This window comes from Cryptomeria japonica, chromosome 8 (assembly GCF_030272615.1).
Source record: "Cryptomeria japonica chromosome 8, Sugi_1.0, whole genome shotgun sequence".
In the NCBI taxonomy this organism is placed as follows: domain Eukaryota; kingdom Viridiplantae; phylum Streptophyta; class Pinopsida; order Cupressales; family Cupressaceae; genus Cryptomeria; species Cryptomeria japonica.
The window spans coordinates 508,371,014-508,443,102 of NC_081412.1; the positions used below are offsets into that span (position 1 = coordinate 508,371,014).

General features: G+C 33.5%; 2 protein-coding genes across 2 annotated transcripts; both read right to left on the reverse strand.

The window, feature by feature from the left end:
* Window positions 1–29,664: 29,664 nt before the first annotated feature.
* On the reverse strand, window positions 29,665–30,806 carry LOC131057227 (gibberellin 20-oxidase-like protein). The gene is made up of 4 exons (XM_059210465.1): window positions 30,769–30,806; window positions 30,296–30,556; window positions 29,877–30,204; window positions 29,665–29,784 (listed from the first exon to the last, which is right to left on the reverse strand). The coding sequence occupies exons 1-4, from the start codon at window positions 30,804–30,806 to the stop codon at window positions 29,665–29,667; spliced, it is 747 nt and encodes a 248-aa protein (XP_059066448.1).
* A 23,924-nt stretch (window positions 30,807–54,730) lies between these two features.
* On the reverse strand, window positions 54,731–55,881 carry LOC131057226 (2-oxoglutarate-dependent dioxygenase DAO-like). The gene is made up of 3 exons (XM_057991413.2): window positions 55,490–55,881; window positions 55,075–55,402; window positions 54,731–54,982 (listed from the first exon to the last, which is right to left on the reverse strand). The coding sequence occupies exons 1-3, from the start codon at window positions 55,879–55,881 to the stop codon at window positions 54,731–54,733; spliced, it is 972 nt and encodes a 323-aa protein (XP_057847396.2).
* Between the last annotated feature and the right edge of the window lie 16,208 nt (window positions 55,882–72,089).

A 72,089-nucleotide genomic window follows, 5' to 3' on the forward strand; every position in this document is an offset into this window, starting at 1 on the left:
ATGTCTAATACATCTATGAGTGGTATTGACTACAAATCATGAAAGGAATGGGTATTCTAACTTTGCATGTTAAACATGCACATGTATATATAGATGCCATCAATCCTAGATAGGAGTGTCGATTATAGAGATTTCACTTGCCACTACTCTCTTTAATAAGAGTTTACAACATTAAATATTATGCATTAGTTATGCTAACAATATTTTCATCCTTATTTATCTTGACTACATATTATCAAGACTATTTTAATTAATATGCTTGTTACATTGAATTAACTACGCAAGTACACTACTTTATGCACTCACCTACCTAATGGAAACAACACCATCATTCACGATGACTCAAACTTATATTTAGTGTTGAAGAGATGGGATATTTGGTCATGGTAAAGCATTATGGAGACATTTACGAAGATGATGAAACTTTATTAAATATACTATATTTAATCATCCCTGATTAACTTCAATTATCTCAATAAGTTGTTTTCCTTGATAAGTGATGCACAAGGGGTATCTTCAAATACAATATTTAATCATCATGTTAGACATGCAATTGTTTAAGGTTTTTTCTATTCATAAGAAAAAATAATTAGTTTGTGATATCATTTCACATGAAATTATTTTTTGAGCATAACAAAGAGGGAAAGAGAGGGAGAGAGAGATCAAGGGAGATGCAAAAAACAATAGAGAGATATATTTGGGGGAGGGATGAAGGAAGAGGGAGAGAGATATATTGAAGGAGTTAGAGAAAGAGTTAGACAAGTAGGTAGGGAGGGTGTTCATGAGAGAGAGGGGGAGGGAAAGTTAGTTAGAGAGATATATGTGAGAAAGAAATTGGAAAATTTTGCAGAGAGGGAGAGAGAGATCAAGGGAGATGTAAAAAACAATAGAGAGAGATATTTGGGGGAGGGATCAAGGAAGAGGGAGAGAGATATATTGACGGAGTTAGATAAAGAGTTAGATAGGTAGGTAGGGAGGGTGTTCATGAGAGAGAGGGAGAGGGAAAGTTAGTTAGAGAGATAGATGTGAGAAATAAATTGGAAAATTTAGCAGAGAGGGAGAGTGTAAGAGAGGCAAATATCTAAACAGATTTAGATATAGAGTTATCGAGGGGTGGAGATACATAGAAGAGAGAAATAAAGTAGATATTGAAGGAGGGAGGGAGTAGTAAGGAGTGAGAGAGAGGGGGGGAGAAATAGGGTAGAGAGGGAAGAAGGTAGGGACAAAGAGGTAGGCAAGGAGAGATAGAGAGAGATGAGAAAAATAATAGAAGGAGGGAGTGAGTCAGAGGTATGTAGGGAAATAGAGAGACATGGAGAGAGTAAGAGAGAGAGCTAGAGAGATACAAGGGAGATAGGGAGATAATTAGAGTGGGAGAAAGATATAGAGAGGTGAGAAAAAGGTTAGAGAGGAAAGGATGAAGGAATAAAATTGTAGAGAGAGAGAGAGAGAGATAGAGCACATTAGAGAGACAGGGATGTAGAGATAGGAAGAAAGAGAGAGGTTTGGTAAAATTTAGATAGAGAAAGGGAGATTGAAGGGGGAGAAGGAGGAAGTTGTAGAGAGATGGAGAGTTAGATAGAGAGAGATGTAAGACAAATAGTGAAGAGAGTTTTCTTATATATTATAAAATATCATATTTCATGTTCCACAAAATCCCCTCACATTATGTGGAACATGAAACACATTGATATTTTGTGTTTGACAAAATGTTGTTGCCACACCTAGGAACCTGACTTGCAAACCAAAACAACCTCTGCAAAAGAAAAAAGAAGCAACACGAGATTCTATTTCACCAATCAATGAACTATTTCATTGATGAGAATGATATATACAAATGTACAAACAACCTTGTATATAAAGTAGGGATGAATGTGGAAGTGATGATCAACATTCACCTAACAAATAAAAAAATTAAATGAATCTAATACATCATTGGCTAATTTACAACTATACAAAACTAAATAATAAATATTTTTAACAAAATAAACTTAACTAAATATGCACAAAATAAAGACATACACCAACACCCCACCTTAAGTGAAACTAAAGGAGAAATAGATATAAGAGATATAATTATCAAATAAAAATGCAATGTGCAATATGAGATGCATTATGGGTACTAGAAATAATGTCATAGTAGGTACCCATGTACAAGTATAATGCAATACAATGAAATATTTCACAACTATAAAAAGGGAGAAAAACCAAGTGGGAGAAAACTCCTATCCAACAAAGAGAAAAAAAATATGTTGGAAGGAAGAAAAAAGGTGAAAGGAAGGAGGGCTTCTCAAGGCCACCCAAGGATAAATTATTTCATCCATAACATCAATCATAACTGAATATATAAAGGATATGCCAAAGGTTTAGTGAAGTTGTTTGTGACCTAATGCTCTGTAGAAAAATAGAGAGCTTTATTTAGGCTTTGATTAAGATAACATACAACATAATTAGTAACCTTAGATATCAGAAATGTATGGGTTCCTAATATCTTGAATGAGTGCACTATACTAATGAGCAAATCCTCAAATTTTCATGTATTAAATTATCCTAATAGAATAAATACAACATAACTATGAATAAATAAACCATAAACAAGAGAGATTAATAAATAAAAAAATCACATATATGAGTCAAGTAAGTTGTAAAATGGTAGGGAATGTGTGATGTAGGCTCTCTCTACGCTTCAGAAAATTCTCCTCCAATCTTGGTGCCTCATTGGGATCTTATTGTTGTGTTCAAGTCACAACTCGCATGCCTATCCAGTATCATGATCTCATACACTAGCCACCACTTCTAGACCTCTCAACTTGTTTAGTAGTTAGAAACTAGTAATGAAATCATTTTCCCCTTTTAAGCATTTTAACAAGATTGAATAGTTTAGAAGACTATCTAGAAGGATCTATACCCTTCAAAGATGCACATTAAATTTTTTTTTCTCCTTGGCCAATGTAGGGAATTATGTTTACTAAAATTAACTTGATTGAGCTACATGAATTTCATCTTATAAAAAAAATTGCATTCAACCAAAGGCACAAATAGCTAATATTAAGATCTAGCTAAAAATAATAATTTGGTTTTTCTTGTTAATATAGACTAGTCAACCCCTTGTTAGGTTGTATGTGGAATTGAATTATAGGCTTGAGAGTTATGGCATAGGATTCTTGGTGGGATGTATTTAGGGGACAAGCTTGGTTAACTACACACCTATCCATATAATTTATCTAATAATAAATATCACTTTCTCTCATTTGACTCCCTCACCATTATTAATTATGGTTAGATTTATATTTAGTTGTTCTAAAGAACAAATCATTGTTATGCTAGTACAATGGGAAATGATTAAAATTGTGGGTTCAATAACAAGTTCTATATGGGATATATTTCACTATCATATGATTTTTTGACTCTTGCCATTTACATGTTCTTGATATAATAATAAAATGAAACTTACTAAATCATAATTTGAGAAATTGAAATGAATTAGTCCATTAAATAATTTATCTAATTATTTTTCTTTTGGGTGATGATTAGATGATAATTTTTGGGTGAAAAAGAAAAAAAGCTATATCAATATTGCTATATACTTGTAGAATCCTAGAAAATGTAGATAGAAGTGTTTGATTATTTATTTATTATTTTTTTCCTATTATGTATGTATTATTTATTTACTTATACTACACATGTTTAGTTAAATATTATATTTGAAGAAGTGAGAATCATGCTAAATTAATAATAGGGGGATCCCTGTTCCCTTACTTTAGTTACTCATGTTCTGAACAATTTAGAATTTTTCCAAGCAAATAAACTACCTCATTCCTTTAAGAAAAATATAAAGTGTTTGGTTTTGATCTCATATTAATATCTTTTTATTGATCTCAAACCTTGACTTGTAAATAATAGCATTACACATTTATGCTAAACTAGTTCATCTATGTTAAACAAGTTTAAAAATATTACCTTGAGGGTTGGGCTAATTCGGTCATGTGAAAATCTTGGGATATTTATAGAAAGATGAACAATGGCAATTATTATATATCTTAAATATTAGGTAAGGGTTCTAATACACCAAATATTTAATTTAGAAATTATCGAAGGTAAGTTACCTAATTATAGTTAAAATTTTGTGTAGTAGTTATAGAAATTGATTTAATAATGAATATAGTACCCTTATAATATCAAAGGGAATAAATAATTGATAAGGATAGGAGATTTAAAATTTAAATCATCTTAGAACTATAAATCAATTCCAAGAGGGATACACTAACTATTAAGTATTATCTTAAACAATTTAATTACCCATGTGCTTTAAGTCTCCCTCTAGTGACTTGGTATCTGTCTCCTTACATAAGGAACACTAAGATTATATTATTAGTTGTAAACATATAAGGCTTCATGGGAGGGTAAGATACTATAAAGGAAAATAATATATATGTTTAAGGTCATCATGACATATATGTGTATAGGTGAGGTTGATTGTGCATATAACAAGTGAATCTAAACTATAGATAATGGAGTATAGTATATATGTAGAGTCTATATGTAAAACATTTAATGTATATATTATGGGTAAATAAGTCATATTATGTATACAGAAACAATGAAGAAGATGATTTTAATATTGTGTGTATACTGTTGGCATTTGCATGAAGATTGCATTGATGAAGTATTGTGTTGTCATTGATGTCAATTGCAACCAGTAATGGAGTTGTTATGCAACCGGTAGTTGAGTAAGTGAAGGAAACCAGTATTATTTTAGAAGCAATGAGATCAACTGGTAACCCTACCTATTGATATGCTAGACCCTAACTGATGGAGCTTGGTGAATCGGTTGTATTGATCTATGATCAAATGGTGATCAGAGATGATTATGCCATGTATGCATGATGCACGTGATGAGTTACAAAGTTGTTTTGGCTTGTAGAGATAATTGTTTTATCTTGGGAATGAGCAAGTACATTGCATGAAGATGAAACCACGTGATGAGTTACAAGATTCAATGACTGGTGATCAAGGAGCAGTCGAGGTTGTCTTGTACAATGTGCTAATGATTTCTATGTAATCTAATGGTCATGTTTGAACTGATTTGTTTGTAATCTCTATGAGATCTTAGGTTTGTGATGTGTTACCAACCTATTGTTTTGCCTGTAAGGTCAATGAGTTGTTTTGTTGTAGTGTTGGCAATTTTGGTTAAGTGTCAGTGTGATTGATTGCCGAACTAGAAGGAGTATCTGTAGTATGTGTGAAGGCAGATAGGAGCATGAAAAGGATTTGATCAAGCAGAGTAGTGCTATTTACCAAATCAGCAAAACCATGTTGTTCTCTAATAATTACAACAATTAAATCCCTTAACCGAGTAAGCTTTAACAAGCTTATTTCTCTCTAAATCTTCTAACCAGGTGATCCATTATCATGGATTTCAAATCCTCTATCGAGGTTACTCCTAATAGAGTATTGCTTCCAATAGGGCATTATAGTCAATCCCTTAACCGGGTGGTCCCTAATAGGACATTTTTGTAAAGCTTCTAACAAGGCTTGGCTCCTAACAGGGTGAACTTCAGAAGTGTTCAGAATACTTGTGGGTATTCATCCCCACCGTGGGTTTTTCCATTTGGGTTTCCACGTCAAAAATCATTGTGTCAAGTGGTGAATGGTTTTTGTGGTTATGTTTTGATATGGTTAATTTGTTTAATTGGTAAATCCACTTAGATGTGTTAATATGACCGGCAGTAATCTAAAACGTGATTTTACTATTGTTAGTAAAGTGGTTTGATGTTTTGGTTTAATTGTTTGAGAGTTTTAGATCTGTTATACTATTATTTTGTTATGCCAGTCAACCAGTAAACCTGATAGTGCAGATGTAGTTTGTAGTTCAGTGTTTGAACTAGTTAGTTCAAAGATTGATTTATGGGTTGGGTTTTGAGTTTGGTGAAAGTTTAGTTGGTTATTCTATCTACTGATTCACCCCCCCACCCCCTCTTAGTAGTTGTCTGGATCCTTATTGATTCATCATATCATCATATATAACAAATGGTATGTGTATATAGTACCTATATATCCTGTAAAAAGAACTTGTTAGAACTTATACAATGAGTATGTTGAAACTCATTAAAAAACACTAGAATAATGGCTTCGAACTATAGCTCAAATAGTTGGTAAGGTTACGCCAAGGCTTTGAGTTCTTCCCATATAGATCCAAGATTCAACTCTCATTAGTTGAGTTTACTCGACAACTGGATTGTTGGAGCCCACTCAGTCATCCATCTTGGTAGGTATTCTCACATTAGACCACCCTCTCTATACCCCAAAACTCAACAAAAAGTAAGACCGAGGAAATTATTTGAAAGTGAATAAATTCATATTGAATAATAAAATATTATTTAATTAAATGAATATATGAGAAACTATAAAAAAAATTATAGTTTAGTTATATTATACAATATGAATAATTAATAACTTAAGGTTAATTGATTAATTAATGTCATAACTAATAAATGTGATCTTATGATTATTAATCAAGGGTCAAGTATTATTAGTGATGCTTTTAGAATCTACAACTATGAAAATCATATTTATTGATGGTACAATCAAAAGCTTTTGATGTTTAGCATCAAGGAACTTTCGTAGTATATTCAATAAGTAATCTCATCCTTGTAAGAACACATGCTCCATGCTAACATAGAAATATGTTCATTTTTTTATGGAGATGGTTCATTACTTAGGATATATCATGGACAAGGATGGTGTTCATATTAAGTCTGTAATGAAATAGGTCATGAAATATTAGTCATCTATTAGAAATATAATCAAAGTTCACAATATCTATTGTTTGACTAATATTAATTACAGGCTTCTGGTTGTATTGGACATTTCGTAAAAAATAATGACCGCCTCTAAAGTTGGAATCTTTCACTAAGCTAAAGAAACAAATTCCTGGCGGTTATATCTAAGAACAGCCGGATATACGTGGAAGCCGCATAAAACTTTGTCAATTAGTATTCGTAAGAGTTAAAACCGCATTGATATTGTCAATGGTGTAACCAGTTTTCTTGGTATTTTCATTTGGCTCTATTAATGCGGTGGAATTTAAAAAGCAATAATGCATTGGATGGGTCGGAAGTCTAGGCTTGTGCTAACGGATCTGTAATTTCAAGCACTCCTGGTTTGCCCTAGTCAATGCTTGGCCCTAGTCAATGCTTGAAACTTGATTCAATAAGGTTCATTTTATATAATCTTTTGGTTCATTGTTTGTTTTTAATTTCTTTTTTATCTCTATGGTAATTGTGTGAGCTTCACATATGGTGATTGATTTCCTTCTCTTCTATTTAACTTCTAACCCATGCCTAGCTCATAGCAATTCTAGGTCTTTGGCAAATTCTAATATTAATAACGATTGAAAACTTTACCAATTTTTTTTAATATTACAATGAAGTGAGAGGGTGCACTAAGGTAGAGTTTAACGACATGGCCCATGGTAGGTGTGGTTAGGGTTAGCCTAGGGATAGGTTATTTTATGATGTCTTAGATTAAGATAATTTCTTTTTCTTTTATACATTATAATACCCATTAGCATGGAGGCTTCAATTGAAACAGAGCAATACACTAAGTGTTTAATCTAAATGACTTTGAATCACTTAAAGAAAATAATGACATTTTATTTAAATAATATGTATGTAATTGATTGTTTTTAGCTCATCCAACTAAATTACTTAATGATGATTTATATTGTAGTTTTATGATTAGGAAATATATGCAAATTTTACTAATGTCAACCAATAAAAGTTATATTTATGAGATATATAATAAGGATACTCTAGATACCTAAAATTGTCCTGTCTAATTAAATAAATATTTTTATTTATTTAATTATTTTAGCCTAATTCTTTTATTAATTGAATAAATTCTTATTTATTTAATTAATTCATTTATCCTTTTCTAGCCTTATTTCTCATTTAAATAAATACTTTTATTTATTTAAATTATCTTTTTTTCGTAAATTAAATAAATACTTTATTTCTTTAATTAATCCCACTTCTTCTATTAATTAAATGAATCTTTATTTATTTAAACAATTCATTAACCTTTTCTACCTATGACACATGGCATTCATCTCTTAATTCCTACACTACCTACCCCCTCATTATTTTCTTATTTTCTCTACCTACCCTCTAATCCTAGCTGACCATTTATCTTTTACACCTCTTAATCTTATCTGTCCATTTCTTACAGTGTCTTCTATACAAGAGGATGCTTCCTTCATTATCAAGCCTCCTGGACTAGCATTCGAACTTTCATATGCGATCAATCTATCAACCACATTTTTGTTCTTTGTTGAGCTCTTGTGCACACATAAAATCTAAGAGCAAATATATCAAGCAAGATAAATGAAGATAGGAAGAATGGAGATTCAAACCCTATTGGGCATGTGATGGTATAATCTTTGTGATTTTTTTTATTTGCATTTGTCTTAGGTAATCTTCATATGTTATGGTGGATCTTTGTTGTTGTTAGACTAGGGTTTTGTGGTTGAATTCATTTTAGTCTTTCAATATTGTTGTTTCCATTTTTACCATAAACATTTTGGCACGTCCGGTGGGACTCTTGTCCCTTTTGCATTTAACATCTTGGTTGTAGATTTTATGCTTTTGAAGTTGCAGATCTGACATTTCTGACAACATTTTGAGTTTTCACATTTGCGCATTTTGGAACCGCATTTAAGTTTTTCTGCCGTGTTTGTGACCTCTAGAATCGCATCTACGTTGTCGACAGTATTTTACATTTTTCTAGATCGTAGAGCCACATCTGTGTTCTTGAATCACATTTGTGAACCTTTTAACCACGTCTGTGTTGCAGATTTGCGTCTGTGTTTCAAAACTGCATCTATGAGGTTTAAAGTCATGTCTATGTCACGAAATTGCGTTTGTGTGAGATTTAATCACGTCTGTGTTTGGTTCTTGCATTTTTTGTTTTTGTTTCAATTTTTAGTGCTTCATTTCATCATTTTAATTTTAGATCTTGTTTATTTGAGCTAATATCTTGTGATCCAGGAAAAAAATTGGTGCCTCTTTTCCTTGAAGAAAATCGCATTGTCGAAGGCCCCTTTCTCACAAAGTCTTAAGGATCTAAAATTTACCTAACTTGTGTGCTTGCAGGAGGGGTATTATTGCAAAAACTACTAACAAATCTTTGTTGCAGAATTTTGACAAGGGTTTTCTTTTTATCTTCATTGTGTGCCTTGTTTTCATAAACTAGCCAACACTTCAATTGGTGCACTAAAAATGAACCATTGTCTTTTGTGTCTTGGGCAATAGGCTCTTTTTGTTTAATCGCTAGAGTACCCGACTCCCCGTGTGGTCATTAGGACTACTAGTCAAGAGGGAACGACCCAAGTGGTAGCGAGGAAAACCCACCTCTTTTGAACCACTATAAATAAATGTATCCATGGTGAAAGCCATGGGTAATGTGTGTTGATTAGTTCATACTGACACTATGTCTCCCCATAAACCCATTTGATCAAATTTATTTGATCAATAGTAGCGCATAACCCCTATCAACTAGGAGCCTTCTATATTACAGAGTTGAAAGTGCTACATGTATGGCCACATAAGCAGATGCCCTTACTAGCACCTTTTTGCTTTAGAAAGCCAAAATCCTTCTAGTTGTTGGAGCAGGAGGTTGAACCTTTGGAGCAACCCACACACATACGATTCTTAGTAGAGATACAAAGCTCACCACATGAATTTTTTCGTGGGGACTGGTGCTTTGTTGCCCTGGAGAAGTGAGTGTTGAGGGTGGAGCCAATGGGGTCGGGCATCTAAGTATCCACTTTGAATAGCGTAGCAATGGGGAAACCCAATGTGGGATCAACAACTATTGTCCTAGCCAACCCTAAGAATTGTTCTTGTCTTCTTTTAAACATTTAAACATTCAAGATCAAACATCAAAACATTGTGTCTTTTTTGTCGTCAAGTGTATGCCAATATTTTTTACATCAAACAACACATTTTATTTTGTCATTTTGAGTCTAAACACTTGCAAACATTGAGTCCTCATCACCATTGTGTCCTCTTGTCATGAAAAATGGTCAAAAATTTAGGTTTGGTCACAACAAACAAGTTTACAAATTGGAAAAATTGCACTTAGATTCTGGAAACGCGTCTATGTCTAGCAAAAACACAGTTGTGTCCTATAACCGTGTTTGTGTAGGAAACAAACACATCTGTGTTATCATAAGCAAAACTGCATTCATAAATTCTGGAAACGCGTATGTGCAGTGTTCAATCATGTATATGTTGGGAAACCATGTCTGTGAAGTATACAGGCACATCTGTGTTCAGCATTGGAAAAAAATTACAGTCCAACAAACAAGAGCAATCAATTTTAGAATTCTTGAGCTTCCTAAGTTATTTCTCTGGGTTCTCTTCTAGCATTCGACCTATTTTTGGGTCTCACAATGTTCATCATTGCTTTACACCTTGCATTACATTCACATTTGTCTAAAATTGAGTCAAAAGTTCACTTGCTTGTCCTCATCTTGCTTTGTCAACACAATACATACAACAACATTTTGCTAAGTGGTCCCTCATCAAGGTCTATCACCTTTGGGTCTCATTTGGTATTACTTAGAGTCAAGGTCAACTTACCTCACCAATAGATCTATCATCTCTTTGGAAGCCATTCCTACTCCACTACATACATACTTGGTCTTACACTTTGGACATTGCTAGTAAACCTCAGATTCATTTACATTACATCCAACTCTTGGTCTTCGATACTTTTCCATTTTCATCTAGTCTCACACATCTTGGTCACGACCTAGTTCATGGTTGAAACCCATTCCCAAAAATCTACGAGGGAAGCTAAAAAATCTCAAGAGTCCGCAAACATGAGTGGCTATGAGTACGACAACAATATCTTTTTTAATCTTGATCATACCACATTACCTGACATGGACATCTATAGAAACATTCAAAATGTTGAGAACATGGATAGTACAAAAAACAATGACACACACAATGACAATGTGGAAAACATTTCAGTATACTCAGTAGAAGTGGAAGACTCTATTATAGATCCCCATTTTAATAGATTGGTTGAAAACTTCATGAGAAGAGATAGACAATATTTTCTATAAGTGATGGTACAAAGTGGAGCTAAGATACCTCATGATTTTGACATGTCTAAAATAGTGGAAAATCGACCTATGAAAGAAACTCAACTCAACATGGATCAAAGGAGGCCTAATAGTGGAGGTACTAGAGGACCAAGCTTCATGCCTGAGTCACCATCAAATTTGTTTCAAAAACCTAAGATCCCAAATATACATGGTCAAGCTTATGATACTCATGACATAACATCTCATGAACAACTCCGTCTAAGCGGACCATTATGGAACTCTTATGCAAATAAATACACTCAATTGCATACCAATGCTAAGGATCAACCTCCAAAAAAATTGGATATCGAAAGGCATGCTCAAAATTTGGACACAAGAAAACCCCGTGTCGAATTTGAGGCACTACACAAGAACAAACTCATGACATGCATGTAGAATATGATATACATGGACAAAGCAAATATTACATTCCTCATTATGACTCTATACCAAGTGGTCCCTATACGCAGTATCATTATAGACCTCCTCGATATAAACATGTTTATGATCAATATCATCCATATATGTGGTATCCTCCTTCTCCACCCAGTGCCTCAGGCATGGGATATGGTCCAAGAAGTCGGTCTCCACCTAAGAATAATTTAGAACAGCGAATAAAGGACTTACATAAGAAAATGGAGGACATTAATACACCAAATCCAGCTTACACAATGAGAGGCATATGTGCCTATCCATTTAACAAAAGAATTCCAATGCCTCCATTTCCTACAAAGTTCATAACACCTATGTTTGATAAGTACAGAGGCAAGGGAGACCCTAAGGCACATATAAGATAGTTTTTCATAGCTTGCATTAAGGTAGGAGTAGAAGAAACATACTTGATGAGATTGTTCCCATAAAGCTTAGGTGATCAAGCTATGGAATAGTTCTCCCAAATTCCACCTGGAATTAAGTCATGGGGTGATCTAGAAGAAGCTTTTATCCAAAAAATTTCATATAACATAGAAACAGATATATCAGTTATCACTTTGTGCAACACCAAGCAAAAGGATTCGGAGTCATTTAAATCATTCTCACAAAGATCGAGGAATTTAGGCAGTAGGTGCTCTTGCAAAATTCCACAAAAACAAATGGTAGAGATGTTCACACAGAATGTCAATAGAGAAATTGGTTATGACTTGAGGAAAGCTTGTTTGTCCACTTTCAAGGATGTCATTGAAAAGGCTTAGCAACAAAGAAGGGCTTAATTGATCAAGGAGTCATTAAGATATTCAAAGAAAAAAAAGAGGACTTTAAAGGAAAAGACAAGCCAAAATTTTGGAACAAGAACAAGAACACAATAAATGATGGTGTTGTTGATGCTAACACAATGAGACCCAAAAACATTATTTTTGAATCAAGTTCTACAAACAACCAAGTGAATACTCAAACAACATCAAAACCACAAAGGAAATACACCCCATTGGGAGAACCACTTGAATCAGCTTTCAAGAAGATAGTGGCAAACAAGATACTAACAATTCCAGACAATCCTCCATATGAGCCAAAGGTCAAACCAAATTGGTGGAATGACGATGAGTACTGTGAATATCACAAGAGCAAGGGACATAAAATAGGAAATTGTCATCAGCTGAAGAACATTATAGAAGACCTTATTGATAGAGGTGACATTCAAATCGAAGGACATTCATCCAATCAAGAACATGAGATGTTTAAGGAACCATTCCCTAAACATGACAAGGGAAAATCCAAAGCCACAAATGAGCAAGCCAACTATACAAAAGCATCTTATAACTATGATTCAACTGCTAATCACATTTCGATGGACAATTATGTCTCTACCATTATCATAAAGGACAAAATGCCTGATAATTCTACCCAAAGACCCAAAGTTGTTCTAAATGGCATTGGATCTTCTTTTGAATCTACCTCTTCACAACTTATCGAGGTAAAGTCACCCTGCAAGGTGCTCCAACTAAAACCACCACTTCCTCAACAACCAAACTTGAGTATGATTTAGTAGAACAATTAAGGAGGATGCTAACACTTATCTCCATCCTTGAGCTTTTACGCATATCCCTCGCACATAAAGCCATCCATGATTAAACTTTGAGAGAAAATTCTATCCCCACTAATCTGAACATGGACCAGTTTCAAGCCATGGTGGGATACCTTTCCGTTCCACATTCTCTTACATTCACTAAAGCTGACGATGCATTCATAAGCCAACCGGATAATGCACCTTTACACATTGAAGCCTTCCTGCACAAACATCAAATAAAATGATTCTTGATAGATTGAGGAGATGGTCTCAATATATGTACTTTAAACACAGTAATACAATTGGGATATTCAGATTGTAAAGCGGAAAATCGCGATCGAACCCTAGTTGCTCTCCCCTCTTCGAACTCCGAGGAGAGAGAAGGGAGATTCACTAGGGTTGATGGTTTTCACTTAGGGGAGAGACTTTACATTCAAAAGAAGGGTTGAAACCCACAAGATCCAATCCCACGCAATGCAAGATTGGATGCTAAATGTGTTTCAAGGGTTAAGACAGCAAGGCTACCCTCTTTTGTAAAGAATGTTGATAGAAGAATTAAGCTAGGAATGCATAGAAAATGACAAAGATTCGCTTATAAACTGAGATAGGGATATAGGATGAAGTTGCGGACCTGGAATTAGTAGTAAAATGTCGATACGGCGCTGTCCTGCAAATTTGAGAAAAAGTTGTCAGGACGATGGTGCCCGGCGCCACGGTCCTCCGAAAAATCTGCAAAACGAAGGGGGATCTGTTCGTCTCTGCACAAGGATTCCAGATCTTCAATTTCAGCCGCGTACCTGCAACCTACACATAGAAAAGCGAAGACGATTGGGGGGTTAGGGATTAGGGGTTTGCCTTTAGGTCAAACCCTAGTTTTGGAATTAACCAAGAAATGAGCAAGTGCTGTAAATGTAAATGACTGTAAAATAAGTACTAATACCTTGTTCTAAGGATGTTTGTATCCTTATGTGCGAAGGTATAGATGTTGTATGTTGTTGTAGTATGTAGTAAGTAATCTCCTCTTCAATTGTTGAATCCTTGTCTTGAATGCAACACTTAGCCTTGAATGGAGACTTGAAATGATCAATTGCTTGAAGGAATTCTTGAATGCTTGAATGCTTGAATGCTTGAACGCTTGAATGCTTGAATGCTTGAGTATAATTTCCATGCTTTTTCATATATCCTCTTCATCCCAAATGAGAGAGAAAAATGTAGTTTATATACTTGTCATTTAGGGCTGATAGATTGATTTTCCCGACCTTAGGCCGACCAGGAAAGTTAATTTCCAAATTGCAAACAAAAAGACCCGAGACCCTTTAGGAGACCGGGCCCAAAATAGGACCCAGGGACCAAGGCGTTGGGCGCCATGGTCTTGGGGACCAGGGCGCTGGGCGCCCTAGTCCTGAAGGACCAGGGCCCTGGGCGCTCTGGTCCCACCTCCCGGGACAGCAGGGTGCAAGGAGGTTCAGGCCAGGGTGCTTGAAAAATGCAGTTTTCAGTGTCGTGAGCAAGTTTCGGGGTCTCCATTCAGGTTGCATGTTGCGTCGCCATTGTGAAGACCGAAATGAAGTCAAAATTGCAAGTGTCGCAATTTTAGGATGCTACATTTAGCCCCCACTTTAGCGGGAGTATGTATGCTCATACTTCCGGTAAAGTACAAGGAAACAATATTGAAAGACTTTCACCACGTCAAGGAGGAAAGATACACCAAGCCTCCAGTGGACTAAGGATCTTACGACTTCGATTGACAAAGTAAAAGGGAAGATCATGAGGGAGAACCATGACTGTCAGTAGTAAGGTTCCCTCACTATGAGTCATGCAAGAGAGATATCAAAAATTTTCAAGGCAAGGCTAAATTTACCCAGAAATTTTCAAGTATCTTGAAAAGATATGAACGGGATGTATGCCCCCCTACGTTAAAGCGATCGCACACGCCTTACCGGGGGTGATTGTTTTAACGTAGTGATACACATAAGAAATGAGAAAGGAAAGGAGCACGTTATCGCAAGGATTTAGCCCCCAAGTGTGAGATAAGCCCAAGGATAATAGACACAAAACAGAAAGCACAAGGTGACTTCGCTTTCCTCGGAGTCAGTATGCTGTATGATAATTCATGTATATGTATCATATGTATGTATGCATAATTGTTCTTCATTCCCCAATCAAGGAAGCTCACCTAGAAGAAGGGAACACATGTGTCTTTTGAGTCAACATGAGAGAGATCGAGAGATCTCAATACTTTGCATCGTCCTCAAGTAGACAACACCAAGGACGACAAACAGAAGAATGAAAATAACATATAGAAGAAGTAACAAAAAAAGAGAGGGGGGGAGAATCTACCATGCTAATGTAACTAGTCTAGCACGTCATCTACCCCCCGATCTTGCTGATCAATGTTTCGGGAAGGCAGGGAACACGCTAGAGGAGGAACATCCAACACAGCAGATGGAGCTATCACAAGATCCAAACAAGGGCTATGTTCATGTTCCAAGCCACATTGTTCTTGTCTAGGAGCTAGGATAAGTGCTTTAGAAAATTCATTAGATAAATGGTTATCAACATCAACAAGTTCATATTCACTATTAGAAGCAAGAGGAGTAACATTTTCATCATGCATAACATTTTCATCTATATCATCATCAAGATTTATAAAAATAGGATCTTTAACTCGCACAGGATCAAGACCATCATGCATCTTATGTTTAGGAGATTTAGGCTCAATGTCTGGCTGAGGAGAAAATGGAATAATGCTTGTTGAAGGTGTTTTTGGAGATTGCAAAGTTCGAGAAGCAGCTGCCTGAGCTCTAAGACGACGCTTTCGTCGGTGTTCACGTGCAGAACGATTTCGTCTAGTCTTAGTAGGAAGTGGAGAAGATTGAGGAGGAGGAATGTTCTCATCCTTAGCACTTGGGTGTTTAGGTTGTGGTCTCTTAGGCTGGATAATAGGAGAAGAAGAAGGTCTCTTCTCTCTATAAAAAGAAGGAGGAGGAACTGCTCCATATAAAGGAGGAATTTTTGGTTTAGGGAGAAGACCAAGTCCATCATGACGAGGAGGGATAGGTCTACTTTTAGGAAGTTTATTAGATATAGACAGTCACATCCATAGGGATGGGTTGGGAATCTTCTTGAGGAAAGACATTAGTTTTATCTTTCAAAGGATGAACTTCCTTCTCAAGAATGATAGGAATATCAAGTTTAGGTGTTCTAGGTTCACTTAGAGATAGGATCATATCTGTTTTCCACTTTTGATAAGATTTGAAAAGATGATCACTTCGCGGAGGAAGAGATTGGAATTGTTTAGGCCAAAAATAATCAATAGGAACGCTAGAAGTTCTTTCAGCTGGTTTAAAGAGACTATGATTGACAGTAACAACTTCACCATTATGGGGAAATTTCAAACACTTATGAATAGGAGAAGCAATAGCTTTCATGGAAGACAGCCAAGGATAGCCAAGCTTTACACGAAATTGTTTGGATGAAGGAATAATAGCAAAGTCCACATCAAGGGATTTGTTATGGACCTCAATAGGCAATGTAATAGAACCAATTGCAAGAGAAGAAAATGCATCAAATAGTTTCACAATCACATCTGTTTTGTCATATATCACTTGATTCAATTGCAAAGTAAAAAGAAATTCTTCAGTAATAACATTAATTATGCACAAAGGATCAATAAGCACTCCACGGCAAGGTGTATTCTTGACTTTTGCAACTATGTATAAAGGACCATCAGGTGCCCTAATGGTTTCACTGGAATCAAATGTGATGGAAGGTTCTTTAGGGTTTTCTTGCTGCTCTACAAACTTAATCACATTCGGAGTCATAGACACAAGACCATCAGATGAGAGAGAGGAATCATTAGTCTCAATTGCATTAGAGGTATGAGAAGGTAATGGATTAGTGAAAATCTGAAGATTTTGATTAGGAGGAGCTACAGATGTATTACCTTTATCATTCACTCCAGAAACAGAAATAGTATTATTATCAATCAAATCTTGAATTTTACCCTTTAAAGAAAAACATTTTTCAGTATCATGCCCAGGCTAACGATGAAATTGACAAAAAGATTTGTTATCAAAATAAGGTGAAGTAATATTTGCAGGATCAATTTGTCTTATAGGAGGAAGAGTAAGCACATTTTTTTCCAATAACTTATTCATAATACTATGCAATGATTCATTCAAAGGAGTATACTTTCTTTCTTTCTTGAAAAATTTAGAAATAGGAGGCACACCTGATGCTGCATTCACATTGTTGTTGATGATGTTTTCATTGAATTTGATGGAATCTCTGTTCGGTTTAAACTTCCCAAATGGTTGTTGACTGCTATCACCCTTATCACTCGGAGCCATAGGATGTGATTGTTCCATTTGACTCACAGTCAGTTGATAATTGTGAAGAGTTGCACACAACTATTGGAAAGAAGTAAACTCAGAAAACAGAAGTTTGTCTCAAATATCTTTTTGTAAATTAGAAATAAAGATTCTTTGAATATCATTTTCAGGCACTGGAAAAGAAATTTGAGCATACAAATGCTTATATCTACCAATGAAATCAGTCACTTTTTCTTTAACACCTTGTTTACAATGCATTAAATCAATCAAAGTAACTTTAGGACTTATATTGTTTTGAAATTGTTGAATGAAAGCATTTGCAAGTTGTTCGAAAGAAGTAATAGAATAAGAAGGCAACGAGCAATACCATTGTAGGGCTTTGTCTCTTAGTGTTCTAGTAAACAATTTTGCAAGCAACCTTTGGTCATAAGCAAAATCAGTACATATTGTTTGAAAAGTCTTAACATGTGTTAGAGGATCACCTTTACCATTATAAAGTTCCAAATGCGGGATTTCGACATGTTTAGGAGGGATAGCTCGAACAATGTCAAGAGAAAGTGGGCTCGCAACATCGAATGTGGGCACACTAAACTTAGATTGATTCATAGAGGCAATTTGTTGCTGTAAAGAAGAGACAGTTTGTGCAAGATTGTTAATGGTCGCTTCAGTCAAAGAGTTCATATTAGATGTGTTAGATTGAGATGGAGGTGTTATGTTATTGAAAGAAGGTAGAGAGTAAGGTGGTGGGACTCTATGATAGTCAGTCATAGGAGATGATTGGACAGGAGGAACACTACAAGGAGGAATGGAATGGTTAAACAAATTGCCCCCTTGCATCATGTTCATTTGTGGAGATATAATAGGGACACTCATTGAAGGAATGAATGAAGAAGTCGGATTAAATGGAGGAAGAGGGTTAATTGAAGAAGAAGGATTGCCCCCATGATTGGTGATCACAGGAGGAACGTCTTGTGTAGAAGTAGCCATTATGTTTGATGTAAAGGTAGGTATGCTAGCAATAGGAGTCATCAAAGGAATAGAATGATTGACTTGAGTAGGAGGTTGTGTATAACCTAAAGATTCGGCACAACTCTTCATAGGCATCACATTTGAATCCACAATGTGTGCAATACCACGCAAAATATCAATTCCATTCTTATCACTTTGAAGCATACGTTTTAGACCCTCAATTAAAGGAAGAGCTTGACTATCGGGATACTCATGAGACATCCATTGGTGAAAATCGTCAAATTGGTTATCCAATTTCGAAAGTTGTTCTTCAGAAACCTCATGGAGAGCTTCTTCATCATTAAGAGGATTAGAGGAATTACCCATGTCCTCGTTAAAAAGACTATTCAAATTAGGTTCCATCTCCTCGGTAATTACACCTCGGAAAGACTTAATTCTACGGCTTTGTCTAACGGGAATAGTGTAAGTAGGGCTTATTGTTGTAAAACTCATGCACTAGAGAAGGAGAGAAAATTTTGATTTTAGAGGTAGCAATTTTCAGTAAAATCAACCAATCTTCTGGATTTAAGCTGTTAAATGCAATCACAACAGTCTCCCGAAATTTCAGAAAAAATGTTCGGGACCGTGGCGCCCGGAGTGCAACACGGTCCTTGCAACCTTTTTCGAAATTTGCAGGGATGAAAGGTATGATGATTTTAGAGCTAATCTGAAAAAATTGAGTGATTTTACGATCTGTAGATAGGCCAAATTAAAGTTGCAATCCTGAAATTGAACCCTACCAAGATTGTCGAAAAATGCAAAATTTGAATTTTGAAAAAGAGAGGGAAACTGAAATTTTGAATTTTATGATTTTAGAGGGAATGTCAAGAGCAATGCAAATTTTGAAATTTGAAAATTGACTCAATTTCACGCAAAATTCAATTTTGAAAGCGGAAATTAGAGTTGTTGTAATTAAGCACTTAATTTCAAAAGTCACAAAATGCAAGAATTTGAATAAAGCACTGAAATTTTGAATGAATGTTAACACACTTTTCAGATTTAGGACAGTAAGAACACAATTTTGACACAAAATTTCAGTTTCAATGATTTTTGAATGTTTAAAAACCTTAATCCAAGCAATCATAAGACCGACTTTGACTGTAATTTTGAAGGTGTTAAAATTGATGAAATCAGCCAAAATTCTGGATTTTAGCAGGAAAATACAGTAAGATCTTGCTCCCGAAATTTCAGAAAAAATGTCGGGGACGATGGCGCTCGGCGCCACGGTCCTCGCAACTTTTTTCCAAATTTTCAGGGATGAAAGATATTGTGATTTTATTGCGGAATCCAAAGTTACAGCTGATTTGGAGATGTTTTGATCAGTGAAATTGTCGGACAAAGGTTGAATCAAGAGGGTTTCAAAAATTAGGGTTTTGACACTTAACCACTTAATTTTCAAAATTAAAGCACAGATATGAATTGATAATTTGTAATAGAAGGGCAGATCTGAAGCAAGCATTAACAATTAAACATTTCACAAGTTTAATTACTAAAAAGAAAATTTAGGGTTTTTATGCAATCACCTCTAAAATTTTGCAAAAGATCAAACATGGAAATGTAATCAATTTTTTTTTCAGATCTAAGCATGAAAAATCAGAAAGGATGTTCACGTCAGGTTCACCAAAATGTAAAGCAGAAAATCGCGATCGAACCCTAGTTGCTCTCCCCTCTTCCAACTCCGAGGAGAGAGAAGGGAGATTCACTAGGGTTGATGGTTTTCACTTAGGGGAGAGACTTTACTTTCAAAAGAGGGGTTGAAACCCACAAGATCCAATCCCACGCAATGCAAGATTGGATGCTAAATGTGTTTCAAGGGTTAAGACAGCAAGGCTGCCCTCTTTTGTAAAGAATGTTGATAGAAGAATTAAGCTAGGAATGCATAGAAAATGACAAAGATTCGCTTATAAACTGAGATAGGGATATAGGATGAAGTTGCGGACCTGGAATTAGTAGTAAAATGTCGATACGGCATTGTCCTGCAAATTTGAGCAAAAGTTGTCGGGACAATGGTGCCCGGCGCCACGGTCCTCCAAAAAATCCGCGAAACGAAGGGGGATCTGTTCGTCTCTGCACAAGGATTCCAGATCTTCAATTTCAGCCGCGTACCTGCAACCTACACACAGAAAAGCGAAGACGATTGGGGGGTTAGGGATTAGGGGTTTGCCTTTAGGTCAAACCCCGGTTTTGGAATTAACCAAGAAATGAGCAAGTGTTGTAAATGTAAATGACTGTAAAATAAGTACTAATACCTTGTTCTAAGGATGTTTGTATCCTTATGTGCGAAGGTATAGATGTTGTATGTTGTTGTAGTATGTAGTAAGTGATCTCCTCTTCAATGGTTGAATCCTTGTCTTGAATGCAACACTTAACCTTGAATGGAGACTTGAAATGATCAATTGCTTGAAGGAATGCTTGAATGCTTGAATTCTTGAATGCTTGAGTATAATTTCCACGCTTTTTCATATATCCTCTTCATCCCAAATGAGAGAGAAAAATGTAGTTTATATACTTGTCATTTAGGGCTGATAGACTGATTTTCCCGACCTTAGGCCGACGAGGAAAGTTAATTTCCAAATTGCAAACAAAAGGACCTGAGACCCTTTAGGAGACCGGGCCCAAAATAGGACCCAGGGACTAGGGCGCTGGGCGCCATGGTCCTGGGGACCAGGGTGCTGGGCGCTCTGGTCCCACCTCCTGGGACAGTAGGGTGCAAGGAGGTTCAGGCCAGGGTGCTTGAAAAATGCAGTTTTCAGTGTCGTGAGCAAGTTTCGGGGTCTCCATTCAGGTTGCATGTTGCGTCGCCATCGTGAAGACCGAAATGCAGTCAAAATTGCAAGTGTCGCAATTTTAGGATGCTACACAGATAAAGCTGTAAATGCTACAAACAAAATTACCATCAAGGCATATGATGATGAGGAGCGTTCATCCAAGAGCACAACCACCTTACCTCTTAGAGTAGGGCCAGTTACAAAGGATGTGGCTTGTCAAGTCCTAGACCTCGATCTCACATACAACATATTGCTAGGATGTCATGGATTCATGAGATGAGAGCAGTCCCATCTACATACCATCAATGCATTAAGCTTCCTTATAGTGAAGTCAAAGTAGCGGTTAATGGTGATACTAATCCATTTATACATTGCAATAATTTGAGGCCAAAAGCCGAGAGAATAATTCCAATTAATAGAGAGGTTATCCCATCATCAGCATATATTGACCCTGAATCATTAAAACCTTCAACATCAAAGAAAGGTGAGCTTAAAGGGAAATATCAGGACAAAGGCATGGGTGAATACACCCTAAATCAAACCATGTGCTTGCGGCAAGTTAGGAATTCACCAAAAGAATATGGACGACCACATCCTTCTAAATGGGTATCTATCATTACACTGAAGTCGGATCCTACTATATTCCAAAAGTGGGGTGAAATGGAAGAAGAAGACTTATACAAAATGCTTTGTAAAGACCTTGAAGATGATACACAAGATCACATCAAGATACCATGTGAAAAATATGGCAAAGGATTCAAGATCCTAGAAAAGTTTGGGTACGATGGTAAAAGTCCTCTTGGCTTAAGAAAAGAAGGTATCACTCAACCTTTGCAACCAAAATTGATATTTAAAAATCAGCGGTCAAAGGGGCTTGGCTTCATATCTTCCAGGGTAAACACTCAAAAATCAGAAGAAGCATTGCAAATCATTATTTCCAATGATCAACAAAAACACCGCTATTCCACCGACTCTAATGAATGGGAATGGGGTTCAAACAAATCCTCCAGTGATTATGAAATCACCGAGACATTTAGAGAACCAGGTGAACCCATAGAAGAAGAGGAATTTCATAGAAAATTCAGATTAGTCAAGAAACAACCCCTGAGGATCCCACATAGTCTTTGTTTTTAGGTTCTAGGTTGAAATCATGAAGAATGAGGACACCCGTTCTGGAATGCCCTTTTAGTGATGACAATTTGGACTCGTTCATGATCGAGATAGATGAGGAGAGTGTCAGTGATGACCTCGACAACTACCTTGACATACGTGAATATAACTATATCTTCACCCTTACTCCCGTTGACTTTGAAAACATCGAAGGCCTTCCCCTTGTTCACTACCAACTTATTGACTGAGACCATGAAGGACCTTTACAATTCAACACATTCCAAAATGATGAGGCCTTCATCAACTATTTAGGCATACAAGATGATCTTCCTCTTGGGGACCATAAGGCGGGGTACACTATAGAACTCAACAACATGGCATATTGTGGTGAGGGTGTTGGGCCTTCCAATCTCAAAAATGTGAAAATAAAAACAAATCATGGGTTTTATGGTGAAAACCACATTGTGGCACTGTTTGACCCCAAAAAAGTAAAAAGAAAGGACATATCTGAGGGTGAAAACCTCTCTGAGGCACCCGAAGATGGAATGCTCGACATTCTCCCGTCATCATATGAAGAAAACTCATCCATGTTAGTAGAGGAAATGATCATAACAAACATCGACACAGAAGAGATTCGACATAACATATTCCTAGCACAATCTCTGATAGAGAGAGAAAGATCGAAGTTCATAAGTTTCTTCACAGAGCGACAAATCAATTTTACATGGTCATATGCCAATTTGCCTAGACTGGATCCGGATTTAGTAATGCATCATTTGATAGTTAAACTAGGAGCAAAGCTAGTGAAATAGAAATTAAGAAAGATGCATCCATAGTGGCATTATTAGTAAAGGTGGAGCTTGAAAAATTGTTGGATATCAGATTCATATGACCAATTGATTATCCTGAATGGATCTCCAACTTAGTACCAGTCAGTAAACTAGATTGCAACATCAGAATATGTACAAATTTCAGAGACATCAATAAAGCTTGTCCTCAGGATGACTTTCCATTGCCAAACATCGACTTGATTGTAGATCTCATAGTAGGTCATGCGATGTTATCTTTGATGGATGAATTCTTTGGCTACAATAAAATAAAAATTCCATCCAAAGATCAACACAAAACAACCTTTACTTGTCGCTGGGGAACTTTTTGCTATAATGTCATGCCCTTCGGTATAAACAATGCAGGCGCTGCATACCAACGAGCCGTGACTACTATCTTTCATGATCTTATTCACATAACTATAGAAGATTATGTTAATGACCTCTTGATAACTCACATAGATTTACCATATCATCCACGCATTCCATTTCCACTCCTCTCCCAGACTTGAATCAATAAGAATCAGAAAATCCCTTACTCATTGGGGATAAAAAATTAAGCTTTGAAAAGAAAAATCCAAAAGTCAAAAATAAAGAAAAGGCCTTTAGTCCAAATCAAAATCAAAAGCTATTGGACTCTGCAAAAGTCAAAGTCAAGGATAAAAATCCTATGAAGAAAAAAGAACAAGAGTTGGTCTCCCCTAATATCAAAATAACTCGAGGCAAAAGTTCTACATTTTCAAGTCAAAATACATACTTCTTGATCTTAAGTCTCCATCATGTCATCCTACTTTCACTTCTTTTTGCAGTCATAAACCTTCATAACTCATCCACTTGTTCTGCACATCCTTTCCCTTCTGGCAATACATCATGGACCTTTAATGGAGCTTCCTCGAGGGACTTTGTTATCAAGGATGCCCAAACTTCTTTAGGTGACATTCATATGGGAAAATGTAGTCTGTACATTAGTAATTCTATCTCAGTTCCTTTTTCAAGGAAGACAGTCAATCGAGCTACACATCATTCAATCAAAGAACGATGCAGCTACAATCATAAGGTAAAGCCTCATACACTTGAGGTGGGTGACTTAGTTCTCAAGGAAAATCCTAAAATTCAGCAAGACAGGGAGAAGAAGGGAAAGTTCGAACCAAATTGGCTTAGTCCTTACATCATTACAACAGTCTATGGATCTGATGCATATCAGCGCTCAAAACCAGACAGAGAACCTTTGGAAGATCCAATCAACAACATGCACCTTCGCAGGTTTTACACATAGCTCATCAAAATATCCTAATTCAAAAATACAAAAAAATACAAAAAATATATCAAAATAAAAAAAAAATTCAAAATATCAAAAATCCAAAAAAATCATTAGTTGGTGAAAACCTGGCAAATAGGCAACTTGTGACACAAAACAAAATAAATAAATAAAAATACAAAAATACAAAAAAAATAAAAATAAATAAAAATTAAAAAAATAAAAAAAAAATTGAAAAAAATAAAAAAAGTAAAGAGAAATAAATTCGTCCAATGGTGGAAACCACTTTGGTGGCACCCTGGGCAAGTACCATGGTGAAAACCAGGTTACTGGCACCATGTGTAGAGACATTTCTCCTCCCTCCTTCAGGATTCAATCTCATTCCTTCACTTTGCACACACTCACAACCTATCCATTCATAATAAACATACCCATTCCCATCATGGCTTGTTATTGATCTACCTAATATTGGTTAGCCATTCATAATAATCCATCCTTTTCACCCCAATCCTACTGATCCATGATATACAAACTGATGCAACTCATAATATAGGTGTGCCAACAGACACTCTCCGCATGCAAACCTGGTGTGCTCAATCACCAATGTCTCCAGAGTCCTCCCCCATCCCACCGCCAACCCTCGTGTTTCCCTATCCAGACAGAGGAACCCACTAATAAATCCTACCAGCACCACCAGTAGCGCTAATCTTGTCATTGTCATGGTGTCCCAAGCCACATGTCCTACCCTCATCCCTAGTCTTGGATCCTGGAACACTTGTCTTAGTGCATCTCGATCTCCCTCTCGATCGTAAGGAACTAACTCCCCAATGATCGGTATCCTCAGTATTCTGTATATATCCTCTAAGGTGACTGTCATCTCACCCATTGGCAAATGAAAAGTGCATGTCTTTGAGTACCATCTCTCAGTTAATGCAATCAGCAATCCTATATTCACCTAAAACTTTGGCACATACACAATGTATCAAAAGCCCATAGCCTCAACTGCTACTCTAGCCTCGAATGTCAGCTCTACTCGCAAACTCTGAGTCGAAGGAAATCTCTTTCATGACTCCAACATTGATAGGTCCTCCTGCAGTCAAGCAACTCAACTGTGTCAATCCTAGTAGTACTCCCTATTCATCACAAAGTGTTACTTTTTATCCTAGCGCTTATATCTATCATATGACACTCTATCCTAGTGGTACTCCCTGTTCATCACAAAGTGCTTCTTTTTATCCTAGTGCTTATATCTATCATATGGCACTCTAGCCTAGTAGTACTCCCTGTTCATCACAAAGTGTTGCTTTTATCCTTTTTTTTAGGGCACCTACTTGTGTGTATCCTCTTGAGTATCTTATCAAATTTACAACATATGTTCTATCACAGAACTGTCAATTTCTATGGTACGTCCTGTTCATCACAAAATGCGTCATTCTATCCTATCCTAGGGGCTCTTCTTGAGTGTATTCTTTTGAGTAGGTTCCTGATTGGCAACATATGTTCTATCATAGAATTGTGAATCCCAACCCTATATGTTATCCTAGTCTTCCCTAGAGGACCTATTTGAGTGTATCCTCTCAGCAGCTTATCCAATCGATAGCGTATGTTTATCACAGAACTGCTGATTTGACCTTGAAGACATAAACACGCATTCATGACACAAACCTACTTACATACTTCACAGACATTCCTACATTCCACAGGTATGCCTGAAACACACAGACATGCCTCTGTCATGCATATACATGCCTACCCTATGCAAATGTGCCTGCATTGCACAAACATGCTCGCATTTGGCATAGATGCTTTTAGAACCATAGACACATTTACACTCGACGCAGACACACCTAACCTACCCAGACGTGCCTGGCACCAACGTAGATGCGTTTTCTCGTCTTTTGCCCCACTTGACAATTTCTATGACATGCCTAATGTGCATTAATTACCCTACCTAGCATGCATTTATGACAACAATTAATGCAACAAGGTACAAGGAGGTTTTGTGGTACTCATTGGCTCTCCTACATCTGTTGGCCTCTGATATCAGCAAACGCGATCGAATCTGTGCACCAATGCCATCAATGTTGACTTCTCTTTACTCTCTCTACACTCTGATCTCTTAGGTGTGTGGATGACAATGAGAATGTTTTCCCTCATAGTCTATCTTATAGATTACCCTAGTCCTAGTCTCCCAAGTCAGTCTTCTTTATCTCATGACTCTGTCACTCTATCCTATCTGGTCAGTCCTTTCTCGCCTTTCTTTCTTATCGAGAGATTGTCTGCAATCTTTTCAAACATTTTCATCCAATCTCTCGAGGGGGCATATCATTCCCATCTCAGGGAAACTTTGTATTAGTTCATCTTATCTTCATTGAAACAACACGACAAGCTACATTGTCTTAAAGAGGGGCAAAATGTAGACACCTAAAATTGTCTTGTCTAATTAAATAAATATTTTTATTTATTTAATTATTCTAGCCTAATTATTCTATTAATTGAATAAATTCTTATTTATTTAATTAATTCATTTATCCTTTTCTAACCTTATTTCTTTTTTAAATAAATAATTTTATTTATTTAAATTATCCTTTTTTCCTAAATTAAATAAATACTTTATTTATTTAATTAATCTCACTTCTTCTATTAATTAAATGAATCTTTATTTATTTAATTAATTCATTAACCTTTTCTACCTATGACACATGGCATTCATCTCTTAATTCCTACACTATCTACCCCCTCATTATTTTCTTATTTTCTCTACCTACCCTCTAATCCTAGCCGACCATTTATCTTTTACACCTCTTAATCTTATCCCTTCATTTCTTACAGTGTCTTCTATATAAGAGGATGTTTCCTTCATTATCAAGCCTCTTGGACTAGCATTTGAACTTTCATATGTGATCAAGCTATCAACCACATTTTTTTTCTTTCTTGAGCTCTTGTGCACACATAAAATCTGAGAACAAATATATCAAGCAAGATCAATGGAGATAGGAAGAATGGAGATTCAAACCCTATTGGACATGTGATTGTATAATCTTTGTGATTTTGTTGATTTGGATTTGTCTTAGCTAATCTTCATATGTTATGGTAGATCTTTGTTGTTGTTAGGGTAGCGCTTTGTGGTTGAATTCATTTTAGCCATTCTATATTGTTGTTTCCATTTTTACCATAAACATATAGATATTAAAAAGAAAAAGAAAGAATGCATATTTAATTGTGGTATATGCAAATCATATATGTAATGGAAATCAAGTATTAAGTCAATAGTTAGAAAATAGGGTAAACATTTAACCATTTGCATATATACAAATGTACGTATACATAATAAATATATGTATCTCAATTATATAACATAATGCTCCCTTATTATTTCAACATTATTTAACAAATCTAAAATGATCTAGAAATATTATTCTCGTAAAAGAATGAACTAGTACCTAAAACACCTTACGGTTCACCTAAAGTATATAATGTTGATAAATATTCATGTCTAATACATCTAAGAGTGGCATTGACTACAAATCATAAAAGGAATGGGTTTTCTTATTGTATATGTTAAACATACACATGTATATACATATGAAATCAAGCCTAGTTAGGAGTCTTGATTGTAGAGTTTTAACTTACCACCACTCTCTTTAATAAGAGGTCACCACATTCATAGATTAATATAGATGTTGGTTGAATAATGTATCTTGAATACATATTAGCTATAATAATATATCATGTGCACAGATGATGTTCATGTTGACCATATAATAATATAGGTCATCAAATATCAGTTCCCTTTCATAAACATCATTATATTTCATAATATAGATTGTTTGGCTAATTCTAATTAGACATTTGTGCTTGTGTTTAGCACTTAGCATGACCTATGACTCAAACACTTAAGGGAGGAGAAAAAAGTAAAATTCATCAACACAAGGACACAATCACATGAATACACAGCATTTTAGAAAAGACTTTGTTCAAAACAAGAATTACCTCTTCTTTATTTTTTATAATCTCTTAAAATTGAGATAGATGGATCCAAATATGTGCTAGACTATTTCTCACTAAACATGAACATCAATTTTCCTACGATGTTAGGACATTGTTTAATATAATATACAAGTACCACACACATAATTAAACTTTACATCTCATTATTCAAACCTATAAATAAAAATGAATATCTATTGACACTATAAACTCAATAAAAAATGAAAATAATATTTTTATTGAAAATTCTTTTACTCAACCAAACTAAAAAATTACTTTGATTTTAACTAAAAAGAATTATAATAAAAAAGTTTAAGATTGGACTAAAATTTAGAAATATTGTTTCTTTAAAGATATGGCTTTTTCCTCAAAGTAGAAGTGGTTATTGATCTAGTCTTGACATTGTCTCACCCACAAAACTACTCCCTAAGCACACACTTTTTAATGCAAATTTTTTTACACAATTTGTGTCCAATTTATAAAAAAAAAAGCATTTAACTCAAATAAATTAAGCATACAACTTTAGGGAGTGACTAAACTGCCATGTATTCTTATTTCTTTATATAGAAAACTGCATTTTAGCCATTTATATAATTTTAGTCATGTGCATATTTGGCTTCTTTATTACATAAACAGTCGAAAAATCATTTATTACACTGAGAGGTATCTTCTACAACTGCAAAAGGATTCAATGAGTGTGGGTACATAAAAAAAGAAAGTTGGGACAATTATATATTTTTGGAAGTCAGAATGCAAAGAAGAGAGGCATGTCATCATTTACAATTATCTTTTATAAAATTGATTTGAGTTTATTATCTTAGCGTCCATTAAGTTAATTCGATAATAATAAGTGACCACTAGAATGATTAATGGTTCAAGCACAATCTCTTACATGATCTATCCTCCTTTATTATAGAATCTCTTGAGATTCATCCAATATCTAAATTATAAAAGATAGGTAATGAAAAATAGAATAAGATAGATAATGAAATTATTATTATCATATTTAATATCTAAATTGATAATAGACTACAAAATAATAAAATTTCAATAATACGAAAAAATAGATTAAAATTTACCTGAAATAATTTTGATAGAAATATAATCTGCTTGACATCTCTTGATACATTTTATACATATTATTATATAATATATGTATGCTAATTTTAATAGACGACTTTTAAATATCGTTGCTAAAAACCACCACACAATTTACAACATGAATGCGTTCTCTTCAGGAAAAGTGGTGAGAACGACAATTGACATGCGCTTTCTGCAACCTGTACAAATAACACGATGCTCTGCGCTGCGGTAGCGGCCATTAATCCACGCCTGCAAAAATAATCATCTTCCATCCCTATCTCTTATCATTACTAATAAGAAAATAATTAATTATAATGGTAGGCGGAAAGAAAATTTCGTACCTTAAGGGAGTCCCCCATATTGACTACAAATGAATGAGACAGATGTTTGACGTTGAACCATTCACCCTTACCAGATCGAATCTGAAGACCTCTTACATCATCTGAATACAGAATTGTGAGGCACCCAGTATCTGTATGGGAGACAAGCGCCTCCTCCCCGATGGACATGTTTTCCAGTGAATAACCGTTTATACGCAAAACTTTTGCACAGTTTTCAAAGTAATTGTGGTAGAAATTCTGGGCATCCAATCCTAGGCCTGCAAGAATTATTTTTGTGATTTTGTGTGCAAGATCTGAGACACACGAAGCGTATGCTGCCATCGCTTCGCTGCCAAAATATAATACATGAATTTCAAATAATTAGACATAGCCGAATCAAGTGGCATTAGAGGAAGGAAAATGAAAGATGAATAATATACCATAAATTGGGGTTCTTTTCAGGGCACAGTTTTGCATACATTTGCTCAAAGGAACCTGGACTGGTCGAGTCTCGAAGGTGAAAGGTCTCATAGTTTCCTCTTCGGAAGTAAGTATCGAATGGCTTACCAGCTGAGGTTTTGTCTTTGACCTCGTTAGGCATGGATAATAAATTCCGGCCACCATTCTCAGCCTTTTGTAGAAGATCTACTGGAATTCCATGATTGACAAGTTGGAAAAATCCCCATTCTTTGCAGGCCTCTCTGAGTTTGGCGAGCTCAGGATGATATTGAAGTTAGTCCAGTTCCTGAGTATCCAAGTCTCTTGGAAATTTGGAAATGTCGATGAGAGGAAGAACCACTTCAGATACTGTGGCTTCAAGGGGTAAAGACATTATGTGTGTTGCTGCAATAACAAGGTAGAAGAATGGGCAGTGCTTTATCAATTCATATTCAAGTTCCTTCCATTTAATAACGTTCTCCCTGGTATGGTATTTTTGCGTAGCTTCGACATTTCGTTAAAAATAATGACTACGTCTAAAATTGAAGAGAATGGTTATCTCTAAGAACAGATGGTTTAACCAGTTTTCTTGATATTTTCGTTTAGTGCTATTGAGGCGATGGAATTTAAGAAGCAATCATACATTGGATAAGTGGGGAATCTAGGCTTGTTCTACCGGATCTGCAATTGCCATGCCTTCTGGTTAATCTTTCTATTCTTGTGGAGGATTATGTATGGTCTTTAGTGTTTGTTTGATGCCGATTCCTTTATGGTCGTTAGGGTTATGTATGGTCGTTAGTGTTTGGTTGTGCTGATTGCTATATGGTCCGATTTTATAATAATCTTGTGGTTTGTTAGTGTTTGTTTGATCTTAGGATTACTACCTTTTGGAGATATCTTAATTCTATACCTCCTATGATGCTCTATTCGATTATGGTAATAAAAAGTTGCCCTATTGGTTACGGAGCATCTAGATGATAATTATTAATTGGTAGAGAATCTCTACTAGAATTGGTTTTGTACTATAATGAGTATTTTATAGTGTAGGAGGATAAGATCGAATATAATGGTATCTAGCTATCATTATTTACATTCATTTTTCTTCTTCTTCTTCTTCTCTTCTTTTCTTTTTGGGTCCCTTAGACTAATAAATCGTATCATGGTTAGTTTTCATGTGTGCTAAAAGGTTAATGAGGTAATCTATTGTATGTGCTAATAGTATACATATTGAAAATAATGAGCTCAATATGTAATTTTGTTTCATTTTGATTTAATATTTTAAATGATCTTGTATTTATGAATCATAATGTGATACTATTATCCCAACAATCAAACCATATTCCACCATTGAGTAGTTGGCATTAACTTGTTCAATATTAAGGTCGTTTCCTTTATGTAGTTGGCCATTTTTAGATCACTAGTGGACCATTGATCATAATCTTGATATTGTAGATAATATAGTTAGCACAATCTAAAAATGTATCAAGGTTCATTATTGGTCTATCTTATGTTCTTAATGTGGAGAATTCTTGTGATGCATATGAGCTACGGAGGTAGTTATGGTTTCACTATATCTTAAGATGACATTAAGTATTGCATGGTTAGCACATCCCAATATTTTTGTTGGAGCTTTGTATCTCTCTTATGTTGCACTAGATACCATATACAATTATAAGCTATTATGTATGGTTATGTTTACATTGTTATATTTATTGTCTATTATCTATATTGCTTATATTGAAACCATCACTTCATTCTACTATTATGCATTAATAATGATGTCAAGCAAATATATCTATTTGGTGCATAGCTTTAGTGGTGAGACCATAGATTATTAGTGTGTAATGAGATTAGCAAACATAAAATTGACATGCTTCTAGATTTTTACTGTCAAGAAGTTTCTATTTAATCTTTTAATTATGGCATATTTGATCAAGATAGATTGTATGATATATTCATCTCCAATAAGCTCGATTCAATTATACTAGTTGGAAATTATGTCATTGGTTATAGAGGATCTAGATCATCACTATGATTTCTTGGGGATATGTTGTAGAAATCATGGGGGCCTATGGGTATTTACTGATTATTTTATGATGCAAAAGGTAATGATGAAATATAATTAAATTCAAGTATCATGATTTTTATTTTAATTGTCCTTTATAGAAATCAATCATTTCATGGTTCTTGTTGATGTAGGCTAAAAATATATATAAGTTTATTAGATTTTTATCATAATGGCATCCATATAATTTATGAGCTCAACATGTCTATATGGTATGAGTGGTTTGTTGAAAAATTGGATATCTAGCACAAATATAACACAATTACATGATTGTTACATAGTCATATTAAAAACATAAAATATAATATTGACTTTCATGGGATAATCTACATTAAAAATTATTTGCATATAAAGCCATACAATTCTTGTACAAACAAAGAAGAAATTACTACAAGAGTTGATCACAACAATCCTTTTATCAACTTTGATGAAGTAGCTTCATCAATCCTCGTCACACACCTAGTAACCACAAATTTGACTCTATTAGTGGATCTCCTAATTGCAAACCCTACAAAAAACATACGTATAACATGATACAACATAAATTTTATCCATCCTCCTTGCAAAATAAGAGAATATATTTTTTCCAAATTTCAACATTTCCTCCAAGTGTCTCAAAATCCCTCTACTAGTGTTGGACACTAAGAAAAACTCTCCTCCAAGAGCCCACTTCTTCTCCAATTGTGTCAATATCCTTCCTATGATGTTGTTAAACTAATCTTCCTACACTATACCAAAGAACTCGAACTAATGTAGATATATCAAATGCGCGCACTCACTCCATGAAGGGACACAAATGTGACATGGTGCTTCACATGTTGTATATCATTTTTTAGTGAGAAGTTAGATTGAGATGATAAATATTCTCCATTCTCTATTTTCTCCAACCTCCAGTGTTTCTCATTTTACACTATCAATTTGACATTGCATTAGATTCTCCAAAAGTACCAACACCAAATTTTTCAATTCTTTGTCAGGATTTGTGGATGGTTTGAAGAGTGCAAGTATATAGTATAAATATTATTATAATGTGTTAGGCTTAACTAAAATCACTCTTGTATACAATATATAGAATTATTTATACTTCCTTAATTTTCCTTAATAGTACAAAGCATACAATTACATTTTTAACAAAACTTCCTCTTTGTATTTCTCAAGAAATCCTATTAAATTTCATATTTATTATGGTGTTTTTTCCTTATTAATCAAACTCTCTATGACACTTCCTAAAATATGAAGAATAATTTAAAATTTTGAAATAATATTTGTTTTACCTATTACTTCTTATATTAACCTCCCATTGTGATATGTTATTGATCGACTCACACCTCTTCTTATTTATTATAAGCTAAACCCTTGTCCACTTTCAAGCATGCCATGAGAAGAATTGATACATTTTGAAGCCTTGAAAAAGGAATGAGTATTATACAACTTCATTTAAATGTGTAGGGCAAGTGCAAGCTAATGAGTCACAAATTCGCGGATGTCTGCGTGTTGGAAAACATGCTCCTCAAAACCGGCCCCCTTTTTTTACCCATTTCAAAAAAATGCAGGCCCGTTAATGGTTCGGGCTCCCGAGCTGAAAGGTGATGGGGGCTTGAAGCTAAAGTAAACGGGCCCCCATTTTTAAATTGTATTTTTACCCTTTTTGGGCGAATTTTTTCATTTTCACCATGACAGTAAATTGAGAAGAGGAGATAAAAATGGGCCCCCATGCTATGGATTCGATTTCAAGCCTCCATCACTATCCCAAGTACACATTCAGTCATCTATTTTCACATTTCATAATTTTCTTGTATATTTTTCCTGTTTTTTGTGTATTATTTAGTTTTTTTTGTATTAGTTTAGTTTTTTGTTTAAGTAGCCTATAAACAAATTAGTTTTTATATTTTTAAATTCTTGATTTTGATCTAAAATATTATTCAATAGTTATCCCTAAACCCTAATCAACAAACTTACAAATCAAAACCAAACCTAGATAGTTAAGAAAACAAAATATCAAATTAGATATCTTAGAAACATCAAAACGAAAACGAAATAGAAATAAAAACAAAAATGAAAATGAAATCGAAACAAAAAAAAACGAAAATGAAATCAAAACAAAAACAAAAACGAAAACAAAATCGAAACAAAAACAAAAATGAAAACGAAATCGAAAAAAAAAAAAAATGAAAACAAAATTGAAACAAAAACAAAAACGAAAAGGAAATTAAAAAAAAACCAAACATATGTACCAAAATTGTTCTTAATTCATTCAAAACAAAACCGAACATATGTACCAAAATTGTTCTTAATTCATTCAAAACAAAACCGAACATATGTACCAAAATTGTTCTTAATCCTCATTAGGCAATACAAAACTTACCACTATTAGTATAACCTTATAAGTAATTAACATTACTCTTCAAATTTTAGATATCAAAGTTTAGGCTTAGGTTTATGCCATGTCATGGCATAAAGGTCCTATTATGGTCCTATTATATCATGTGGTGGTATAAAAGGACCAATTATGGACACATTATGTCATGTCATGGCATAATAGGACACATTATGCCATGATGGCATAATATGTCCTATTATGTCATGGCATTGCATAATGGGTCCATAGTTGGTCCTCTTATATCATGTCATGGAATAATAGGACCTATTATGGCATAATAGGACCTATTATGGTATAATAGGTCCTATTATGCCATGACATTTCATAATAGTCCACCTATTATGCCATCATGGCATAACAGGTCCATAATACGACCTATTAAGCCACAACATGACATGATTTTCTTGAATTGCCAACTTCATCATCTAATTCATCTCCAACACTTAAACTATACTAATTAGACATGTTTACTTAGTATGATAGGACCAACTATGGACCTATTATGCCACCATGACATTGCATAATAGGTCCATAGTTGGTCCTATTATTAGATTTTTAAAAACTTTTAAATATCTTGTGTATCATTTAACATATCCACACCTAAAGGATTTGGTCTTACATTAAAATTAATAAAGAGAGCAAAGTAAACATAATTTTTTTATTCATGGGTGAAAACCATTCTTATGACACCTTGGACAAGTACCTTGGCATCATGTATAATTTTTTTTTAAAAGTACCCTACACTTAGGAGTATACCATAATCCATTCAAATTATCTTTATTCACAACCATCCTTGTCAACATCCATATCATGTATCTCACATTCCTAGTTTTTGAACTTGATTCAAGTGTTTTAATCATTTTGAGACATGTTTTAGGAAAATTCTAATATATAAAATCTTATATACAGAGAACTCTTACAAAAAAATTGAGAAGATGAGTAACATATATCCACATCTCTACCAAAGTAGGGAGTATGAGTTGAACATGTGATTCCTACCTAGGTAGATATCTACCCAAGTAATCTTACCCTATCCTCTAGGTGCAAATATGCAATACAATAGTTAGCTATATGCAAGAAAATAATGATGCACCAACAAAGTGAATGTACACATTGAGGTGACACATAACATAAAAGAGAAACCACTAGATATCACATAATTTAATCTTTTATGTTTACTTCATATTCTATTACCTCACTTGTAGCGCATGTTTAATATTTTCTCACTTGATTTTATTTTTTAATCTTACTTTTACTTCATGTGTAAATTATCTCCTAGTTTTACATTATCTAATCTTTATTAGTAACTAGACTAATTTCCCATAATGTTATGTCTTATACTTTAATCTTTGTTCTATCTTATGATCTTCAAGACTATTTGCTTCACATGTATGTCCATATAGTGTTTTTTTATCTTATTAAAGCATTATCTTATGTTTGTATATTGGTTAATCTATCTTCTTAAAGTATTATCTTATGTTCATACATTGGGCAATTTATCACTTTAGATCCTATTACCCCACTTTTAGGGCATGCATTCTATTATCACTTTAGATCCTATTATCACTTTAGATCCTATTAATCACTTTAGATCCATATACTTCCACGAATTTGTGCATGTATTCTATTACCCCACTTGTAGGGCATGTTTAATATTTTCTCACTTGATTTCCTTTTTTAATCCTACTTTTACTTCATTTGTAAATTATCTCCTATTTATACATTATCTAATGTTTATTAGTAACTAGACTAATTTCCCATAATGATTTATGTTTTATACTTTAATCTTTGTTCTAGCTTATGATCTTAAAGACTATTTGCTTCACATATATGTTCATATAGTGTTTTTTTTATCTTATTAAAGCGTTATCTTATGTTTGTATATTGGTTAATCTATCTTCTTAAAGTATTATCTTATGTTCATACATTGGGAAATTTAAAACTTTAGATCATATTACCCCACTTGTAGGGCATGTATTCTATTATCACTTTAGATCCTTATACTTCCACGAATTTGTGCATGCATTATATTACCCCATTTGTAGGGCATGTTTAATATTTTCTCACTTGATTTCCTTTTTTAATTGTACTTTTACTTCATGTGTAAATTATCTCCTATTTTTACATTATCTAATCTTTGTTAGTAACTAGACTAATTTCCCATAATGACTTATGTTTTATACTTTAATCTTTGTTCTATCTTGTGATTCTCAAGACTATTTGCTTCACATGTATGTTCATATAGTGTTTTTTTAATCTTATTAAACCATTATCTTATGTTTGTATATTGGTTAATCGATCTTCTTAAAGTATTATCTTATGTTCATACATTGGGTAATTTATCACTTTAGATCCTATTACCCCACTTGTAGCACATGCATTCTATTATCACTTTAGATCCTATTATCACTTTAGATCCTTATACTTCCGCGAATTTCTGCACGTATTCTATTACCCCACTTGTAGGGCATGTTTAATATTTTCTCACTTGATTTCCTTTTTTAATCCTACTTTTACTTCATGTGTAAATTATCTCCTATTTTTACATTATCTAATCTTTATTAGTAACTAGACTAATTTCCTATCTCCTATTTTTAAATTATCTAATCTTTATTAGTAACTAGACTAATTTCCCATAATGATTTATGTCTTATACTTTAATCTTTGTTCTATCTTATGATGTTCAAGACTATTTGCTTTACATGTATGTTCATATAGTGTTTTGTTTATCTTATTAAAGCATTATCTTATGTTTGTATATTGGTTAATCTATCTTCTTAAAGTATTATCTTATGTTCATACATTGGGCAATTTATCACTTTAGATCCTATTACCCCACTTGTAGGGCATGTTTAATATTTTCTCACTTGATTTCCTTTTTTAATCCAACTTTTACTTCATGTGTAAATTATCTCCTATTTTTACATTATCTAATCTTTATTAGTAACTAGACTAATTTCCCATAATGATTTATGTCTTATACTTTAATCTTTGTTCTATCTTATGATCTTCAAGACTATATGCTTCACATGTATGTTCATATAGTGTTTTTTTCTAGTCTTATTAAAGCATTATCTTATGTTTGTATATTGGTTAATCTATCTTCTTAAAGTATTATCTTATGTTCATAGATCAGGCAATTTATCACTTTAGATCCTATTATCACTTTAGATCCTTATACTTCCACGAATTTGCACATGTATTCTATTACCCCACTTGTAGGGCATGTTTAATATTTTCTCACTTGATTTCCTTTTTTAATCCTACTTTTACTTCATGTGTAAATTATCTCCTATTTTTACATTATCTAATCTTTATTAGTAACTAGACTAATTTCCCATAATGATTTATGTCTTATACTTTAATCTTTGTTCTATCTTATGATCTTCAAGACTATTTTCTTCACATGTGTGTTCATATAGTGTTTTTTTTTATCTTATTAAACCATTATCTTATGTTTGTATATTGGTTAATCTATATTCTTAAAGTATTATCTTATGTTCATACATTGGGCAATTTGTCACTTTAGATCCTATTACCCCACTTGTAGGGCATGCATTCTATTATCACTTTAGATCCTTATACTTTCGCAAATTTGTGCATGTATTCTATTACCCCACTTGTAGGGCATGTTTAATATTTTCTCACTTGATTTTCTTTTTTAATCCTACTTTTACTTCATTTGTAAATTATCTCCTATTTTTATATTATCTAATCTCTATTAGTAACTAGTCTAATATCTCATAATTATTTATGTCTTATACTTTAATCTTTGTTCTATATTATGATCTTCAAGACTATCTGCTTCACATGTATGTTCATATAGTGGTTTTTTTATCTTATTAAAGCATTATCTTATGTTTGTATATTGGTTAATCTATCTTCTTAAAGTATTATCTTATGTTCATACATTGGGCAATTTATCACTTTAGATCCTATTACCCCACTTGTAGGGCATGTATTCTATTATCACTTTAGATCCTTATACTTCCACGAATTTGTGCATGTATTCTATTACCCCACTTGTAGGGCATGTTTAATATTTTCTCACTTGATTTCCTTTTTTAATCCTACTTTTACTTCATGTGTAAATTATCTCCTATTTTTACATTATCTAATCTTTATTAGTAACTAGACTAATTTCCCAGAATGATTTCTATCTTATACTTTAATCTTTGTTCTATGTTATGATCTTCAAGACTATTTGCTTCACATGTATGTTCATAGAGTGTTTTTTAATCTTATTAAAGCATTATCTTATGTTTGTATATTGGTTAATCTATTTTCTTAAACTATTATCTTATGTTCATACATTAGGCAATTTATCACTTTAGATCATTTTTGTATATCCTTCTATTTATATATAATTATATCTTATGTTCATACATTGGCCTATTATTTTAGAGAATATAATAGATTATCACTATTTGATCATGCATTTTTGCATCTTAGTATCATATGATTGTGCCTCACATGATGATCATATTATCATATCTTGGTTTATAGAGCGTAATGATCTTACATTTCAATATCTAATCTCAAGCACTTATCATCAATCGTTATATATTCTTACACTAGAAGGAGGATCATCTTATTTCCCACTTCTTTATTGATCTTATGTATGAAATATTTTATATTGATTTTAATAGTTGATGGATTTTACAAGAAATGAATGCATTAAATTGAATATATAATAGATTTATGAAGTTTCATTGAAAGTTTTTATTAAGTTTTGTGCGCAAATTTTATATTTAAAGATTCAATAGTATGTACATGTATATTTTTTTAAATTTAATATTATATTATATTTCATGTGTATCTCATTCAACAACATAGAAATGTTACTATTTATAAAAAAATTTTTTTTAAACTAAAATAGATTCTTCTTTGACATAGAGTTGTATATAATTCATGTATATCTTTATATATGCAAGAGCTCTTTGTTATCATGGATGTCTTTGATATAGATGAACTATTAGGTGAAAATCCCCCACCACAACCCCCTCCTCCTCCACCACCACCACCACCACCACCACCACCACCTCCACCCCCTAGACTGGATAAAATTCATTTAAGAGAACGAATTATTGAAAACCTACAAGTGATTGAACAAAATATTGTTGCTATCCAAAATGAGCCAATCATGCCTCCCCCTCTTCTAGAGTTTGCAAAATCAATGCAAACTATTGTCGAGTCAGCTAGATCTGTTGATTCTCAATTAGATCAATTTCATAGATGATGAGAAGAGTTGCATGTTTTTATGCCAATGGTTTAACTTATAGGCAAATCACTAATCTGAAAATAACCAAAGCTCATTTATGTCCATATTTTACTAACCCTAAAAAAAGAGAACCAATGCAACCTAACCAGAAAAAAATTTCAATTAGGTGGTGTGTGCATCCAGAAATGGCTAGACACTTTTGGGATAGATGGTGGATGGTTTTTGATTATCCACCACATCGTAATTATGAGGTCCCTTTTTATTTTTTGAAGAAATTATACTGTGAGTTTGTAATGAACCAAAAACCAAATTATTTTGACATTAAGTCATTTCAGGGTGTTGGTCATGGAATGCCACAACATAGATTAGGGGCACGGAGTAATAATCCCCTACCAGATCCACCCATAGTTCCACTTGTTGCTCCATCAATTCCTACAGATGTTCAAAATACATCATTCATTTCAACATTGGATGCTTTGACTTCCCTCACAAGTAACCTAAGTGAGCAAGTTGCTCACATGGCATCCGCTCCTCAATGGATGCCACATATGTGTTCGAGTTATCATGAGACATGTGTAGGTCCTACTGCTAATGCAGGATCTACTTCAGTTCCAGCTAAGCATGATGCAACAGATGATAGTATGATGACATCATATATGGATTTTCTTTGCTCAGATGATCAGCTTGACCAGGTATAGATATATATACATGTACATGTCAATATTTTAATACTTCATTAAATATAGGTATAAATTAAGTGCATGCCTTTTTTTTATACAATCTAATACTTCATTAAATAAATTTTGTTTATTTAGATAAGGACTACACCTAATATTAGAGTCAATATTGCATCTACTGGCACACAACTCGGCACACCCTATGGGGTATAGTATAAATTTCTATTTAGACATTGTATTATCTTTTTAGGTTAATATGTTATCATCGTATACTATATAAATTTTCATGTTGATACATTAAATGCTTCTTTGTCTAGGATTCAGATCATGAGGGACTCTCTACATCACATCGAGAAGAGGGTCTGACTACTATGACACCATCTATGGTTTATATCTTATAATTTATAAATTAAATATGAACTCTTACAACATTGTAACTTAACTTGAAATTATTTAGTACACATATATAAGTTCACTAAATATGATTTCATTAAATGCATGTATGCAGGTGGACACTACCATTAGGATAGGTTATCCTCATAATTTTGATCAGAGCCAATTTGAACGCACATCGACATCCTCTGAGGTATTAATATGTAATAATTGATTTGATCTTATTTTGACTCTTAATTTAAGATTTAATTGGACACTTTGAATTTGACCTTGTATAGGAGTTAGCTAGCACTACATTTGGTGTTGATACTGCACAAGATACTGCTAGAGGAGATACTACTATAGGATCTGATGAGCATATGGTAAGTTTGTAACTTAATTTATGAATTCTAACTATATTTGATAAATTATTCTTTTAGTAGTTAATTTCAAGTATTTTAATATTATTTTTTTCTTGTACAACATGAGACGGATGGATCTGGACCACGTCCTAGGGACAAGAGACCACGAGATGTTATTGATGATAGCACTTAGATTTTACTATTTATTTGGCACTGATATGTACTCTTTTATGGACTTTACACATTTGTTTACACGTGCACATACTTTATATATATGCATAGTTACATAATAGGATTAGATCATATATATTTTGTGCATACTTTATATATTTTGTGCACATTAGATATTATGTGGAGTTCATCATGTTACCATCCAGATATATATGGATTAGATATTATATGAATTATGTGGACTTGAAATTTTACTATTTATTTGGCTCTGATATGTACTTTTTTATGGACTTTACACATTTGTTTACATGTGCACATACTTTATATATATGGATAGTTGCATAATAGGATTAGATCATATATATTATGTGCATACTTTATGTGCATTGTTCCCATTAGATATTATGTGGACTTGAAATTATGTGAAATTATATTTTGTGCACATTAGATCATATATATTTTGTGCATACTTTATATATTATGTGGACTTGAAATTTTATTTATGGAAGTTGTGCTTAAATAACTTTATATGGATTATGTGGACTTGTAATTTTATTTTTGGAAATTTATTTAAATAGTTCTTGTGATTAGATAAACTAAAGGTGTACATCATGAACTAAGTATCGAAACATATCTTATAATTATAACATATTCTAAATTAAAAAGTATTAATCATCATAGATAAGCAAAATATATAATCAAATATATAATTACCATTACAATAATAATGAAGATAATCTAGAAAAGTATCAAAACAAAGATATTGAATAGAACTTGATTAAACCATAATTATCTCATTCATAAATTTGACCAATAGTCTCTCATTTATGTATATTACACAAAATGTAATCAAGAAGACATATCTAAAATAAAATAAACAATCTATTTAAATTATAATAATAAGGATTTATATCTCTCAAAATGCAACACAAATTACATGCACCAACAATAGTAGTCATTGAGGCCAAGTCTACTTTAAGAGACTTGGAAAAAACAATACATATGATTAGTTTTTATAATCAGGATGCATTGAATTTAAAATACAACATAAAGTATGCATAAACAATATAGTAGTCATTGAGGCCAAGTCTACTCTGAGAGACCTAGAAAAAATAAATACATATGATTAGTTTTTGTAATCAGGATGCATTGAATTTAAAATACAAAGGGATTTGCCTTAAGGGTACAAAAATTTAACTTACTTGTAATTATTCAAAATGAAACATAAAGTATGCACCAATAACTTTGTTTTCATTGATGCCTTCTACTTGTGGTAGACCTGAAACAAAATTTTACTAGATTAGATTTTATAATTATGATGCATGATTTAAAATGCTATATATAATATGCATCACAACTTTTAAAAGTGAGGTGGATTAAGGGTTCAAATTATAACTTACTTGATACTCATTCTGTTATACCATATGCATCCTCTCTCTTTTTCAAAGCATCTATAATTGTCTCGTGCTCTTCCATAGAGAGAGTCCATAATTGTTTATTAGCAGGCCTGCCATGATATCTATCCAATTTTATATTAGTTTCCACTACCAAATGTGAGTAATGTATAATCTTCTTCTCTAATTCATAATCTTCAAATGTGGGCAATCCATTCTTTCTTGTTAGATATTTGCATAGCCAAGTGCCAACAACAACTATAGATCCTGTTGGATAGTCATAACCATCATCATCCACTCAAGGAGTGGTTAGCTTAAGTTTTGGCTCTACACATTGAGCCAACCAATATTCTATCCCCTCTTCATTTTCCTTTGGTGCAACAATAACTTAGACATGTCATGTGCACAAAACAATTTTATTTTAATATTTAATGAGAAATAAAAACAAAAATATACACTGGAAGATTTCATAAATATGTACTATTTAATAAATCAAAACAAATTTCAAAAATAATTTCACCTTGTTGTGTAAGATCTAAAATGCGATCACAGTCATTTGATGCAAACATCTGATCCATATCTTCATCAGTTCTTTCATGAGGATCATTTGCATCTATGGGTGTCAATGGTCTTTGTTGCCATTCTTCAATCCATTCTTTATTCTCACAAAATTCCCAATCTCCAAAAACACAAAACTAACAAAAGCAAGCAAGTTGCCTTGTGAATATAGTCCATGTATTTGAATTAGAACTCTTAAACGAATTCCATTTAGCTGATCCATTGATGGTATTACAATCATGGTGAATAGGAATACTATCTTCGTTTATCAACCAAAAGAAACGTCGAATTGCAGAGTTTTTAGTTGATCCTTTTGACAACTTTGAATTGCACCAATCTACAACTACACGAGCATCTCTGAATTTCACTGCATTCTCAAATTTCAATTGTTCTCTAGCAAGAGCTCTTTTTACACAAGTACCAGCTCCATCGTGTTCCCCCTTACCATGTCCTGCTTCAAAAAAACTCCATAAATGTTGGACATTGGTTATCTTGTGAAATTTGCATAGCCAATAAAACATTCTTGCATTTTTTAATTGTCTAGTGCAGTTATCTAACCATATCATATGTTGTTTCATGTCAATTTCTCTTTCCTTAAGATTATCATAAAATACCTCGAAGCAATGCTGAACAAACTCTGAAGAGTGTAATCGATTATCACTAACATAGAAATGATACTCCCTCAAAAATTTTATGTCATCTTCTATACATTCATGGTCATGTCAATATATAATGTGCACAAATATGGCCACTTGCACTGAGTTGTAGTATTGTGATTGAGTTTCCTTTTGTGGTTTTAGAGTATAATTTTCTGCAAAATCCACAACTGATACTATTGTTCCAACTGCAAATGTGTTCTTGCATATGCGAAACTGTCCATCAAGCCATCAGGCATGTTGGGAATGTTTCACATATTTTGGAACAATATGAGTTTTAAACTCACTAATAAATGTATTCACACTATTTTGTTCTGTAATCAATTCTAAATGTTTTCCCATCTTTCCATCCTTTAGAGGGTATTCTATATTTTTAAATCCCCTAACATCAACCATTTTTTGTCCAAACTCAGATGAAACATGTTCATGCAAACATTCACCTATCAAAGAATAGTTCCCACATAAATTGCAAAGGCCATAAATGCATGATCTAGAAAGAAATAATTGTTCATTAGGTGGTTTACAAAATAAACTTCCAATAAAATCTTTTATAGTTTCAGGTGGAACATAAACACCACAATCCTGCACAAGATCATTACCATGCAACATACAACATATATATTGAAAAACATCATAATAGTAATGAAATTGGACATGAGTTTTACAACAAGAAGTTATTCTTTGTTTATTGATTTTAACATACCAGGGTTTGCATTTTTCAAATGATCTTTGACTAATTCATAAATTCATTAACATAGATTCATCACTAAATTTTTTAAAGAATTCAATTAGAGTCATGTCAAGAAGATGTTTTGGATGAGGATAACGAATTTTTGATCCCACCCTTAACTTTAAAATATCTCTAGCATTTGATGAAACTCTAGTGTTATCATGCCAAAATTTTGCAATTAATTGTTTAGTTTCATCATTTAATTTCATGTTTGACCTTTGAAGTCTACCACTAAAACTCCAACAATGGTCTAGTGGATCAATTTCAATTGTGTCTCTTCTTTTGGCCGCTCTTGACAAGGTTCTATGATGCAAGTTTAAATAGCCACTTATATCACTTAACATTCTTTTACTAACAATCATTTTGTCAACTATAGCAATCGTTATAACTCTAAATGTTGCATTCTTATCTTTAGATTGACTTGTTTTTCCGATAGAATCAATGGTATTGGCAACAGTAGATACAACTTGCTTATATGATTTTTCTTTTCTTTTTGGTTTTGCATAAATATCTATTTTTTTCATGACTATATGCATTTTTTATATTTTTATTAATTGTAGCATTAATTGACATTGGAATCCTAACTTTTTATTATAGAAAAATTGTTTATATAATTTGTTCGCATGCGTTCTGATCTGTCTCCAAGAAACTAACCCACTAAGATTATCTAGCATATTGCTATCAATAGTAAACAAATTAGTTTCATTTTCTTTCAGAGAGGGTGGTGTAATATTTTTATTTTTTATTTCTTTTCATATTGGTGTATGAAATTTATATCCAGCTTCATTTAAATCAGCAATTTGATTGACATCATAGTCATCAGGATTTAAAAACATACCAGGATTTGCATCCACATGAGCATTTGCATCAACAGTCATACCCATGTTTGGTTCTACATTTCTTGCATCCATCATGATGTCCTCAATGGTCTCATCTACAATGGGCACTGAACTAGATGCTTCAGAAGTGTTATTCAATTGTCGTTGTTGTGATCTTCGATCTCTTTGGCATTTTTCCTCCTCTCTTTGTGCTTGAATTTTGTCTGATGTCATTGTCCTATTTTTTTTCTTTTGACATTACTTAGAACCCATCTTTACAAACTCCTCTTCAAAAAAAATACCTTGTTACTGAGTTCTTCAAAAAATCATGTAAAAATATTAAAAAGTACTGCCAAATGATGTAAAAAATCTTTGTCAATATGGATTTCAATGATAGTGTGGTAAATCGATGCAGTCTATCTTTTCTTTTTACAGTAATGGTTATATGGAAACGAGGGCCCGTTATTAAATCCAACAGGCAAAAAAGTGGAACGGGCCCCCATTTATAAAATGGGCCCCTGATCAGTAGAATTTGAATCCACAACCCACCACTTGCCTCAGGATTAGGCATGGGATAGGCCTGGGATGGCCACACCTGAGACATGAACCTGCAAATTCAAATCTCCATGAATGAAAGCACAAATATGAACTTCTGAAATAGTTTATGTGCCTCTAATCAGAGAATTTTTATACGAAATTAAAACCCATTTCAGATTATACTGTCTAGATTCTAAATATTTAAATTTATTTAAAAATTGATTATTTTAACTATTTTTCATTTAATTTATACTAAATCAGGTCTATAAATTTGAAATATTAACTAATTTTGTTAATTTAATAACTTTTTATTTTAATGAATTTTAAAAAAAAAATTATATGTCATCAATCTACACAAAATTCTTTTCTATTTAAAAAAAAATTCAAAAAATGTTAAGTTTACGTCAAATTTTTCAAAAGATAATTACGACCATTAAAAAATTAATTAAAAAAAACATATTAGAAACAAAAATACAAAAAAATATGCTCCTCAATCTTCAGTGTGTTAAAAACCATTTCCCAAAATGGTTTGAGAAAAGAATTTTAATTGTGTCAAAAAGTGTGGGTCGTACACATGCATAGTATGGTCCTGAAACAGGCATTTTTAAAACATAGTTTTTAGAAATCCATTCAAAAAGTTATTTTTTATTATGTGGGTATTAAAATAAATTACATATTTGGAAAGTAAACTCAGAGGGCTATCTTTTATATTACTAATGTTTTCCAAGATTCAATCTCTAAGTGTTTCAAAATTTAAGCTCAATTGAGACAAAATCTGAAAAACAGGGAAAACACTTCCACTTTTTGGCCAAAAAGTGGACTCATCTTCTTGCACTGACCTTGTATAACTAAGTATTAAACAAACTAAAATATGAAAATATACTATATTCTTAAATCTGGATGTAAGTTTGATGTGGAGTGCTTAATCCCTATTGGGTATCATGCCCTTCTTGTTATCTAGTTGTAGATAGCTATTGGGTGTTTTGGAGGATTTTTCTTGGGTAAGATTTGTGCAACTAGGCCTTTGGGGTTGGGTCAAGTGATTTGGTATGTGTAGAGGTGGGAGTAGCCTTTGTTGTGTCCTGTATGGGAAAATATTTTTTTAAGCTACTTGGACACCCTTTTGTGGAATCTCATCTATCTATGTTAGTTTTTCAGATGGCCTTATGTTCTAGTGGTGATGCCTCTTGGTTTAACTGGAAATTGCCCCATTTTGGATAATTTCTCTCATTCTAAGTTTTGGGGTTGCTTTGGTGGGAATGACCTTGGTGGAGGATCTTCCCATCTCCCCCATGCCTGCTCCCAAAATGGTGTTAGGGATTTTTCTCTTCCATTCCTCTTCTTTCTTTGTTGTCTATTTTTGGGGTTTTCTTTGGAGGAGTTTAGATTCAAAAGCTTGTCCTATAGTAGTGGATCTAGAGCACTTGGAGGATGTAATATTGCTATTTGGTTATTTTTTTGAGGGTTTCCCATTATTATATGGACTATCCCAAAGTATTTTGGGACTAACCTAGACTGATGTTCTAATGCTATTTTTATGAACTTGCTATAGACAAAATACCATCTCAAGGAAGAGAACATTGTTACGAAAGAGGTAGCCTAGCCCTGTAAAAATTGAATGGTAGTAGTGGGATTCAAACACACTCATTTAGTAATTGTCAAATTTAGAATGACTATTTGATAAATATGCGTGTTTTATAAAATGAGACACATGGTTGCCTTATTTTGAGTGTTTGCAAAATGAAAGTTGATTGTATTTACTTGATAAAAATGCTAACCATGTTTGGTGAGAGTCTTATTGGCCTTGTTTTGGATATGATGATTAAATTTTGATTATATTAATATAGTATTGTGTGTTTTAAGGAAGAAAGGATGCAATATACCAACTTCATTAAAAATGAATTTTTACTACCTATTTATTTATAGTTCATTTAATTTATACTTACCATTATATTATGTATATTATATCAAAACATTAACTTCAGAAAGAAACTGATTTATGTTTAAATAATGACTTAATGTTATTGCAATATATGTGTATGCATATCTAATGTTATTGTAAATCTCTAGTGCCATAACAAGGCATGCTAAGTAAACACTATGCCAAGTTAACTTCCTTGCCCATGGCTAGTAACCCAATACAATTAAAATCAATGTGAAAGGTAGGAATGCTTTACGAGTGTAAGTGTATTGTACAGCCTTAAGTAAGGACACATCATTTGAATTTCAATTATTCTGCAGTATCTTGGTTGTAGACCGCCATTACACCAAGGAAAAATCAAAATATTAAGTGAATCACCTATTTAAGCTTTTTGCATTTAGTAGCGATCGTATTTTTGGAAAAAGTACATGTAGGAATAGAACCTCCGCTCTTTCCAATGCTCTGCCACATGTCAATATATTTCTGCATCATACTATTTGTGAAGGCTGGGTATTCCATATGGATATATGTTGCTAATCGCAATTCATTCTCATTACGAGAATGGGGGGATGAATGATTGTAGAGAAGCTGCCTCTGAGTCGCATCCTTTCCCTCAGAAGTTCATCACTAGTTTCCTTACCATATTTGATGTCTGATACGATCACTGCATGGAAAGGAAAGCTTGTGGAATCGAATTGTAATAGGATGAAATGCAGGTCAGGTAAGTTCCCTCACAAAACAGTATTTTATTGTGAAATTCAATATAGTACTGATTATGATGAATATAATCCCATCAATTAGCTCACGTGCATTGCATCTTCTTTTATCTTTTCATACATGTCTACTAGAGAAAATAACTACTTTCTTAATTCGTGCATTGCATCTGCTTTTATCTTTTGATACATGTCTACTAGAGCAAATAACTACTTTCTTAATTCACAAACCTTACAACACTGTAACCTGGCTTTATGTCTGATGGTTCGCTTAGGATATTGTGGAGTCTTACCCTGGTATTATCTTGCCAAGAAGGGACATGTTTGATATCAATTTGGGTCTAGCCATGTACACTTCCGTTGTGCAATAGAGTCAATCAAATTCTCAATTCTTTCTTGCATATACATTATCCCTGCATTGTGTATTATGCAATTGTTTTATTTTGTGAGATGACATATTCTTTCGAGCATTCTTCTTATCTCTATCACCTGTATCTACCTGCCACATATGCACGCATAACTGATAAACTTAACCTTCTAAAAATGTTCAATAATTACCCACTATTGTCTTCATTTGCATGAAATATCTCTCTTAAAGTTCATCAAATCTACATTGTGTACCCTGTAATCGAATTGCACTTCATGCATCCATTAGTTTATGCCATTTGATGTAATACTTGTTGAACTAGGAGAATTTTGTATGCTAAGTCGATACTTTTTCCCATTATAGATATGTGGTTTGTATAAGCTCGTACCTTATACTTATGTGTCGACTTTAAAGATGGAGCCATTATAAAGCCAGCATGTTAAATCAACTCTTTAAGATCTTTCTCAAATTGTAGTTTGATCTACTTGTTGGGTAGCTTACTATACAATTACATATCGCTATAGTTATCAAGAATCACTTTGGCAATCCATGTCATTAAAATAAATGTAATAGTGACAATTTATGATCTTAATAGCTTTAGTAGTACTAGGCTCATTGAATCTTCATTAAATGTGATTCATATGAATGAGTCCTAGGAATAATTATAAGTTATTTAAGAACGGATTGTCTTCATTGAAAACTAAGAGATACATGCATATATATTTAATATTGTAATATATTTTGAATAGATTATTGATATAAAATAGTAAAATATCTTTTAAACAATTTAAAGATTAATTTATGATTATTATTGTAAATGATCATTAGGAAAGACAATCTACTCATTAGTGACTCACTACCTTTTTCATATTATAATTATGAAACATGTTATATTTATTTACCATGTACCAATATAGAAGAGTATCATTAAGCACACTATTTACATAAGAAATGCTAGGATGCATTAAGGAAAATTCCTATAAGACTTACATTCTCTTAGAAGTAGTACACATTAAATATAGATGATACATCTTATTGACTTAAGTTGCCTTTTTCTATATTATGAAAGTACCCTTAAGATAGATAAATCACTTAGAAACTTTATTTTGAATTAGTTGAAAAGTATATTTATAAATGCCTCTGTTAATATAGGAGTTGCTAGTACCACCTTTCCTAAAGTTTGAGGTCATTGTTTAGTTATCAAATGTATATTTGTTTTGATAATAATTGATTTACATACAAATTTTATCTTATGTGATAATATTTTGATCAGTATCAATGTGCTAAGTTAGTATGTCTTTTTTCTTAATAGGGTTCTTGTTTTGTAGATGCCTTGGAATAAGCTTGATCCAATGATGGAATGAATAACCTAGAATGTATGAAGTATATTGACCATAGAATATTAATTATATAATATAGTTAATTTTAATGGCTAAAATGGATAGATATTGTAACAAATATAGGAGAAATAATTTAATAAAATTAGAGATCTAAAGGTTGCGAAAGCTATGATATGAGTTAGATTTTTCTTATTGTGCATGTGTGTATTTTTTACCCTATTAATAATATTTTACTTGTCTATGTTCTTGATTAAAGTAAGTGTGGAAGGGCCCTAACCCATTATAAACTAGAAAAGATGCATTAGAACAAAAAATGAAGGACAACAAAGTTACACTCAAGTAACTTGAGAAACAAAACAACGAAGTTAATTAAAAAAACCAACACACATTTTTGAACATTACACTAAGGGCCAAAGAGAAAGGTCAGTGGAACTCTCTAAGAATTTTGGGTCAGAAGGGAATGACCCTTTTTCTTTCATTGAACCACTATCCAAGAAGAATCAATTTCAAGAGAAAGTAAGGGAACAGTGTGATAAGACTATCTGAGGTAAAAGATGACTCAAAAGTCGAACTTCTTCATGTTAGTAAGTCATCAAAAAATAGTTTCAATATAAAAATGTATACGCATATATGTACATACAATTATATATGTATATCTATACATACATGTGATATACCTTCTTTGATAAATCAGCTTATTCTTTAAATGATGAGATCTCTATTATTTTTATTCTAAGTTGATGTCTATTAAGACGTGAATTTATTTATTATTGCTTGGATAGATATATGCTCTTGAATACTCTTCTGTACTCCTATGCTCTCTTATGTGATCTTGTGTGCTCATAAGTATTTTAGAGTCTTCTTTGGAAAGTGTTATATTTCATAAAAAGGTTACTATGTTCTTTGTTGTGTTTGAGATGGATCTAGAATTATTGGATTGGCTTCAAATAGATAAATAATTATGTTGCATTAGAATACCACACAAATTCCATTACTCTTGCTAGTATTACTTTTCCAGTCTTCCTTGTGATGGGTTTGGTATCGTTTGTGTCATAAAATATTTCAGGGAGGTGTAACTATTTTTTCGTAGAGAAAAAACATGGTCTAAAAATGTTCTCACTCATACTATACTTTACAAAGACTAGTTTCAGGAGATCCTATTAGGAAGGTCTTCATTATTTGTATATAAATGTATTCAATGTATTTGACCTCAAGTTCTATTGCAAAATAGTGTAAAATATTTATTTTAAATTCATTTGCGAAGATCATTCAATCCATATTTTGAATAATAGTTAGTAATACATTTTCATAATCTATTTTATTCCAAACCTTTAACTTTTGCACTTTTAAGAAAATAAAATGTATACTATTATAAACATCCAACCTAGATAAACTAACTAATATTGTTACTTTGATTACTTTGTAACTCTATAACCTCTCAATATATACAAGAACCAATACTGAATTTCATCTCACATAGAAAATTTAGTTAAATAATTCTACTTGATCAAAGCTCATATTTTATTGCAATAATTCTAAAATAATTTATTTATGTGATTAGGGTCATTCATTCCTTTTTTCTTAAAAATCTATTTTTAAATGTCCATAGGATTTAAAATCATCCAACTTGATGGAAACCTCAACGTGCAATCTTTGAATAACTCCTTTCACTTAATTAATAGTGTGAATGATAATTGATGGTGTAGGTTTCAAATCACTTTTCATCATTTTAAATTGGTCTTCTAGTCTATCATTCTTAAACCACATCATATAATTATAGATTTCAGTTTTTATAGATATTAATTATAATAATTATGAAGCCATTTATTTTATTTACCGTACCTTATTTTTTTTAGATCTTTTTATTCTTCCATTTTTTATTTCTCTTTGATGAGGAATTAATAAAATATTTATTGATAAAATACCATTATTTCATGTCTTCAGTACTATTGAACTCCTACCTTTCTCATTAGTTTTCCTTTTTATTAAAGTTTCTATAGAATATTCTAAACTATTAGCTTCTAAATTTGTTACCATCATATTCACCATCATGTTCAGGAATGTTGCAAAATACTTATACATATTAAGTATATCTACCATCCACAATTTAGGTGTCATGCTCAAGGTTTGACTACTATATAAATTCATGCACTCTTCCATTTTTATTTTCTATACCTTTTTGTTCAATGGAATGCTTAGTGGGGCATTCTATAATAATAACAATGATTATTAATAATAAATAGTATTAGTGCCACATCTTTATTTTTCCGTATGATTATTTCATATATTTTTTAATATTATTTGACAATGTCCAATCTTCATTTCCTTTTCTCATACTTGGAGTTTAACAAGCTAGTGCCATATTATTATTATTATTTATTATTATTATATTAGAGAGCTCTTCATTTGCACACTAGCTAGTATTTCTATTGCTCAACTATTTTTTGATCTATGTAGGAGTTCACGACTATATATAAATGCTATAATTTCTTCCTATTTCCATACCTAAATATCAATTGTTCTTAGTAACCTATGTCTATATATGTTATTTTTTCATTCATAGTAGGTCATAAAATTTCCTTCCTAGCTAGTATAAGACTGCTTAGAATGAGTTCCTCAAAAATATTTCATTTCAACCTATAAATTAATTTGTTAATACATCTTAATAAATCAAGAGCCTATATAATATCTTTAGTTACAACTTTTGACTTTAAATTGATTTATTGTATGAGTTATTCAATATCAATTAAGGTATATCAAAAATGATTTTATTGCATAGTTTCTTATTTATTCATCATCTTCATTGATTTGTTTATATTTCCTAATATGAAGCATCAAACTACTTTAATCTCATTTGTCATATCTACCAATCACATTGGATAGATATACCATGTTATAAAGATTGACTCAATCAAGTTCTACAAGTGTTTAGAAGTTATAGATCCTCTCCTAGTTATCCATGAGATGAGTATACACTACTAGTACAATCCTCTTCATCTATGGTGCAATCAAAATATCTTCATGCTAAAAAAGCTATGTTCAACAAAGCCTAGTTGTAACACATTCAATAGAAAATATCAACTTTATGACAACACATGCTCTATGATAACAATGAAATGTGTTTCTTTGGTATGAAGATGAATCATTTCTTGGGCTAGATCATCAATATAGATGTTTTTTTATGTTGACCCTAGAAATATATAGGTCATCAAATAGTGGCCACATCATAGAAATCTCATCAAATTTCTTAGTTTATTGGGATTGAGTAATTTTAATTGGAGGTTTGTAGTTGTATTGTTATATTTGGTGTAGCTTATGACACAAACACTCAGGATATGATTAAAATTAAAATTCATTAGGACAAGAAGAGCATAGAAAGAATTAACATAATTAAAGCAGAGACACTATTTTGCACTAGTATTGATTTTCCTTATTTTGTTATAACCTATTTGAATTGAGATTATTTTCTCCATATATTTAATTATAGTAGTTCTTGCACACCATGAGTATCTAATTATCGAGGCCACTAAGATATTCTTTAGTACCATATGCAAGTATCCTATGAACAATAATAGATTGTCTCATTTAATTAAGACCCATAAATAAAAATGATGTTTTAATTTTATTTTTTTTAAATCACAAGAAAGAATGATCAATTAAAAGATCTAAATTTTTTATCAAATTTAAATTGTTCAATTTAAAAATCATTATTGATTTAGTCTTAACTATTTCTCACCAAAAATAGTAATCCATACAATACCATTTTTCCAAAAAATTATAGATATTATTTTACCTTCACCATCTCATGATTAAAATAAACAATTCATTCTAAGTCATCATTGATCTAGTGTTAACTTTTGTCTCAACAAACATAACAATCCCAAGCATCTTTACACAAAGTTTTCTAAATTTTATTTTGCCAGTCTATGTCGCATGGTAAAAACAAACATTTAATTCATATAAATCAACCATACAACATTGGGCAGCGACTAAATTGCCTTGCAGGTCTTATTTTTCATATAGATATCTAGACTCACTTTTTAGATTCGTTTTGTAAAAATAACCATTCAATATGCAACATATAAACATAATCAGAAACACTCTGAAGCCATATATACCCTATTTCTCAGCGACAGTACGCGAATGCACAACTCTTTAGATACCCGCGAATCGTTCCAGGACCGTAGCTTTTGCTTTATCTCCTTTACTACTTACAGCTTCATCCCTGAAATGCGAGTATATGAAACGCTTGTAACGCCTTGGATTATCGTCGTCCACAAGCTCCTCAGGCGCCCAGATTTCCATGTCCTCTGGAAAAGCAGAGAAAAAGGCAATTGATATACGGTATCTACAAATTTTAGAAACAACGCGATGATCTGCACTGCGGTATCTACCGTTACACCATGCCTGCAAACACAACCATCATTCATCCCTAGATTTTATCAGATACTATTACTTAAGAAAAAATCATTATTGTGGGGACAGAGAAAATTTATTACCTTAAACGAGTCACCCAGATTGATCACGAATGCATGAGGGAGAGGTTTGACGTTGAACAACTCGCCCTCCTCAGATCGAATCTGAAGGCCTCCCACATCATCTTGGTAAAGGATTGTGAGGCAACCCAAATCTGTATGGGAGAGGATCACCTCACCCTCAGTGGACATGTTTGCCGGTGAATAGCCGTTTATACGCAATACTGATGCGCATTTTTCAAATTGATAGCGGTAGAAAGCCTTGAAATCCAATCCTAGGCTTGCAAGAATTATTTTTGTAATTTTTTGTGCAAGCTTTGAGACGGACAGAGCGTACGTTGACAACGTTTCGCTGCCAAACGACAATGCAAGAAATCAATTTATTAGACAGAGCCGAATTAACTAGCTTTAGATGGAGAATGAAAGATGAATAACATACCAAAGAATTGGGTTCCTTTCTGGGTACATCTTTGCACACACTTGCTCAAACGAACCTGGGTTCGTCGCATCTCGAACGAGAAAGGACTCAAAGTTTTTTCTTCGGTAGTAAGTAGAGAGTGCCTTACCGGAGGAGGCTTTGTCTTTGACCTCGGTTGGCATGGATAATAAATTTCGGCTAACATTCTCAGCCATTTCGACAAGATCTACTGGAATTCCATGATTCACAAGCTGGAAAAATCCCCATTCTTTGCACGACTCTCTGACTTTGACAAGCTCGGGATGATATCCAAGGTGGATCAGTTCTTCAGCATCGACGTCTCTTGGAAATTTGGAAATGTCCACCACAGGGAGATTAGCTTCGGATACAGTGGCTTCAAGGGGTAAAGGCATTATGCTTGTTGCGGCATAACACAGGAAAAGAATGGGCAGTGTTTTCTAGCTTCATTATCAAGTTACTTTTATTAAATAACGTTCTCTAAGAGGTGTGCTATTTTGGCTCTAGCTTGGACATTTCGTTAAAAATAATGACCATCTCTAAAATTGAAATCCTTCAGTCAGCTAAGAAACAAATTCCAGATACAGAGGACGGTTATATCTAAGAACGGTTGGCTTAAAAGTACAAATATACATAGAAGCCGCAGAAAACATTGTCAAGTAGTGCTCATAAAAGTCATCCTCATTGATATTGTCAGCAGTGTAACATGTTTTCTTAGTATTTTCATTTGGCGCTATTGGTGCGACGGAATTCAAGAAGCAATAATGCATTGGATAGGTCGGGAGTCTTGGTTTGCCCGTAATGATGCATTATAGTTTTCATGTCTTCTTGTTTGCCCTAATTTTAGGTTGGCCTGCCGGCCGTTCGTAACTGAACAGAGAAATTTGTTTCAAATAAGTTTCTTTATATTTAAACTTTTGATTAAGTATTTTATGTTAAATTTTTGTCTTAATGAAAAGTGTATGATGTTCATATATGATCTTCTGTTTACCAAGCTCTCATATTGTGAATTGATGATGATGTTAAGTGCCTAGTGTTGCACTGTGAGTAATACGTCGTTAAAATTGGATATAAAGTCAATTTCTTGTCATGTATGTGTGTTTTTGATGGACAATGCATATTATACTGATTGATTTTCTTCTTTCTTTATAGTATAGTTAATTTTTTTAAGAATTTAGGATCATTAATCATTTAATATCAAAGATCCCATGGATCATGCTAATATTCTTAGTTTAACAATTATATTGTATTATATCATTGGGTAGCTATTAATCATATCTTCTAGTGATATTACAATTGTCTTGATCTACTTGGATCTAATTGGAATCGATGTCTGGTACCTGCAACCTACACAAAAACTTGTTGTACACACACATATAATCCCATCCAGTGAAAGAAAATCATGACATCATATGGAGCTTATGAATGAGTAATATGAAGTCATTCCTTTCACACCTATCCCCAAGTAAACAATACAATAAATATCTATTCTACACATAAATCCATAGGAATCAATATCATCAATAACCAATCATCAAATCCAATATATATCCAAGTCATAAGTATACCATCACTAATATCAATATGTCCATCTTAAAGAATGTATAACAATAATCATATCCTGAAACATATAATCATCGTAAAATAGTCCAATAACATGGATCACATGAATGTATCCACACACACACCAACAAAATGAACCACACATAAAGAGTCAAACATAGTCTAACAAGTCAAAGTAATAAATATTTGAAGAAAAGAATGGAGGGGTACTACATCTTATATTTTATAGCATTATTCAATGGTGCCCAATCATCATTTCCTTTTTCCCAGCTAGTACCACATTAATATAATTTTTATTTATTATTATTCGACAGTGCCCAATCATCATTTCCTTTTTCCTAGCTACTTCCATATTATCATTATTTATTATTTATTATTTTGGAGACCTTTTCATCAGCATAGTAGCTAGTATTCTGTAATGCTCCACTATTTTTTAATCTTTGTTGTATTCTTGTATTTGGTATGACTTATGACACAAACACTAAGGATTAAAATTAAAAAATATTTAGGACAAGGACATAATAACTAGTATTAACATAATTAAAGTAGAGAATTTGTTCTACACTACTATCGGTTTTTCTTAATTTGCTATAATCTTTTTGAATCGAAATTGTTTTTTTCATATGTATACTTATAGTACTGCTCACACGAGTGTCTAATTATCTAGGCCACTAAGATATTTTTTAGTACCATATGCAAGTATCCTATGTCAGTAACATATTGTCTTATTTTATTAAGACCCATAAATAAAAATTACAAAAAAAATTATGTTTAAATTGGTATTATTATTTTTTAACATGAAAGAAGAGTCAATTGAAAGATGTAATTTTTTTAATCAAATTAAAAGACATTATTGATCTAATATTTACTTTTTCTGACAATAAATAATAATCTACACAATACATATTTTCTACAAAATTTTATAGATATTATTCTCTCGTTACTATCTCATAATAAAAACAAATAATTCAATCTATCTCATTATTAATGTAGCCTTAATTTTGTCTCAGACAAAATAATAATCCCATAGCATCTTTTTTGCACACAAAGATTTGTAAATTCTATTTTGCCGGTCTATCTCTCATATAAAAAACAAACGTTTAATTCATATATATTAACATTACAACATTAGGCAGGGACTAAATTGCCTTGCAGCCCATATTTTTCATATAGAAAACCTTAGTATAGCAATTTATCCAACTTTATTTAAATATACTAACTCTTTAGATTCGTTTTGTAAAAACAACCATTCAATGTGCAACATGAAAACATATTCAGAAACAGTCTAAACCCATATATACTATTTCTCAGCGACACTACACGAATGCACAACTCTTTATATACCGGCGAATCGTTCGAGAGCCGCAGCTTTTTCCTTACCTTCTTTATTTCTCACAGCTTCATCCCTGAAATGCGAGTATATGAAAGGCTTGTAACGCCTTGGATTATTCTCGTCCACAAGTTCCTCAGGCGCCCAGATTTCCATGTCCTCTGGAAAAGCAGTGAAAAAGGCAATTGATATACGGTATCGGCAACCTCTACAAACAACGCGATGATCTGCACTGCGGTATCTACCATTACTCCATGCCTGCAGACATACCCATTATTCATCCCTAGATTTTATCAGATACTATTTCTTAAAAAAAAACCATTTTTGTTGGGGGGAAGTGAAAATTTACTACCTTAAACGAGTCACCCAGATTGATCACAAATGCATTAGAGAGGGGTTTGATGTTAAACCACTCACCCTCCTGAGATCGAATCTGAAGGCCTCCCACATCATCTTGGTACAGAATCGTGAGGCAACCCATATCTGTATGGGAGAGGATCTTCTCCTCCTCACTGGACATGTTTGCCGGTTTATAACCGTTTATACGCAATACTGCTGCGCTTTTTTCAAATTGATAGCGGTAGAAAGCCTTGGAATCCAATCCCAGGCTTGCAAGAATTATTTTTGTGATTTTTTGTGCAAGCTTTGAGACGCACAGAGCGTACGTTGAAAACGTTTCGCTGCCAAACGACAATCAAAGAACTCAATTAATTAGACACAGCCGAATTAATTAGCTTTAGTGGAAGGGGAATGAAAGATGAATAGCATACCAAAGAATTGGGTTCTTTTCTGGGTACATCTTTGCACACATTTGCTCATATGAACCTGGGTTTGTCGCGTTTCGGACGTAAAAGGTCTCAAAGTTTTGTCTTCGGTAATAAGTATCGAGTGACGTACCGGAGCAGGCTTTGTCTTTGACCTCGGTTGGCATGGATAATAAATTTCGGCTAACATTATCAGCCATTTCTACAAGATCCACTGGAATTCCATGATTCACAAGCTGGAAAAATCCCCATTCTTTGCAGGCCTCTCTGACTTTGACGAGCTCGGGATGATATTGAAGTTGGTTAAGTTCTTCAGCATCGAAGTCTGTTGGAAACTTGGAAATGTCCACGACAGGGAGATTAGCTTCGGATACAGTGGCTTCTAGGGGTGAAGGCATTATGTTTGTTGCTGCAATAACACAGGAGAAGGTGTAGTATTTTATCGCTTCATATTGAAGTTCCTGCCATTAAATAACCTTCTGAAGAGGTGAGCTATTTTGGCCTAGCTTGGACATTTCGTTAAGAATAATGACCACCTCGAAAATTGGAATCCCTCAGTCACATATGAAACAAATTCCAGGTATACAGGACGGTTATATCTAAGAGCTTATATCTAAGAGCAGTTGGCTTCCGAGTACAAATATACGTATAAGCCGCATAAAACATTGTCAAGTAGTGTTCATAAGACTCAACACCTTATTGATATTGTCAGCGGTGGAACCGGTTTTCTTGGCATTTTCATTTGGCGTTAGTGGTGAGAAGGAATTTAAGAAGCAATGATGCATTGGATGGGTCGGGAGTCTAGGCTTGCCCGTAACGATGCATTGGATGGGTCAATGCCTTCTGGTTTGCCTTAGTCTTAGCTTGGCCGGCCGTTCATAACTGATGTGAAAGATTGTATTTAAGAAGTTTCATTTATATTAATCTTTTGTTGAGTAATTTAGCTTTTATTTTTATCTCTATGATAATTGTGTGATGTTCATGTTATGTTCTAGTGACAATATTAAGTTCTTAGGGTTGCATATTGATGCAATGTGTAATATGTCTTCGAAATTGGATATAGAGTCATTTTTTTGGGTCATGTATGTGTGCCTTCTTGATGTTGTTGTATAATGCGCATTATAGTGATTGCTTTCCTTCTTTCTTTATGGTAGAGTTAAAATGCTTCATGATCTTAGGACCATTAATCATTTTATATCAAAGGCCCCATGGATCATTTTAATGTTCCTAGTCTAACAACTATATTCTATTACACCATTGGCTAGCTAGTATTCATGATCAGTATTATTGGTTAGGGATTGTGTGGTAGAAATTGTTTGGTCTTATGGGTGTTCAATGAGTATTTTATGGTATAGGAGGATAAGATCAAATATGATAGTGTTTTATTGGTCCCTAAGACTGATCAATAGTATCTTTGTTGTTTTCATGTGTTCTCATAAGATCGATAAGTTAGTTTACATTTCCTAGTGGTATACATAAAATCAATAAGCTCAATATGTTAATTTAGCCGGAGTAGTTATGCTTCATTTTAAGTTAATATTCTAAATGATCTCGTATACACAAATAATTTTATGATAACTAACTGATGTATATTATGATATTCTTATCCCTATAACCAAACCCTATTTTACCATTGAGTAGTTTGCATCACAATTGTTGAATATTGAGGCCCTTTCCTTTATCTAGTCAAGCTTTTTTAGATCACCAATAAAAAAATGATTTAATGTTGTAGATTATACGGTTAATATGATCTTACAATGTATCAAGGTTCTTTTAAATTGTCCACCCTATGTCCTTAATGTGGAGCATTATTTTTAGGTGTGTGAGTTACGCACATAATTATACTACTATTAAATCTTCGAATGAGGTTAAATAGTATATGGCAACCACATCCTAATTTTTTATTAGAACTCCTTATCTCTCTTATGTTTCACTAGCTATCATATACCAATGCGTCATATTCCTCACGGTTATGGTTTACATTGTCCTATTAGTTAATTATGCTCCATATTGCTGATACTAAAGCCCTTAATTTTGTACACTATTATGGATTAAGAATTATAATGCATGAATCTTATTGTTGGTGTAGAGCTGTAATGGTGGTCATATGTGATTAGTGTGCAATGAAATCAATAAATATTTTATGGAGTTCTTCATTCTTCTTGTTTGTTAGTTTTTGTCTGATCACTTGATTATTTTATATTAGTAAAAGCTTGAATTTGTGGTCTATTCAGCTGTGATAACATCTATTCAACTATACTAGTAGGAGTTTATATTATTGGATATAGAGGATTGAGATCATCACTATGCTTGGTTGGGGATATGATGTAGAAATCATGTGGGCCTATGGGTGTGTGTTGAACATTATATGGTATAGAAGATTATGATGAACACAATTTCATTCAATTACCATTATTTTTATTTTAATATTCCTTTAGAAAATTCAATGATATCATGGTTATTATTCTTGTGAGGTGCATATATTTATGAGACGATTACTTATATAGAAAAATGACATCCATATAATTTTTGAGATCAGTATGACTCTTTGGTATGAGTAGTTTGTTGCAAAATCATAGAGCCAACAAAAAGTAAACCATATTACACCATAATTTAAATAGTAATATTAAAAATATAAATAAAATATTGATTTTGAGGGGATAATATTTGTTATCAATTTTTGGCATATAAAGACATGCATTTCATATACAAACCATGCAAGGGAATAAGTCCCCAAAACTAATTTTTCTAAGTAAAATCTAGTGTTCCACCCATTCAAAAATAAGGCAGAAATGCAAGGATTTTGATGTCATCAACCTTGTAAATCCTTTAAATAATTCTTTTCCTAATATCATTTAAATTTACCCATAAGATATTAAATTGTTTAACCAATGGTGGTGAAAGATACCATCTAATGTTGGAGTTACTTTTACTGTTTGTCATCTACGAAAAGGGAAAAATAGCTAGGTGTTCCTTTTGTTGGAATCAAGGAACATAGAGAGGGGGGTGAACCAGTGTTCTAATAGTTATTAAATTTTTAGACTTAACCTTAAACCATGGAAGAATAAGTATGAAACTCAAATGCAGAAACACAAAACAATCAACCACAAAATCATAACACCAGGATTTTTAGGTGGAAACCCAAATGGGAAAAGCCATGGTGGGATTTGAACCTACAATAATATTCTACTATGGCCAGTAAAAAAAAAATATTAAATGAAGGGGAATGCACTAGCATTAAGGCACACTCCCTAGAGCTTACAAATAAATGACAATAAGGGTCACAACCTCGAAATGATCACTACCTTACAGATCAATTACAATGATGAATTACAATGAATGAACTCCAAGATAGCATCTAACAATTCTTTGAAAAGTTTTGGCTAAGTGCAAAACTCTAACTGTACCACCTCTGCTACTCTGCTCTGTTTACTATCTTAGTCAACTACCAGATCAAGAATGTGCACGTGAAACTGCACCAAAAGGGATTATCAATCACTACTCGCTCATATTACCTCATACCGTGTATCAAAAATATCTTCTCCATCAATCTTATATACCCGAATCACATAATAGACAAGTATCATGTCAGCCTGTAGTGTAATGTGTAGAATTGAGTCGGCTTGACCGTATCACCAAAAAAGAAGAGAATTACCAAAATGCTAATAAAATGATGTCTCTATGTCGGCCCTATCATCCCATGCATGATTCATAACACTGCAATCACCAGAAATCTTCTGAACCAAAACTGCTCTGCTCAACCTGAAATACCAGTTAACTAGTTACCTGTTCAATATCCACTTTCGGTTATAAAGATCTATAGCTACTAGATAGAATTACGTGAAGAGTTTCCATCAATGAAAACCCTCAAACCAATAGTCAAGCATCAATATCCACTGAATGAGTGTCAATTTCCAACAATCTCCCCCTTTGGTATTGATGGCAATGCTCGTGAAAAAATGACTTAAGTGTTGAAACAACCTGGATACTGGATCAAAATTGATATCAAAATTTCTAGGGATCTCCCTTAGACAAAAAATCTCAAACCTATTAATTTTTTTGTACATTTTTAACCTTACTCTCCCCCTTTGATAGCAATGCCAAAGATGGGGTGTTGTCAAAAATATTATATACAAGGATATCTACTGGAAACTTTACATATGCTTGAAGATGTTAGCAAAAATAGTCTTCAAAAATCCTAGGTGAGTGTCCCACCCATTCTTCAAGTTATCCAAAACTGTGATGAATGCACTGAAGACATAGGCATGAATCTCCACATCCTTCAATTCAAATGGAACAGGTTGTTCCATAGCTTTCATACAATCTACTTTATTACTCTGCATTGTATCCATATGGGGGCAATCAGATTCCAGAGTTCACAAACTCTTCTCAAAATTCTATCCTTCCCCACATTTAGGCTTGAGATCTAATCATTGAGAGCCATTACCTACCCTTCTATACTACTGGTTAGAGATACATTAAAATTAAAAGACTATGAAATACCAACTAGCTTACCCTAGCAAATACTTATTTTCTGGTCTATGTTAGTTGTGAATTTTGGCAAAATTAGACAAGACATACATATTACCATCTTTTGTTAGTGCATCAAAGATTGTCTACAAACCTTTATTCAGTTTTACTCTATCATCCTCTATCATTTTTTAGAAGGTTTGCATACGAACCTCTTTAAATCTATCCAGTACCTGCTTGGTAGTGCTCTTCTCCAAGGATTCAAAATTGGTGTTTGTATTACTTATCAAATGAAATAGTTTTCCAGAGGGGTTAGAATTAGGATCTAGTGTTGTATCCAACACTATTGTTTGTATAACATCAACAGACATCTGAATAATCTTTTTCTCTTCATTTTCTGATTTGACTAGATCTTGATTGGCCTTAGCTTGTACTCCTATTGGAAGCATCATCTTCTCAGCTGGTGACATTTGTCGAATATCAAGGGGGCCATCAAGATTAATTGGCATTTGAGGTAGGGCTCTTATCCCTTTGACTAGAGGAGTGTCAATTATTAGAGCTCCAACAACTCTCTTCCCTTTATCTATCTCAACACCCTGCACGTCTGTCTTCTCACATTCCTTTTCCTCAGCATCATTCCCTTTATCCTTTGCACCGGTCTTACCACCTGGTGTAGTGTCATCCTTTGGGATCTCAGGGACTACTTCAATGTTTTCTACCACTAGAGGATTTTCATTGATCTTAGCATCAAGGTTTACATGGCCTTGATCTTCTGGACATCCCTCTACTTGAGATTCATATTTATGATCACCAGAGACACCTTCCTTTACTTCTAGATGGGAAGTTTCAACTGCATCACTATATAAATCATTGTTCTTTATGATCCTTCTCCAGATTTTCTCAGTTTCCTTCCTCACTTCTTCAACTCTACCAATCATTAACCTGTTCACCCTATTCCTCCTTTTAAATTCCTTCTTATTTGCTTCCTCAATGAGCCTTTTAGCTTCATCTTGGGAGATACAGGTGTAGACATTGATCAATTTTCTCTCTTTCATTTCTTTGTCTATTTTACTAGCTCTCAACCTCCTCACATCAATAATATTATACAGATCATTAGGGATACTACGCTCTAGTTCAATCAAAGTTTTACTAAAGTTGAGTAAGTACAAAACAACAACTTCCTCAACTTTTCTTTGATCTACCTCAACTATATTTTCATAGTATGCTCCAATATTCTTCAAATTTCTATGCACAATTATCTCATCAATCAATTGATTTGTTATCATTGGAGGAACAAATGTATATTTACCTTGCGAATTACTCATTTCAAGATCATCATTAGATTGAGTTCTGAGCTTCCTTCCATTCTTGGGTCTTCTGGTAAGAGTAGGTTTTGATTTAGCCTTCTTTCTCTGCACTCCACGATCGGATTTTTTATTTCCTCACCACCCTTACAAATTATCCTTTCTTCTTGGCCTTTTCTGCTTCTTCATCTAATTTAGTCTCAGATGCCATCGAAGATACAACAACATAGGTTCATTTGGGTTTCGCCTTTTGCTTCAAAGTTCCCTATCTAGATGAGCTATGTCTTGTTGATGGTATTACCGGAATAGGGGTAAACTTGGTCTCCTTTGGTTTTTCTTTGGAGGGAACTAGTTTAGCCTTGGGCTTCTTGGATTCCTCCTTAACTACCATTTGAGCATGCTTCTCCCTTGCTTTCTTCACTGCCTCTATGGTAAATCTCATCTGCACAACCATTTCTTTAGCCATTTTAGATGCTTTTCTCTTTCTCGTAGGCTTGGTGAACTTCTTGTGCAACTCCATATCTTTCTCCTTGAAGGTGCCAAACCTTGGTTCATTTAGATCCACTGATTTGCTTAGAAGGTGTTGAACATAAATTTCAAGGGTCTGACCATCAACCTCATAACCCAACAACAAAATTTGGATTGTCCTGGGCTCCACAGCTTCCATGTGACATTAGTCTTTGTCTATCATAAAGAAGATAGTGTTCTCATACTTCTCAACAATCTCTTTGGGAATCCTTTCTCTATCTTTCATTTGGCCTTGGAAAGTCTTGAAGAAACTCCAGAAGACTCCTATTTGATTTTCTTTGTTTCCCAATCTTTACAAACCTTGTTTGATCTAGGTGGCCATAGGTAAATGAAATGCCCATTGCACTCTACTTGTATCAAAAATTTGGTTCATTAAGTACAATGCTAGATAGACAACTAGAGAACCAAACTTAAATACATTCTTCTTATCAGATTTTGTATTCTTGAAATTGCTCAGGAGATCCTCAAGAAGGACTGAACAAAGGTCATACTAAATGTGCTCTTTCATCATCTGATACATTGTATAAATGGCTATTCCAGAGACTGAATTCGGTCTGCTAGACTGGTAGACCTTGTAGCCAATAATCATGTATGCAAATCTTACATCATGCCCCAAAATATCATCAATTGTCATGGATTTGTTATCAAATTGCGTATTGGTTGCCTTTGTCATAGTTTTGTTACCTACCTTCCTTATATTTGGTTTGTCACCAGTTTGATGCAGACATGTGATTGCATGAATGTCTTGCTTTGTGATTTTGTATGGTTTGTCCAACGAGATAAATTCACCTGCACATGACTCAAAATATATCTTACTCACTCATCTTCATTGAATTGGGGGAAATGCTCAAACTAGGTGAAACCCTTCCTCTGTAATTGTGCATATTTCCGTTTAAGGCTTCCATCCCTATCCTGGAGGTGTTTGTTCTAAAGTGGTAAGATCGCCTCATTTCTGGTCTCCTCAATGTTGTAGTGAATATAGGCTCTCACATCGTCAACATGAAAAACATCGTAGGGCATGGATGAGAAGGAACTGTTTGGATCATCTTCTACAAACTTAAATGGGTGCTTCTTAAATTATGGCCTTGCTCTCTCTGAAACCTCAACTACCAAAGGTGTATTAATAGAGGATGATGTCATTCTGATAAATTTAGGGTTCAAAATAAGTTTATGAAAATACCTTTTGTTCCTGACAGATGGACAATAGGTTCTATCGGATCACCTCAAAGGTTTTGATCTCCTTGGAAACTGGTTCACCTAGCTCCGCTTCTTCTTCTCTTCGCTTGCAATGTGAGAAATGATTCACATTTGCCCTTTTTAACCTTGCAAACCCTAATTTCAAGTTGATATAAATACATTGATAAGGTTCAACGGGATGCCCAGTCTACCATCAATCAATTAACTAGATGATCTAGAGATCCGGATAATCATTTCCAAGCATTTGTAATCTACTACGATAGATCACAAATCTCTCCAAGGGGGGTCTGCTATATTTTGCATGAAGATTCCACCCCCTATCAGTTTTGTTCTTGTCTATCAGAGCACTCTTGTTCACATTTTTTCTTCTACAAAATTTTGCAATGTGACCAGGTTTTTTGCATGCACGACAAACAAATTTATGCATAGGTCTAAAGTACATCCGATTTGGTCTCATCCTGCTCTGGTTAGAGATATGTCCAAACATCCCACAAGCATAGCATCTCTTGTTTTGAAAATTATTCCTTACTGCTCTGCACATGTTTGACTTGTGACCAAAATTATTGCATATGAAAAAATGACCTATAAAGGTAGGACCATTGTTTACATTATTCATTCCATTATTCATCTTACTTCTACATTGATTCACCATATGATTAAATTTATTGAATGTAAAGCATCTACCATTGAATTTATGAGCATTAGGCTATCTTACTAGAGGATTATTTTTCTTCTTAGGCTTTGCATTACCTTGTCTCATTCCGGAGTATTCACCTTTCTCAAATCCAAGTCCTTGCATGTCCTTCCCATGTCTCTGACTTTCTAGCATCTCATCAAGCCTTGATGAGCTAGCATTGAATTTGTCTTTGTATTCATTTGTAGTAGCAAGTTCATCTCTTAGGAAAACAATTTGTCTCTCAAGTTCTTGACCATTATTCCTTGATAGTGTTAATTCAAGCTTCAATTGACCATTCTCCTAGGTAATCATGAAGCATTCATCTACTCTGTCCTTCAGTGAATGTGTCAAATTCTCTTCATTCTCCTTCCGGTCTTCAATCTCATTAGTCATCTTCATCATAATGGATTGCATCTCATTATTCAATGCAATATTTTTTCTCTCAAGCTTGTCAACTTTGTCCTAATTCTCCATGCATTGATCTTCTTTCAAATATTTCAAATCATTAATAAAATCTTTAGCTACATTCAGGTTTCTCTTTAAGGAACTTATCTCATTTCTTGTTGCATCAAGATCCTCAAGCACCACACAAAGCTATTTCTATAAACTAGAATCCATTGATCCAATCTCTCGGACCTTCCTCAAGTAGATAGCCTTCCTCAGAGGAACTAGGCTCTGAGACTAATTGTTGGAAGAAAGGAACATTGAGAGGGGGGGGGGGTGAATTAGTTTTCTATCAAATATTAAGTTTTTAGACTTAACCTTAAACCACTAGAAGCATAAGCATGAAACTGAAATGTAGAAATACAAAACAATCAACCAAAAAATCATAACCCTAGTATTTTTACATGGAAACCAAAATGGGAAAAACCAGGGTGGAATTTCAACCAACAATATTATTCTACTATGGCTAGTAGCAAAACAATATTACATGAAGGGGAATGCAATAGCATTCAAGCACATTGCCTAGAGCTTACAACTCAATTACAATAAGGGCTACAATCCTGGGAGGCTCACTGCCTTACAGATCAATTAAAGTGATGAATAACAATGAATGAACTCCAAGATAGCATCTAATAATGTCTGGATAAGTTTCGATTAAGCGCAAAACTCTAAATATGCCACCTTTTCTACTATGCTTCATTTACTATCTCAGACAGCTATTGGATCAAGAATGCATATGTGAAACTATGCCAAAAGGGATTCTCGATCACTACTTGCTTATATTACCTCATACCATGCATCGAAAAGGTCTTCTCCATTAACCTTATATATTCACAATCACTAAATAGACAATTATCAAGTCGACCTATAGTTTAATGTGTAGAATAGATTTGGCTTGATCGGATCACCAAAAATATGATAAAATGATGTCTCTATGTTAGCTCTATCATCCCATGCATGATTCATAACACTGCAATCACCGGAAATCTTTCGGACCAAAACTGCTCTACTCAACTGAAATATGGGTTAACTGGTTACCTATTCACACCCACTTCTAGTTATCAAGATCTATAGCTACTGGATAGAATTCCATGAAGAGTTTCTATCAATGACAACCCTTAAACAAATAATCAAGCATCAATACCCATCAGGTGAGTGTCAATTGCCAACACCTTTTGGAATCTCCTATTTTAAGGTCCTTGGGCACTTGTTGGGATTTGTAAGTGTGTGTATGATAGTTATGATCATCATTATGGGTTCCTATAATAATTATTTATGATAAAGGTTCCTAAATTAATCTAGGGGTGCCCAAATTAGCTAAATGCCACATGATAGTTGTGAGAAGCATTTGTAAAAAGTTATTTTGGGAGGTTGGCATGAGTTTTTCTAGGTGGCTTTTCTTCCTATTGTCTGGTTATTCCATAGTGGCATTCATCCTCACATATTTCTATAAATTGGGGCCTTTAGCTAGAGTTCTTTATTTAGTTTTGTTCAACTACATAGGGTAGCAAGTGCTACTAGATTTTTCAATGTTTTTTAGACAAGTATATTATTGTTGTAATCTTCATTGATTAGTTGTATAATTTCCTCCCTTTCCATGGAATATTTTTTCTCAAAATGATTTAAACATGTAAATTTGGTGTTTCATGTGCAAAGTTAATATTCTTCTTGCTTTTATTATGTAGTCACTTTAGTAAAGGTTAATCTTTACTTTCAATTTTGAAATAACTTTAACTTTAAGCTCATATTGCAGCATTTTTTCACATTGTTTTGAACAATTTGTAGCAAATATAATAGTTATATTGAGTTAGGGATGCTTCACTCTTAAAGTGTTAAAGATTTTTTTCTTGAGTGGGAGATTTTGCTTTGTGGATTTTTTACATATTCATAAAATATTGTATACAATGACCTCCACCTCTCATAAAAAATTTAAAAATTTCAATGGAATTGGTTATGATGTATAAGTTTATAGCTGTAAATCTCCTTGAAGAGAGAGATCGGAGATTGGAATTTTGAGTATATAAAAAACCAAAGGATTCTACTTTGTTAGATTATGCTTGGAAAAAGATAGACAAGGCATGAGGAACCATTCAGCTATTTCTCACTAAAATTTTCCTCCTAAATTTCCCTACAAAAGACACAACGTACAACCTATGGAGGAAAATAGGTGAAGTCTATCAGTTAAGAGTTCGTCTATCTAGCTATATCTGAAAAGATATCCGCATTCCTTAAATAAGAGGGATAGTGATTGTATTTATAAAAATTTGAATTCTTTTAACTTGTTATTTTAGTCAACTTGAATCAAAATATGTTATTATTTAAGATGAAGATAAATGCATCTTATTAATTTTCTCTTTGCTTGATTCTTGGGAAAATCTATTCATTTCCTAAGTAGTGGTGGTAAAAATATAAAGATAGACAACATCACTCATAAACTTCTTTTAGAATAGATAATAATAAATATCATGAATGCTAGCTCCCAACATGCCTTGGATGTTTGAAGAAGTCTTAAGGAGAAAGGGCCTAAAGGTGATAAATAGAAGGATACGTCAAAAGAACATTCTAAGACCCCTAAAAAGAGAAAAGTTTTGAAACTATGGAAAAAGAGGACATTTGAAGGAGTGCAAGAATAAGAACAATAACATTGATTCTTTCAAGGATAATTCCTCTGCTAATAAGGATTTTTTATTCTTTTTTTGTTTCAACTAACTTTGTTAGTAATTATGCTTGGCTTGTTAATTCAGGTGCCTCCTACCATATGGTTCATCGGGAGTAGTTTCTTCATGCGAGGAATATGATTAAGGAGAGGTTTTTATTGCTAATTAAATCTTATTGAATATTGTATCTAAAGGAAATATAAATTTGTGTTTCAATGATGAGAAGATTGTTTCTATTAATAATGTTTTATATATTTTAGATTTTACAAGAATTTCTTTTAATTGTGAATTTGAATAATTTTAGAATGCGCATGACATTTGATAAGTCTAGTTGCAAGTTGGTAAGAGGGATTTTTATGATTACTAAGGTATCTTAGATAGAGATTGTGTTTAAGTTTTTGATAAAGATAAATAGGTTTAATAGGGACTTGAAACCTAGAGTATTACAGACCAAGGCCAATAGCCAACCAAACTAATAAACTAAGCAGAGTAGGGGACAAACCCCACATAGAATGAAAGCCAAAAAACAAAAAAAAGCAAAATGAAAAAATAGGGCAAAGCACTCAAGTAAGAGAGTGTATCAATTCAATATTCTTCTGAATAAGAATCTTATTAATTTTCTCCAAATCCTCCATGATTAATCTAGAGGTTCCCTGGTCCTAGCTCTATCTCTGGCTCCTGGTTCTAGTACAAGGACCGGAGCTAGTCTTCCCACCAGCAGCATTCTGTCCACCCTCTGAAGCAATACTTTTCTTCTTTTCCCCCAAGGTAGCATCATTAGCGATGTTCCTGGTTCTATAATCAGTCATCATGGAATTAATTTTTTCCAAACCATCAGCACTATTGTTCATCACCTGCCTACTAATTTCCACCTGATTGTTTAGGTTTTCTTTGATCTTACAAACATCATTTTCTAACTTCTCAATTCTATGCTCTTAGTCAACCTTCATAGTTTCCACATCGTGAGAAATTTTTTGGATCATACTCATGATCTTCTCAGTTTTATTGGGCCCAGGGGATTCCATGAAAGTGTCAGAAATTCCTTTAATCCCATATTTTAGGGATCCAATTTCCTTCTCCACCAACTTCCACCAGTTCCCCTGACTTCTAGTATCCTCCGATAGCAGATTTCTCATCACCTTCTCCTCCTTTGTCTTGCCTTTATTTTCCTTATTTGCAAACCCCTGTTTCTCATCATCTACATTGATAGGGATGTCCAACCTAATCTTGTGGTCCAGTAATTTGGACCCACTAGATTTAGTTAGTTTTGTTTTCTTTTGGGTGGGTAGCTCCAGGTCTTGCATTTTCCTGCTGCTAGATTTGAACTTACTAGTCGCCCACCTTGGAGGATTGATTTTCCTGCTACTGTTAGTTCCCAAGGTCACCATAAGCTCCCCTTATTTCTTTAGTCTATACTCATGGTCCTCCATATCCTTGATATCATGCCAATCCATGGTAGTACCACTGTCATCCTCATCCATCTCCATATCAAAACCAACTGCACATCACGGTTAGAGGAGGAAAGGTGGGTTTTATCCTTTGGGGAGGGTTTCACTTCATTAACTTGTTCGTATTCCATAATTAACAAGGTAAGAACTTCATGAATCACAAGGTTATCCTCATTTTCAAAATGTTTAACTAAACTATTCTTCAAGGACAAATTAAAATAA

Bases quoted from the DNA above. Each gene is read 5' to 3' on its own strand.
- LOC131057227 (XM_059210465.1), bottom strand. From the start codon at position 30,806: ATGTCGAAGCTACGCAAAAATACCATACCAGGGAGAAC. The intron at 30,205-30,295 runs GTATATTATTCA...ATATTTTGGCAG, and splicing joins GAAAAGAACCCCAATTTATG to CGAAGCGATGGCAGCATACG. The intron at 29,785-29,876 runs GTACGAAATTTT...TTATTTTTGCAG, and splicing joins ATATGGGGGACTCCCTTAAG to GCGTGGATTAATGGCCGCTA.
- LOC131057226 (XM_057991413.2), bottom strand. From the start codon at position 55,881: ATGCCTTTACCCCTTGAAGCCACTGTATCCGAAGCTAATCTCCCTGTG. The intron at 55,403-55,489 runs GTATGTTATTCA...GTCGTTTGGCAG, and splicing joins GAAAGGAACCCAATTCTTTG to CGAAACGTTGTCAACGTACG. The intron at 54,983-55,074 runs GTAATAAATTTT...TTGTGTTTGCAG, and splicing joins ATCTGGGTGACTCGTTTAAG to GCATGGTGTAACGGTAGATA.